At 37.8% G+C, this 63,076-nt stretch overlaps 5 protein-coding genes and 1 pseudogene across 9 annotated transcripts; 2 read left to right on the top strand and 4 right to left on the bottom strand.

The window, feature by feature from the left end:
* Nucleotides 1–626: 626 nt before the first annotated feature.
* LOC132187421 (uncharacterized) lies at nucleotides 627–5,904 on the bottom strand (annotated as a pseudogene).
* Nucleotides 5,905–20,569: 14,665 nt separating this feature from the next.
* On the bottom strand, nucleotides 20,570–26,416 carry LOC132166974 (uncharacterized). 5 transcript variants are annotated; one of them, XM_059577851.1, is made up of 6 exons: nucleotides 24,581–26,338; nucleotides 23,111–23,169; nucleotides 22,454–22,582; nucleotides 21,972–22,107; nucleotides 21,099–21,474; nucleotides 20,570–20,831 (listed from the first exon to the last, which is right to left on the bottom strand). In XM_059577851.1, exons 1-5 carry the CDS (start codon nucleotides 25,283–25,285, stop codon nucleotides 21,142–21,144), a joined length of 1,362 nt encoding a protein of 453 aa, XP_059433834.1. In that variant the 5' UTR covers nucleotides 25,286–26,338; the 3' UTR covers nucleotides 20,570–20,831; nucleotides 21,099–21,141. The 5 variants fall into 5 exon arrangements, with proteins under 5 accessions (XP_059433834.1, XP_059433832.1, XP_059433833.1 ...); XM_059577849.1 differs by lacking the exon at nucleotides 20,570–20,831 and adding an exon at nucleotides 26,354–26,416 and having other exon boundaries at nucleotides 20,946–21,474; nucleotides 24,581–25,307; XM_059577850.1 differs by lacking the exon at nucleotides 20,570–20,831 and adding an exon at nucleotides 26,354–26,416 and having other exon boundaries at nucleotides 20,946–21,474; nucleotides 24,581–25,298.
* A 4,705-nt stretch (nucleotides 26,417–31,121) lies between these two features.
* LOC132186993 (uncharacterized) lies at nucleotides 31,122–32,428 on the bottom strand. The gene is made up of 3 exons (XM_059601135.1): nucleotides 31,833–32,428; nucleotides 31,669–31,777; nucleotides 31,122–31,472 (listed from the first exon to the last, which is right to left on the bottom strand). Exons 1-3 carry the CDS (start codon nucleotides 32,426–32,428, stop codon nucleotides 31,122–31,124), a joined length of 1,056 nt encoding a protein of 351 aa, XP_059457118.1.
* A 3,309-nt stretch (nucleotides 32,429–35,737) lies between these two features.
* LOC132187385 (large ribosomal subunit protein eL36x-like) lies at nucleotides 35,738–38,027 on the top strand. The gene is made up of 4 exons (XM_059601683.1): nucleotides 35,738–35,833; nucleotides 36,692–36,796; nucleotides 37,290–37,489; nucleotides 37,738–38,027. The coding sequence occupies exons 2-4, from the start codon at nucleotides 36,695–36,697 to the stop codon at nucleotides 37,766–37,768; spliced, it is 333 nt and encodes a 110-aa protein (XP_059457666.1). The 5' UTR covers nucleotides 35,738–35,833; nucleotides 36,692–36,694; the 3' UTR covers nucleotides 37,769–38,027.
* Nucleotides 38,028–39,003: 976 nt separating this feature from the next.
* Nucleotides 39,004–40,907, top strand: LOC132162323 (uncharacterized). Its single transcript, XM_059572570.1, has one exon. The coding sequence runs from the start codon at nucleotides 39,068–39,070 to the stop codon at nucleotides 40,775–40,777; it is 1,710 nt and encodes a 569-aa protein (XP_059428553.1). The 5' UTR covers nucleotides 39,004–39,067; the 3' UTR covers nucleotides 40,778–40,907.
* Nucleotides 40,908–41,515: 608 nt separating this feature from the next.
* On the bottom strand, nucleotides 41,516–47,287 carry LOC132182963 (coproporphyrinogen-III oxidase 1, chloroplastic-like). Its single transcript, XM_059596341.1, has 8 exons — nucleotides 46,562–47,287; nucleotides 46,398–46,473; nucleotides 44,773–44,867; nucleotides 43,739–43,822; nucleotides 42,376–42,463; nucleotides 42,152–42,276; nucleotides 41,968–42,066; nucleotides 41,516–41,842 (listed from the first exon to the last, which is right to left on the bottom strand). The coding sequence occupies exons 1-8, from the start codon at nucleotides 47,135–47,137 to the stop codon at nucleotides 41,774–41,776; spliced, it is 1,212 nt and encodes a 403-aa protein (XP_059452324.1). The 5' UTR covers nucleotides 47,138–47,287; the 3' UTR covers nucleotides 41,516–41,773.
* Nucleotides 47,288–63,076: the final 15,789 nt, after the last annotated feature.

Below are 63,076 nucleotides of genomic sequence, written 5' to 3'. Positions count from 1 at the left end.
AATTAATAAAAAATTAATATTTTAATTAGGTAAAACGGTATGTTTTAAGTGGTCCTAACAGCTGTTAAAAAATTTTGACGGTAGAGAGTTTATTGTAATTTCGATTAACCCATGGAGTAAATTGTCAAAAAAAAAAAAAAAAAAAAAAAAACATGGGTTGCGACCCTATCATTTATCTTCGGCAAAATGGGTTTGTTGTGTAGTTTGGGAAATGAGGTGTGATATAGCCACAACTTAAACTCAATTTTAGACTAACTTTTAGACTAAATTTCTCTCTCTCTAGTTTAACGCTCTCTCTCCTCCACAGATAGTTTTTTTTAAAAAAAAAACTTAAGAGAAAAATTGGGCTAAAGTTGGGTTTAAGTTGTGCTTTTATCATTTTCCTTGGGAAAGAGGTAGTGGGATGTAAAGAAGGAAAATAATATTTGCCTTTGAATGAATTTTATTGAATTAGGAGACATAGCTTTATACAAGAAATTTCCTTCAATCATGCTAATCTATTCTAGGTAGTCTAAGTATAAAAGACAACTAAATAAATATACAATTAATACAATATATTTGTCAACGAATGTCCCGATACAATGAATGCCCAAATATTATTGACCTTTCATTCTCAACACTCCCCCTCAAGTTGGAGAGTGAATGTCAAGAACTCCCAACTTGCGTATCATAGTAGAGAAAGCTTTCTTTCCCAATGGTTTGGTGAACACATCCGCAAGTTGATTTGTTGAAGCAACATGTTTGGTTACAACTGAACCATCTTGTATTTTGTCACGAATAAAATGGCAATCCATCTCTATATGTCTGGTTCTTTCATGGAAAACGGGATTGGCAGCTATATGTAAGGCAGTTGTGTTATCACAATATAACAATGCTGGCTTCGGATGCAATATTCTCAAATCTTTCAATAATGAGCGTAGCCAGGATAATTCACAGCATGTACCTGTCATGGCTCTATATTCAGCTTCTGCTGAGGAGAGGGATACAGTTTTCTGCCTCTTTGTCCGCCAGGAAATAAGAGAAGATCCCAAAAAAACACAATAACCCGTAGTGGATCTACGAGATATTGGACAACTAGCCCAATCCGAATTAGAAAAAGCTCGCAAAGATAAATCATTCTGAGAAGGGAAAAACAAACCTTGTCCTGGACTGCTTTTCAAATAACTCAATACATGCAAGGCAGCTCCCATGTGTGGTTTGCGTGGTGCATGCATGAATCTACTTAACACATGGACCGAATAGGTGATGTCTGGCCGAGTAATAGTCAAATAAATTAGGCGTCCAACAAGTCTCCTATACTGGGACGGATCTTTAAGCAATTCACCTGAATACGAGAGTTTTATGTTTTGTTCCATGGGAAAGTTCACAGGTTTAGCACCCAAAAATCCACCATCTTTTAAAATTTCCAAAGTATTCGTTGCGAGATGGAAATACCTCTCTTCGACCGAGAAACTTCGATGCCCAGAAAATACTTCAAATCACCCAAATCTTTAATCCGAAAATGACTATGCAGAAATTGCTTGAGAGCTAATATGGCATTGACATCATTACCTGTAATAAGAATGTCATCGACATATATCAACAAAGCTGTAAAAGATTTGCCTTTTCGACATGTGAATAACAAGTAATCTGCTTTGGATTGAACAAATCCAGCAGCTTGGATAGCTGTAGAGAACTTGGCAAACCATTGTCGAGAAGCTTGCTTTAAGCCATATAACGACTTGTGAAGGCGACACACTAGATTCTCCCCCTATCGCCGAAGACCAGGAGGTGGAGACATATAAATTTCTTCATGGAGATCACCGTGAAGAAAAGCATTGTTGACATCAAGTTGGTGAAGAGACCAATTCTGGGCAGCTGCTAAAGCCAATAAACAACGAACAATAATCATTTTAGCAGTGGGAGAGAAAGTGTCATGGTAATCTATACCTTCCAGCTGTGTGTAACCTTTTGCAACCAAACGAGCTTTGAAACGCTCGATAGTACCATCCGAGTGCCATTTGATTTTGTAAACCCAACGACAACCAATAGGCTTCTTACCAGGAGGAAGAGAAGTGAGAGATCAAGTGTGGTTGGCTTCTAAAGCGGCCAATTTAGATTGCATTGCTTCTTGCCAATGGGAATGAGAAGCTGCTTCGGTATAAGATGTAGGCTCAATATCTTGACTGACAGCAGCAATAAAAGAGTAATGATGTGGTGAGTAACGATGATAAGAGACAAAATTGCAAAGGGGATATCGCGTACCATTTTGTGGACCTGATGACAAAGGCGGCAAATGGTTGGGAGACGTTACTTGGTTGCAGACATAATCACGTAAAGCCGTGGGAGGGTGATGAGGTCTTTGAGAACGGCGTAAAATGGGTTCGGGAGGAGGACTAGCAGGTGATGGCTGAGGAGAAACGGGAGTTGGTGGTGCGGGTTGTTGGATGGAGGAAACTAGTTCCGGTGGTGAGGGTTGTTGGACTGGTGGTGAAGGATCGGATACAGAAAGAGGAATCACCGGGGCTGAATTTGAGGAAGTGGATGGAATGGACTCATAAGGAAAAATAGTTTAATGAAAAACAACATCACGGCTAGTGAACATTTGGTGGGTGGCAAGGTCATAGAGCTTGTAAGCTTTCTGACCAACTGGATAGCCAAGAAAAATACATCGTTTGGCTCGAGGAGCGAATTTATGGGGGACGTGCGCATCAGTAGCATAGGTAAGACACCCAAAAACTCGAATATGAGAATAAGAAGGAAGCTTACCATAAAGTCGTTCAAAAGGAGTTTGGTGAGAAAGGAGTGGTGTGGGCAAACGATTAATTATATGAACAGCAATAGAAACACATTCTGCCCAAAAATGTAAAGGAAGGTGAGCTTGAAAACGAAAAGCTCTAGCGGATTCAAGAATATGGCGGTGCTTGCGCTCTACAACCCCATTTTGTTGAGGAGTATAGACACAAAAATGTTGGTAAGTGGTCCCTTTTTGTTTAAAAATTTCCCGCATAGAAAATAATTCTCCACCATTATCAACTCGAATGTTGGCTATAGAAACATGGAATTGTGTTTGGACAAATGAGAAAAAATTGACAAGTAAATGTTGTGTTTCACTTTTGTGATGCATAAAAAATACCCATGTGAATCTAGAATAATCATCCACAATAGTCAAAAAATATTTCGCACCAGAAAGAGAGGCAATTTTATAGGGGCCCCAAATGTCGCAATGAATTAATTCAAAAGGTCTAACACATGAAATTGAACTAACAGAAAATAGAAGTCGACTTTGTTTTGCAAGTGCACAAACATCACAAGCATTATTAGATTGGAAAGGAAAAATTAACAAATGTTTTACCATAAAATCCAATCTAGAACCAAACAAATGCCCCAATCGGCGATGCCACAAAGCGGTGGAGGAGGTGACTTGAGAACTGGGTGAACGGCAAGAAGTGGTTGCTGCGGATGGAGTTTGAGGGTTTGGCTTCACTGATAACGCAACCAAGTAATAAAGTCCGTCTCGTTGTTCACCCAAACCAATCGTCATCCTCGTCGTCAAGTCCTGCAAAATACACCAATGAGGGAAAAAGGTTATTGAACAATTGAGATCTTTGGTAACTCGACTCACAGACATTAAATCCACCTTAAAAGATGGCACACCAAGCACATTTTTTAGAGTAATAGCGGAATTCAAAGGTAAATTCCCAACGGATGTAATCAGAGCCTGTTCTCCACTTGGCATAGCAACTGGTGGCAAAAAGGTGTTCTTACTGCTGTTGGCAAGCAAAGTTGGAGATGAAGAAATGTGATCTGTTGCACCACCGTCGATAATTAATTGATGGAGGCGCAACAATGTTTGTAACAAACCTGAGGAAGCAGCATTAGCTTTAGGATTGGCGGATTGTGTTGTCCCATTACCCTTCATGATAGATAAGATTTGCTGGATTTGCAAATCAGAGAGTCCATTTGTCACCGACGGCACTTCCTACATTATTGGACTTTCCTCGACATTGTTGACTGAAGATTGATGGCTATTGTTGCGCTTGAAATGAGTGTTTCCTTGATTGGACTTGTTTGATGCATGTTTAGGGTGTTCTGGTGGGTACCCATTAAGCTTCCAGCATGTTTCTCACACATGATGGTCACGGTCACAATAAGAACAATGCAAAGGTTTTCGATTAGATGGGTTGGAACGAGAAGAAGAACCTTGTCCATGTCGAATAGCCAGAGCCACCGGTTCAGCCCTTCGAACGACCATGGCTGAGTTCTCCATCGTCTCACGTGCAGCCCCTAGGCTTCGTTGCTTCTCCTCTTGTACAATGGAAGAATAAGCCTTGGCAACATCAGGTAATGGATTCATCAACAGAATTTGCCCTCGGATTGCACTGTAGGACTCATTGAGTCCCATGAGAAATTGCATCAATCTGCGCCTCTTGTGGTTTGCCCCACAAGAGCAAACGGTGTCATTATAGGATCCTAGTTCATCCCATAATTTTTTCAACCTTGTGTAATAAGCTGCAACAGTCATCTGATCTTGAGCAAGACAAGCAATGTCCCTCTCAATCTGAAAAATACGATGGGCATTGCTTTGAGAAAAATGATCCCGAAGGTCTTCCCATACCTCCTGGGCGGTGGTTGAAAAAATGACACTATCTGCAAGATCCTGTGTGAGTGAATTGAGAATCCAAGAGAGGATCATATCGTCGCATTTTTTCCACGAAGCATAGTCGTCTGGTTTGGCTGTGGCAGACGGCATTTTGGTGGTCCCATCTATGAAACCTAACTTGGATTTGGTGTTCAAAGAAATCGTCATGGCTCTACACCATGTCGAATAATTATCCCCATTGAGGGGCTTGGAAACAAGCACCATTCCTGGATGATCGGAATGATGAAGAAAATATGGATTGGCAGCATCAAGCTTGCCTCTATTTGAAGGTTGCTGTTCTGTCATGATGATGAGAAACAGCGATAAAAAGAAGGCAAAAAGAAAGAGGGCAGAGAGCTGGGGTATCGTTCCCTGCTTTGATACCATGTAAAGAAGGAAAATAATATTTGCCTTTGAATGAATTTTATTGAATTAGGAGACATAGCTTTATACAAGAGATTTCCTTCAATCATGCTAATCTATTCTAGGTAGTCTAAGTATAAAAGACAACTAAATAAATATACAATTAATACAATATATTTGTCAATGAATGTCCCGATACAATGAATGCCCAGATATTATTGACCTTCCATTCTCAACATGGGAAGGATGAGTGTTGCAAGTTTCACTCAGGCGGTGGCTCCGTCAGTCCGTCTCTGCTTTCAAGCAAGCCCTTTCTGGGATTCTGGGTCAGATGACTTTTTGATTCCCCTTTTTGCCTGCATTGAATTTGAATTGTGAGATTCGTACGGGGATTCTTCAGAAATGGCCAGCTTGGCGCTGGTGGTAGTTGCCATTCACTTTGCTCCTGCTGCACAAATTTACTTACTGCGACTGTGATATATGATATCTTGCAGCCTCTTGTCCTCGTAGACATACCACTTTGCACAAACCAAATATACCACCAAATTCAAAGCACTCAAAATCACCAAAAGCCAATAAAATCATAAAGCTTCCCTTAATTGAGATTATCTGCAAGCCAAGGTTTCTTGTTCCCAGTTACCTTGTGCACTACAGTAACCAGTAAAGAGCTAACGAAGAACCCCAGCGAAAGTGTGCTCAGAAATAGCCCAGTGCTTTTCATCCCTTTCGGACACTCCCTTAGGAAGAAATGAAGTTGCCCTACTGGCTATATACGTAAAGGCCTCCCCAGATCCCACAAAGAAAAATTGGGGAACCAGCCAAAACACACTTAATGGGATCACGGCCGTTGGATCATTCGTTAAAGCATGAGATCGTGTGGCCTTCAAACGCTTTAGTTCAGTGAGCGCTGCTGCCACCATTACGAAGATTGAAAGGACAAGATCAACCCTTATGCGTTGCAGTGGGGTAAGGCCTTGTAGGGTTTTAAGTATGTTAGTTTTAATTATTGGCTAAATGTTCGGTGATCAAAATGGATTCAAAGTGTGGTTTAATTTAAATGTAATTGAGTCTTAATTAGACTAGGCTAGGTTTAATTTAAATGTAATTGAGTCCTAATTAGACTAGGGGTCTTGGTATTATATATATAGATCTCTACAGATCTGTAGGATATGAATTTTCACCCAAGAGAGTTCGTGTGAGACTGTGCTTGAGTGATTATTTTGTTGTGAGCCAAATTGATTCCTCTTAGAGGATTTTTGCTAGTTTTGATTGTGTGCTTAATTGAAGTCTATCGGAAGGGTCTGATAAAGGAGAATCACGTTGAAGAAGATTGTGAGCGAGGAGACAAGTTGGAGGCTTGCCGATCTTACAGAGCCAAGGTCTTGCAAAGGGTTATAAGTGTTCCTAGTGTCTGTAATCTCTGGATAATTTTTTGATAGTAATTTCCTAGGTTTGGCTGCCCTTGAGAGGTTTTACTTTTAGAGCGTTTTCTAAAAGGTTTCCTCTTCGTCACCAAAATCTTTGTGTTTGATTTTACTTGTTTTTGGTGATTGTTTGCTTTGATTTAAATATCTGTTAATTCCGCATAAAATCGTGATATTTATCTGTTTAGAGTTTTTCAATTGGTATCAGAGCGAGTTCACTCCGTGAAGGATTAAATTCCTGAATGTGATCTTTGTTTCTTGTTTAAAATGTCTCGAACCCTTAACACTGTGGCTAATTTTGATGGATCAAATTATGGCTATTGGAAGTCCCGTATGAGATTTTTCTTAAAATCTATAGACGTTTGGCATGTCATTGAATCTGGATTTAAAGCTCCAGATAAGCCGATAGCTGAATGGTCTAATGTTGAAAAACAAACTCGTATGGCGAATGACAAAGCTATGAATGCTCTATGCTTGGCAATTTCACAAACTGAGTTCTCAAGAATTTCAAATTGTGATAGTGCCAAAGATGCATGGGAGATCCTAAAAACTACTTATGAAGGAACAAATCTTGTTAAAGCTTCAAAACTTCAAATGTTAGTTTCTAAGTTTGAGGAAATTAAAATGTTAGAGGATGAGACATTTAATGATTTCTTTGGTAAACTTAGTGAAATTAGAAATTCCATGATAAATCTAGGAAAGAAAGTTTCTGACACTAAGATTATTAAAAAGGTCATGAGATCACTCCCTGAAAGATTCAGAATGAAGGTAGCAGCCATTGAGTCATGCACTAATCTAGAAACCATGAGGATAGAAGAGTTAGTTGGTGCCTTTCAGACTTATGAGTTTTCTTTGCCTCAACCTAGGAAAAATAGGGATCTTGCCCTTAGAGCTCTTAGGAAGAACTCTGATGAGTTATCTGATGGGGAATCACCAGATGATGAGGAACTTGCCATGATAGCTAGAAAGTTTTATAAGAATGAACATAGAATTTCCAAGAGATTTGGAAAACAAAAAGGAAGTACTCAGGAAAGAAATGAAAGAGACCCACGTGGTCCAAAATGTTATGAGTGTTCTGGCTATGGTCATGTTCGCAATGATTGTGCTAATCTCAAGAGTAATAAGCTAAAAGACCAAAAAGCCTTCAATATTACCTTGAGTGACATCGATGAGGAAGAAAGTCCTAATTATATGGCTTTTGTTGCATCCTATGATTCTGATGATTCTAATCAATCAGATGTTCAGTCTGTCTCTGATAATGAATCAACTAGGGTTAATGATCTTCAAAACTCCTTTAACAATTTAATGGAAAAGTTTTCTATGCTTAGAAATACTAATTTGAAAATTGTTAAGGATTTTAAGAATATTGAGCTTGAAAGGGATAATTTGTTGAAATCTTTGAGTGATTCACATGTTGTTTGCAATACTCTCAAATCTGAAAATCAAGTGTTAAATGCTAAAAATAAATCCCTTCAAAATGATTTGATTGCATCTAGAAATCACTTGAGTAAATTCTCTAGCGAAAAGCTTGATAAAATGTTGCATACTCAAAAGCATTCTAGTGACAGATCTGGCTTAGGATTTGATAAAACTGCTTCATTGTCTTCTAACCGTGCTTCTACTTCAAAGATTGTTTTTTTTTAACCAGTGAAAGTGGAAGAATCTTTAAGTGAAGAAAAGCAAGTAGTTGCTCCGACTCCTCAAGGTAAGAAAGGTAAGACAATCTTCATTGAGCCTCATGCATCTTACCCTACACCTAGAGTCGTGCATCCTCCTAAGAAATTTCATTCTCAAAGGTTTGTCCCTACATGTCATCACTGTGGAAAAATGGGTCACATTCGACCTCACTGTTTTAATTTGAAACCTCATGTGCATATAAATGAAAATTCCTATTCTAGGAAAGAAAGTGAGGGGTTGGTCATAATGATGAGAGAAGTGCTATCTAGGCTAGATAAGTTTGAGCACAGTCATAAGAATAGACCTAAGATTTCTCAAGTTTGGGTTAAGAAGGATGATAAGGATGATACCATTCACCCATTGAGGGGGAGTGGTGATGATCTCACCTTATGTTAGGTGAGTCACCCACATGCCTAAGATTAATTTTCTTGCATATCTTTGCATATCCTAGAGCATGTTGTGTTTCGTTTTACATTGCATTTTTGTTTTATTTTGTTTTGAAATTATAGTTTGTTTGTGTGCATTTCTTTTGTGAAAAAAAAAAACAAAAACAAAAAAACAAAAACAAAAAACAAAAAACAAAAATATTTTACTTTGGCTTTTTTTTTTTTTTTTTAATTTTTTTTAATTTTGTCTTATGCACCTAGATAATCCATTAATTTCTCATGTTGCTTTTTATGGATTTAATTCTTTATATCTTCGAATGTTCTTAATATGCATGAGATGAAAATTTGTGTCAATGGACTTGTTTTTGTGGTTACCTAAAGCCTAAGCTTATGTGATACATTTTGCCTATGCTTTATCTCTTGTGCACATTTAAGCTTAAATTGAGCTTTTGTTTCACTTTATTTGTGAGGTCTATTAGGTAACCATACGATTTTTTTTTTGACTAGTCATATTTTTCAAATTGACCGTATGCTAGTTGAACCTATGGCTTAAAAAATTTCGGCTTTCTCTTTTGTGATAAGCACTAAAAGTTTAAAGACACTTTCTCAAAGAGAAAAATAAACAAAATAGTGAAACAAATAAAATCAAAAGATTATGTTCCAAAAGGAATTTATTTCACTATGTCAAACTTGTGCAAAATGTTTTACAAAGAGAAATGTATAGGATGAGAGTAGCTAGGCCCTAGTATGATAAGGTTTGACTTTTGATTTGATATACTTGTCAAAACCTCATGATGGTGAAACTTTCTCCTCATTTTGTAAGTCGAAATTTTTTCTCTTTTGATGGCTTACACACAACACACAAGCATGAGTTGAATGGAACATTTCTCTTGGCTTGGGTTAAACAATATGAGGTCCTTGCCATTTCTAATCCCATGTATATTTTGCATATTTGAAGTATGTTTGGGATATTCATTGCTAAAATACATGAGTTGTTGATGTGTGTATCATGTGTGTTCATTTGACTTTTGAGGGGGAGAAATTTTTTAAAGTTTCTTGTTTATTATTAAGTCTTATATTGAGGGGGAGTTTCTGTCACTCATGATCTTGTTGTATTCTTCATGTCTTTTCATATATGTGATCATGAGTGTTTCATTATTGTTTTTCCTATTCCACATATGTCTTGATGTTTTTGTGTTGAGTGTTTCAGGAAACATGATACCTTTTGTCAATTTGTGACAAAAAGGGGGAGTATAAAACTGGGGAGAGGATGGTGACTCGTTCGATTGATTTTGTCCCCGAAATTGCCAAAGAGGGAGTTTGTTAGTTTTAATTATTGGCTAAATGTTCGGTGATCAAAATGGATTCAAAGTGTGGTTTAATTTAAATGTAATTGAGTCCTAATTAGACTAGGCTAGGTTTAATTTAAATGTAATTGAGTCCTAATTAGACTAGGGGTCTTGGTATTATATATATAGATCTCTACAGATTTGTAGGATACGAATTTTCACCTCCAGAGAGTTCGTGTGAGACTGTGCTTGAGTGATTATTTTATTGTGAGCCAAATTGATTCCTCTTAGAGGATTTTTGTTAGTTTTGATTGTGTGTTTAATTGAAGTCTATCGGAAGGGTTCGATAAAGAAGAATCACGTTGAAGAAGATTGTGAGCGAGGAGACAAGTAGGAGGCTTGTCGATCTTACAGAGCCAAGGTTTTGCAAAGGGTTGTAAGTGTTCCTAGTGTCTGTAATCTCTGGATAATCTTTTGATAGTGATTTCATGGGCTTGGCTGCCCCGGAGAGGTTTTACTTTTAGAGCGTTTTCTAAAAGGTTTCCTCTTCGTCACCAAAATCTTTGTGTTTGATTTTACTTGTTTTTGGTGATTGTTTGCTTTGATTTAAATATCTGTTAATTCCGCATAAAATCATGATATTTATATGTTTAGAGTTTTTCAAAGTAATTTTCCTGCGATGGGAACGACGATTCGGTCGTAAATTGGGACAGTCAAGAGAATGTTGCTGACGAAGAAGACTATCAGGGATGCTGCCGGGATCTGAAAGGAGCCAATCCGATGGTCCATGTTGGTTGCTTGAGAGACGGAGAATGTTGTCATTTGGGCATAGACAGTCTAGAAAATGATAGTGGTGGTTCGTATGGGTAAAAAACTTAAGGGGAAACTTCACTAAGGCTCCCTGAACTTCTGGCCGATTTTGCAGACCCCTCCTGAACTTCAAAAACTCTCATTTTTGACCCTTAAACTTCCATTTTCTCTCACTTTAGGCCCATCTGTTAGTTTTCAATATTAAATGCCCATTATAACCCTACCCAGCTCACTTGAAATTCTGAAAATGCCCAAAACTACAGCACCCACCCCAGCCCAAAACGACACAGTTTTGGGCATTAATTTTTTTTTTTTTAAAAGCAAAGAAAAAAGAAAAAAAAAAAAGAAGGGAAAATAGGGGGAGAAGGATCGGGCTTGGCCAAAATGGGGTGGCTGGACCACCCCATTTTTGGCCAAGGGGGTGGCTGGAGCCACCCTGATATTACTCCTTTTTTATTTTATTTTATTTTATTTATAAATATTTTGCTTTTTTTAAAAATAAAATAAAATAAAAATTAATGCCCAAAATGATGTCGTTTTGGGCTGGGTGAGTTGTAATTTTTAGGGATCCAAAACGGTATAGTTTTAACGAGGGGTATAATGGGCATAAAAAAGTCAAACCGTTAAATCTAACATTGAAAACTGACGGAGGGGTCCAAAGTGAGAGAAAATAGAAGTTTAAAGGTCCAAAATAAGAGTTTTTGAAGTTCAGGGGGGTCTGCAAAATCGACCGGAAGTTCATGGGGTCTTATTGAAGTTTCCCCAAAATTTAATTTATTTATTTTTAATGTTTTTAATTTTAAAGAAAATAATTTTTTTTTAATTTTTAATTAAGTATACGGACACATATTGAGTTTTTAGAAGCGCTGACATAAAATTTTCATCTATTTTGGACGGAATTTTAATGGAGATATCATTTTCGTCTTTATCCATAATTAAGGTACCAGCTGTGATACAAAACAAAACATAGAGGACAAAAAATAAAGTTATTAAATCATAAGGGGCAAAAGAGTATTTAACTCAAAGATAAAAAATGCTTTTATAAATTTTTCAATAAAACAAAAATACCTATGCAATAAATTTAAAAAAAAAAGGTAAATATATCTAAAGTTCTTGAGTCAATACAGCAAAATTTTTATTTCCCTAAGTTTTTTTTTTTTTTCGAAAATTTAGTCTCTAGGTCAATCAAAATTCCAATAAATTTCCTACCGTCAAATTTTTTTTAACTACCGTTATATTCTTTGAAACACATCGTTTTGCCACATCAGCATAATAATTTTTTGTTAATTTAATTAAAAAAATTAAATAATTTTTTTTTAAAAATAACAAAATTGAAGGGGTGGCCTTAACAACCCAAGGCGTAGTCGCGAGGCACCCCATGGGTGGTTAAGGGTGGCCTGCAGGCCACCCCCAGCCCCTGGGGGTGGTTTGCCCACCCTATGGGTGGCTTCCGGCCACCCCATAATGGTTGGGGTGGCAAGGGGTGATTTCCGGCCATCCCTTCAATTTTTTTAAAAAAATTTTCATTAATTTTTTAAATTAAATTTTAAAAAATTATTATTCTGACGTGGTAAAATGGTGCGTTTCAACTAATTTAACGGCAGTTAAAAAAATTTGACAATAGGAATTTTCTTGGCATTTCAATTGACCCAGGGAATAAATTGTAAGAAAAAAAAAAAAAAAAAAAAAAAAAAAAAAAGATAAAAATTTTGGCATGTTGACCTAGGACTTTATATATATATTTACCCTAAAAATTAACAATTAAACTAAAATTTTAATTTAAAAAAAAAAATTGATTTTTTATTTTTATTTTTTAAAGGAATTTTTATTAAAAAATTATAAAACAAAAAAAAATAAAATAACTTAAATATATATATATATATATATATATATATATATATATATATTAATTTTAGGCTTTTATAGAAGTTTTATAGAAGTTTTAGTATTTTTTGTTTTTATTTTATCAAGGATAGTTTTGTCATTGGGGGAATATTGACAATATTTTAGTAGTTTGTGAGCATTGTCATCAATGAGGTGGCAGAGGGGGTATGCCGACCTTCTTTCCCCTTTATATTTCAAATCTCTAATACAACATTAAGCTTTTATCAACTGAATTAGTTATGGATGGTTTTATATATATATATATATATATATATATATATATATATATATATATATATATATATATATCTATAATTACGATTCCTTTTATTTCTATAATGTTCTATTGTTGGGCTTCGTTTTTTCTCCCTCTAAGTGTAACCTAAAAGTTGATAATTTTGTTTCGGATAGAAATTTTCTCAAACTTATTCTAATAAATGCCAAGTGTGCTTTAACATGCGAGAGACATATGTTTTTTTTTTTTTGTTAATATTTTTAATAGTCATTTATTACTCCTCTTCTAACTTAGGAACCCAAATATGAAGCATTTAAGAGAGAGAATTCTTGCGATGGTTTTCTCTCTATGTTTAACCTAGAGGAGGAGGATACTTTTCCAGGTCTTTACAAGATTGTGGAAGGAGAACGTTTTGATTGCTGTTTGTCAGAGCTATGGTGGATGACCTATCGAAGATGTGGGCAAAGTTTTCTTTGACTGAAGAGGAAGAGGTGGAGATTCAAGTTCAGTCGACGGACTATCAAGAAGTGACAGCAAGGGGCCAGATTTGTGTAGTGGGGAAACTGGTGGGTGACCGGTATGTGAGTAAGGAGACAATCAAAAATACCCTGCAACGCCGGTGGAGGCCGACGGGCACCATGTTATTCAAGGTATTGGGTGACAACCTGTTTATTATAGAATTTGAATATGGTAGGGACAAGCAGCGTGTCCTGGAGGGCCGCCCATGGGTGTTTGAAGGGAATCTTTTCTTGGGTGAAGACTTTAACCCCGGCATTCCGCCAGCAAAGATTACTTTTAACAAAGCCTCTTTTTGGGTACGTATGTTTGATCTGCCATTGGGGTGTATGGGGCGTGAGGTTGGACGAAAGATTGGTTTATCGGTGGGGATTGTTGAAGAAATTGATACAGATAAAGATGGAGTTGGTTGAGAAGAATTCCTTCGGGTGAAGATCTTATTGGATTTGACCAAACCTCTTTCGCGAGGCAGAAAAGTGAATCTAGATGGGTGTTTGACATGGATCCCATTTCAATACGAAAGAATGCCTAAGTTCTGCTTCCACTATGGAGTTATTATCCATGGGCAGGAAGGATGTTTGAAGAGAAGTAGCCGGCATAATCAGGGAGAATCTGTCGATTTTGGACCATGGTTAAGAGCATCGTCACCAACAAGGAGGCCAGATTGAAATCATGGAGGATACGCTCCCTGGCAAGGAAGATATAGTCAGGAACCTACTGGTTCAGACGGTCACGCACGAAGCTGAGCTAGGGGGTTTGCAGGGAAGATGATCGGAGTAGATACGGGAAGGATTCCGGCGACGGGGACGGTACAATGGAGCAAAATAAGGAAAGTCAAAACCCAACTTCAAAAAAGGATGGGGGTGGATTCCCAGGAGCGGATCATGCAAAGGGTTCAAGACCTTTCCATGCAAAGGTTCAAACGGAAAAGGGAAGATCTCAACCAACGGCTAATCAAACTATGGGATTTAAATGGGTTCATACCCAAAAATCTCCTTTTGCTGAAATGGAAAGCACGTGGAACCCATTCAATGCCATAGATCAATTTGATATGGAGGTAGAAACGGGGAGACTGAAGTGGGATTTGTTGGCGCCAGGTGTCACCGATGGGTAAGTGGCTGAAGGGACACAAACGAGCTAGTGAGAGTCCAAACCGTAACCTGGGCCTTGATAGTAAGGTAGATAAACAGCCCAATCCTGGTGGAATTTTCAAAGGTCCGAGGATTGTTGAAGTAGAAAATACGGTGAAAAAAGCCCAAGCTAATAGCAAAAATCCCAAGGGGGTTGAAGGTGTAGCTGCAGCGGAGAACAATGTGACACAGAAGAGAAAGGAAAGGGACTGGGTGGATGAACATGAAAATTCTGAGAATGGGTCCCAGGAAGGCAGTAAGAAAAAAAGGGTTGGTGAGGGGAATAAGGGTGTGAGTATTCTAAAGAAGGGTCGAAAGGTAACAATAGGAGGGGGTACAATTCATGGTTCGGGATTGGCGGAGGTTGAAATTCAGCCCTGCCGACCGCAATGAATATCCTAAGCTGGAACTGTCGGGGGCTTGGGAACCCCCGAACAGTTCAAGACCTTTGCCGGATGGTGAAGGTGAAGAAACCCGTCTTAGTTTTCCTCATGGAAACCAAAATGCGACAAAAGAGAATGGAAAAAATTCGGCACAAACTTGGTTTCTCAAATATGTTTGTGGTGGATTGCGTAAAGAAAGGAGGAGGATTGGGGCTCTTATGGATAGAGGATGCCAAGATTGAAATTCAAAATTTCAGCAATTGGCATATTAATGCTCTTGTATAAGATCCTCAAGCTGATTTTACCTGGAAGTTCATAGGCTTTTATGGTCATCCGGAGGCTCCAAAAAGACATGAGGCTTGGGCACTTTTGTGGTATTTAGGCCACCTTAATCCCTTACCATGGATGTGTATTGGCGACTTTAACGAAATTGTCAATGGGACTGAAAAATGGGGTGGACGTATGAGACATCGGAGAGGCATGCAAAATTTCCAAAGGGCCCTAGAAGAATGTGGATTATCTGATCTGGGTTTTTGTGGCTCTAAATACACTTGGAGTAACTGCCAAGAGGGACCAAATTTTATTAAGGAGCGGCTTGATAGGGGGGTGGCAAACCTGGCATGGAGACACTTTTTTCTAGAGGTGGTGGTGAATGTAGAAGCAGCAGTTTCCTCGGATCATGCCCCACTAATATTGAGCCTCTTGAATACTGGAAGTAGAGTCACAAGAAAAAGGTTTTTCCGGTTTGAGGCAGGGTGGGCTTTAAATGAGGGGTACAAGCATGAAGTATCTACAATCTGGAACCAGCCAAGGCCGAGGGAAATGGGCTGGGAGTGTTTGAGTAATAAATTGTCTGCATGCATGCAGAAAATTACCCAGTGGAATGAAGGCTTTACCAAACCTTCACAAGCCTGATTATCACGTATGAGGGCATGCTTGGCTGATTTACAAGGGCAGGAACATATGGGGCATAGTGAGGTTATGGTTCGCTTAAAACATGATATTCAGACACTAACAGAAAAAGAAGACTTATGGTGGCGCCAAAGGGGAAAGTTGGATTGGCTAAAGCATGGGGATAGAAATACTAACTATTTCCATGCTTGTGCTAGTTCAAGGGGAAAAAAAAAAAAACTATATTGGAAAGGTCAAGACTGAGAGTGGTCAGTGGCAAGAGACCATGGAAGGGGTGAACACGGCCATTGTGGATTATTTTTCCAATTTGTTTTCTGCTGGACAGGAAGGGGACCTTGAACCGTGTCTGATGCATGTTGAGAAGTGTGTCTTGGAACATATGAACGCTACTTTGGTGGAGGATTTTACTGCTGAGGAAATCAGTGCAGCGTTAAATCAAATGGCGCCGCTCAAAGCTCCCGGACCGGATGGGCTGACTGCATGTTTTTTCCAACAAAATTGGACTCTCAAGGGTGGGGAGGTATGTAGATGTCTGATTAAGATACTTAACTCTGGAGTTATGCCTTCTTCATTGAATCTAACTCATGTTGCACTTATCCCTAAGAAACCAAACCCACAATGTGTGACTGAATTTCGCCCCATAAGCCTTTGTAATGTATTGTATAAACTTATTTCAAAGGTTCTAGTTAATAGACTCAAAAAAATCCTCCCACATATTATCTCACCTACCCAAAGTGCATTCATTCTAGGAAGATTAATTACAGATAATATTTTGGCGGCTTATGAAACACTCCACACGATGCATACGGGAATGAGGAGTAAGAAGGGTTTTATAGCTATTAAGCTAGACATGAGCAAGGCTTATGATCGGGTAGAATGGAGGTTTTTGGAGGCGTTGATGCGCAAAATGGGGTTCCATGAAAGATGGATCTGCTTAGTGATGATGTGTGTCTCTTCGGTGAATTACTCGATTTTAGTCAATGGGGAGCCGTGTGGGCATATAACCCCTTCTAGGGGCATTAGACAGGGTGACCCTATCTCACCCTATCTTTTTCTCCTATATGCCGAGGTCTTGAGTTCAATGGTGACACAGGCAAATAGGGAAGGGATCTTATCCGGGGTACCCACGTCTAAACAGGGCCCAAAAATCAGCCACTTATTTTTTTGCAGATAATAGTTTATTGTTTTGCAGGACTACACTGGCCCAATGGAGCACCCATTCTGCGACAGTATGAGGCGGCATCCGATCAGAAAATGAATGCTAAGAAGACCTCAATAATTTTTAGTAGAAATGCTTCGACGGTGGAAAATGAGACTATTTTGGAGTTTGCCGGTCTTCCTGCCACTTGCAGATATGAAAAATATTTGGGCTTGCCTGCTCTAGTGGGTCGCTCTCGAATGAAAGCTTTCAAAAGTATCTTGGAGCGGGTGAGGAAACGATTACAAGATTGGAAATTACGCTTTCTTTCCCAAGCTGGAAATGAAATCCTCTTGAAGGCGGTTGTCCAAGCTATCCCCTCTTATTGTATGAGTGTCTTTCTCCTTCCCAAATCACTATGTTCAAAGATTAATTCTCTTATGTAGGGATTTTGGTGGGAACATAATGAGAAAGGACAGAAAATATCGTGGATGAGTTGAAACAAAATAGGGGCTTTGAAGAATTATGGTGGATTGGGTTTTCGAGAGCTCAATTGTTTTAACAAAGCTTTGGTGGCAAAGCAAGTGTGGCGAATGTGGCCTATGCCGGACAGTTTAGTAGCCTGTATAATGAAAGCGAAGTACTATCCAGACTGCTCAATCCTTGGGGCCCCTTTGCGACGACAACCATCTTTTGCTTGGCAAAGTATTCAGAGCTCTTGTGCGTTAATTAAGGAGGGTTTGATATGGCGGATTGGGAATGGAAAAACTACAAGAATTTGGGAAGATAGATGGCTTCCAAAACCTTCATCTTTTCGGATACAATCTCCTCCGAGCATTTTGGACCCGTCAGCTACTGTTAGCCAGCTCCTAGACGCAGAGGGGCACTCATGGAACCAACACCTATTGCACCAAATGTTCTCGGAGGAGGAGCAAGCTCTCATACAGTCCCTACCTATTAGCTTCACTGACCGGGAGGACAGATTGATATGGAGGGGCACAGACACAGGTATCTTCGCTGTAAAGAGTGCTTACCACATTCAAAAGGAATGTGAGTCCTTACACAAGGCGGAAGGTTCAGTTCAGAAAAATCAAAGCAAGGTGTGGAGGACATTATGGAAGTTAAATATTCCAAATGCATCGAAGTTATTCTTTTGGAGGGCATGTCATGATATCCTTCCGATCCATGACAATCTTGTAAGAAGGAAGGTTATTTCAGATCCGACCTGTCCTATTTGCGGCATTGAAGCGGAGACTGCTTGTCATATTTTATGGCAATGCCCTTCGGCATGAGATGTTTGGAGTATGGGCTGTATTAAATTTCAAAAAAGCACCTTTGAGGGTCTATATTTCTTGCGGGTGGTAGAAGGGTTGATTGATAAATGGGACAAGGAGGAGTTCTAGAATTTTGTCTCTATTGCTCGGAGGATTTGGCTTAGGTGAAATGAGTTTCTCCATGAAGGCTCCTTCTCTCACCCGATTGCTGTATTATCTCATGCAGTGGTTGCGTTGAAGGGCTTTCAACAGGCTCAGGTAGGGGATACTCAGGTTTGTGCTTCGGCTGAACAGGTTGAAGTTGGAAAATGGATGGCTCCTTCCTCGGGATGGTTTAAAGTAAACTGGGATGCAGCGGTGGGGAGACAAACTGGTTTGATTGGTTTGGGAATTGTTATAAGGGATCAGCATGGGTAGTTGAGGGCGGCCAAGAGTATCTCAAGATGAGGCTTCTATGAACCAGTCGTGGCTGAAGCCATGGCAGCACTACTGGCTGTTCAGCTGTCTCATGAACTGGGGCTGTTGCAGGTTTGTTTGGAAGCAGGGCCGGCTCAGGCCCTTGGCGAGTTAGGCCCTCGCCTAGGGCCCCCAATTTAATAAGGCCCCAAAATTTTTTCTTTGAGTTAAAAAAAATTTATTTTGGACCAAAAAAAAAAATTGAAGACCCAAATTTTTTTTAATAGGGCCTAAAATTTTTTTTTATCAAAATTTAAGGCCTCAATTTAATATGACCCCAATTAATAAGCCAACTATAAATTTTAAAAATAATTCAAAAAATAAATTAAAAAAGGACAAAGCATGAAAGCCTTATACATCATTACGCCAATTCCCTAGAGCTCCTGACGCTACAGTACACGCCTATGTCATTCACTCATTCTCTTAGCCTCTTTCTAGAAATTTTTTGTTTTTGATGAGAAAATATAAACGTTAGAAATAAAATATTACCATTTATTTTCTATTTATTATTTAGCCATCTAGGGAAAGCCAAGAGCCAAAAATATAAACTGCTGTCAACCATGGGCATTTTAAATATCAGTCTTTATATTTGCCACTTTACCTCTCCTCTTTACTTGCTCTTTTCTGAGTTTTTCTTCTTTGCCTATCTCATCATTTTCTCTTCCTCTCCGACTCTGAGTGACTAAGTCTCTTGTCCTATCTCCAAGAACTGTTTCATAATTCCTTTGCCAAATCAGGTTTTATTGTTCTATTTTTGTCATTTATTTTATTATAGTCATAATTTTTTTTTTGATAAATCGTGTTTGTTTAATTTGTTAGTATTTTTAATTAAACATGTCTACTAGAAAATATGCATCTGGATATGAAAAACCTAAAAAAAAAAAAAAAAGTAGACAAATTGATTGAATCTCAAAGAGGAGCTCTAAATAAATTTGTTATTAGCAATAAACAAACTATTGAGGATAATTTAGGTGAAAAACTCATAAATGAACAAGAAACTCATCAAAAAGAATTAGAAGATAATGAAAATGTTATTGATGTATCTAAATCTATTGCCACAAATATATATATATATATATATATATATATATATATATAGATGTGTTACTTTAAAAAAATAAAAAATTTAGGCTCAATTTCAAAGTTTTGCCTAAGGCCCCAAAATATGTTGAGCCGGCCCTATTTGGAAGGTGATGCGAAGACAGTGGTGGCTGGTGCAAACTCTGTTGAACCCAATTGGAGCAGGAGGGGACATATTATGGATGATATCCGGATTGCTTTACGGACGCTCCCTGTATGGACGATGTCTTATGTTCCACGGGACACAAATCACGCTGCGCATATTCTGGCCCAGTTAGCTAAGACTCAGTTTATTGATTGGTTGTAGACTCAGGATCCACCTGAATGTATTCAAGAGGTTCTAGCCTCGGAGAGGTCTGAGATGACCATATGTTGATTGTTGAAGCATGAAATAAAAATACGTATAACTTGATTCAAATATTAATTTTTGAGGAATTCAAACATGTTAAATGATACTTGGCATTTATTAGAGTGTAAAAAGTTTTGGTATTTTTAACATGTTAAAGAAAAGGAAAGATGTGTTGGAAACCAAAAAAAAAATTTAAAAAAAAAACTATTAGAAAATTGACGAACCACAATCTGGCTTAGACAATTATTAGCACCCAAAAAATTAGGGCTTTCAATTTTTAATAGGACCCACGAACTCGACACAAAACCTACATGAAATTAAAGGATTAGGGTTGGAGAGTTTAACCCGTTTAATTAAATGGGTCGGGGTTAAGGTTAACTTATATAGTTTTATATTCATGCCTCGACACAAGCTAAACCTAACGCGCGACATAATAGTTGACAATTTTTTACATAACCCGCAAACTCGACATGAGCTTAATACAAAATTAGATGGTTAGGGTTGAGGAATTTGACAAATTTAATTAAAATGGGTCAGGTTAGAGTTTGACCTATATAGTTTTATATTTATTCCTTAACACGGCTCTAACCTAACATGTGAATACGAATTGTCACCCTTAAAAAAATGGGGTAGAAATAAACAAAATGAAAAGGGTACTTTGATGAGCATTTCCCCACTAGGTTCATCATAGAAGACAACATAAGATCATCATTCATATCTCAAATGGTAAATTGTTGATAATACATAATACTTTGAAGGACTCCAATATTTGGAGGGTGGAGCGCGCATATTTGTATTTGGAGGAAATTTGTGTTCTTTGTATTATGTTGCATATATGTTGCATCCCGGATAATGCTGATACTCTGGAATTGTTGCAATGCAATAGCATTGAATTCTTTTTGGCCTGTTCAAAAAAAAAAATTCCTCCCATGGTTGGTAGTTTCCAAAAGCTACATGCAAAGTGAAAACAGGCACATGTTCCAAGAGTAAAGGGCTAACACCATGTTTTTCCAATCAGTCGAAACAATTTCATGTCTTCATTTTTTCCTCTGTTCATCTTCTGGTCTACAACTTTTTACTAAATCATGTGTTTACCGTTTCCCGGACAAATGCAGGCAGCAAAGCACAACTTTAAATCAATGGGACAATAAATCAATGAATGGGTGCTCACCACAAACTTGTCATTTTCTCATATAATTACTTCAATTTCTTCTTCAATCATCCTGATGCGACTTCTCGGGCACAATGTGACCCGACTCATCCTTTTCAAAGAGATGCTCGATGATTTCATCCCAGCTTTCTTTCTTCTTACTTTTGTAAGATGGACCTAAAGAAGATTCACCAACTGATATGTCTGAGTGCTCCCCTTCCTCCTGCTCATCAAAAGTTCCATACTGTGAAGGAGAATAAGCATGTGGCACAGCCAGTGTAACAGCCCTCTGTAGTGCAGCCTTGTACTCTTGAGTGTGTTCCCTAGCTAAAGTTTCCTGCCGCTCCATTCTGTGCTTTGCTGGAATTTCCATGATCTGATCTTTCTCTATCATTAACTGAGAGGTCAGTGAAAGAAAAATGCAGAGTTTGAGAAATCAAAAGCAGAAAAAAAAAAAAAAATGACAGCAAATCAATCTTCATCCATAGCGCTAAAGTGGGGAAACAGAAAGAAGCTATTTGGCTAACAAAGCGAGTATAGATCAATTTACTGAAAATGAATTGCCTGAAAGTTCTATTCATACTTGTGTTGCCATCCCCCCTTCCCCCAATGATAATTGTGTGTATGTGTGATTGTGTGTGTTTTTTTTATTTTTTGGGTGACAAAGTGTGCTTGGCGGTTGAGACTTCGGTCTATTATCTATGACTAGCAGAAGTTCTGTCTCCCACTTGTATAAACAGCTCGAGCAGCAAATAGACACCCTAAAGTTTTCCTTTTTCAATGGATACTCCTTAATCTGTTGAACACGAAAATAGTCTTACTTCCAATACCTGGCTCACCCATTAGCCATTATCATTAACTATTATCAACAAGAAATAAAATCATAAAACTTACATCCAGTGCTCTTTGAGCTTCTCTCTCTATCCAAATGATGGCATGGTCAGAAGTGGCATTACAAGAAAGAACTATGTGCTCGAACCTCCCATCTACTGGTACTGCTGTCCTCACAACAGGGGGGAATCTTCCCATCCTGCAAATGAAATACTTAAGTCGCATGTCCATCAAATGACAAAAGCTTGACTTTTTTCTCCTATCTCAAGATTGACTAACATATTTACTTGGACTATAATATTCAAACATCAGGCACCATCGTATAATTTTTTCATAGGAAAACATCAGCTCCTACTTCAAAAATTTGTGGACATGGAAGTAGGTGTGAAATTTTCTCCTCAGAATCTTAAGTAGTGGCGTACTGCATCTATAAGAAAAGGGTGTGCACAAATGTCCAACATCACAACCTCGCACCTTTGAGAAAAAGTGTTTCCCTCGGTTGAGCAAATAATTTAGAGAACTATACTTTTTATGGCAAAAAGTACCTGAAAGGCTTTCTCTCAATAATGTGGTAAAGGCGACCAGGTGCATACAGCCTCCTTGGATCTTTGAGCATTTTCTCCTCAGGTATACAGGTATCCCTCATGCATCTTAGGCACAATAGGCATGGCAAACTGTTCACCCAAAGAAAGAACAGCTTCATTTATAAATCGAATCAACACTAAGATAGTAAGATGGTGGCAATGTAACTACTGGAATATCCAATAATTGAAGCCTTCAAATATATTTTGAGATATAAATATAGTGAAAAAAATTAAAGGCTTTTGTGCAGAAAAGCTATGAAACATTTTATAAATATGGTTAGAGGTTCACACTAATTTTGTCCTTTTGTAACTGAAAGATTCAAGGGCTGTTAAAATTGTGGTGGTTGGGGGTGGGGGTTGCACAATGAGACATTGTCTTGCATTGCAAAGAATGTAAGCATAAACTTCAAGAGCCTATTAGATGTAAAAAAGAAACAATTGAGAAATGTGATGAAGCCAACTCTACCAGAAAAGTGACTTGAAAATGTCTTCAAAGGGTGTGGCCCTTGGAAGACAATGAGACATTGTCTTGCTTTGCAAAGAATGTAAGCATAAACTTCAAGAGCCTATTAGATGTAAAAAAGAAACAATTGAGAAATGTGATGAAGCCAACTCTACCAGAAAAGTGACTTGAAAATGTCTTCCAAGGGTGTGGCTGTCCGTGGTAAGAAGTCATCCTGGTAAACAATGCAGGTTATCAGAATTAAATTTGAAGTATATCTGCAGACACATCCAAGAAAAGATTTTCACTATCTTATATAATTATTAGATATATCTGAAATAAAGGTACTGTTTGCTTTGGATCAGTTATGCTCAATCACTAGCAAACTTAATAACCATATAGTTTACAAATCAAATACTGAAACACTTAATATTACTCCAAAAGGGACCAGATCATTCATCACCCAGTCCCGTTTAATAGGACATCCAGTACTATCTTATTCTCGTTTCAGATTTCCTAACATAAATACCTGTCAGTTGTGTTTTATACACATTAAAGACACATTTTAGTTGTTTTAGCTCGCCACATGAGTCACCCTATATGTGTTGACACAGTATTATGTCTTTAAATACAAATCCTAACTAATTCCACAAATGAAGTGCGGCTTCCGTTATATGAGTGGGTTTGACTCCGTCACATTTATCATGGTGCATAAAATTCATTCCCCAGGGTAACCCCCATCCTAGAAAAGGACAACCAAACTGCTCCAGCCCTTTTCATTATTAGTAAATTTCACTCAAACGATGTTCCATATCTGATTGATCTGTAACAGATCAAAAACTGTTAATCAGGCTTGTCTATAATTGTTTACACCTTTAATGTAGGAAATGCATTCCTTCTTCACACAGAAACCGGTTTCTCCGGTTGAGCTAGTGATGCTCATCATGCACTTCATCTGTCCACATCAACCACTGTTACACTGAATGATATATGCTTGATTATTGATGTGTTTCTAAACTAAATATTCTTCTTCTATTGTATGCAGTAAACTTCATCCCCATAAGAGTTCTCTTGATAGAAACCCGCAATAATAAGAATGAAGTTCCTGTATGAGTAGATATACACACAGGAATTCTTTCGTTACTGTAATTAACCTAAAGTCATGTGTATGATGTGCTGAATACTTTGACTCTATTGCCATAGAAGTAATATTTAAGCCATTTATGATCAAAGACGAGTTTAAACATTGCTCCTCTAACACAATTCAGATTCTCTTACCAAGAACAAAGACAAGAAGAAGCCTCATGGTAGAGAAGTATTTTGGCTCCTGGGCTTCTTAATGGGAACAATATGTCCAAAGATAGAAACATGAAAAGAGTTCAGAACACCTTTTAATAAGAAAGAACTTTCAAGAAATCCTTCTCTTTTAATTTTTTCAAACAAGGCTACTACTACCAGCCTTACCAACAAATATATACAATAGAACAAGAAGATTAAGATGCTAGAACACTCTAATGTAGTACAGGAATAAGATAGAGCATGAAAATGCAGGATGAAATCTAAAATGGCACCAAGGCTCAGAAGATGCACATAATAAAAACATCCTCCTACTTAAATAAAAACAGCACACAATAACACGAACTTGCCTGAAGCACAATAGAATTGATGACATCTGCATATCTGACTGCCAAATTTAGTGACATACACCTGGCAGGTGCAATAGCATAGCACCTGACCGTCTTCCTTTCAATATTTCCCAATTTATCCTGATTCTGCACCACCACCATTGTCAACAAAGCCGCCACACCTGATCCAAGGGAATGCCCAGTGAAAGTTAAAGTATAATTTGGATACTTTTCCACCAATCCCTTCAAAACCTCAGCCTCTGCATCCAAAACCCATACGGCAGCCTTCAATAGCCCATTGTGAACATAGCCACCATCAAACTTCCTCTTTCCCAGCTTATTATCCAACAGAACCGCATAGTCACTCTCCTTTGCCAAATTTAAACCCCTAAAGGCTAGAACTATATCTTGATGATAATGATCAAGATATAACATATAGGGAGGGGCCTGTCCTTGGGTATCTTCATAAGTTTTTCTCAGAATTAACCAATCTGGGTTAATTCCATATCCACCAGGAGGTTCCCAAAGCGGGTGCCTTAAATCATCTTCATATACAGCTAGAATGTAGCGACAAAGCCGAGGGATAGGCTCAAATTCTTCAGCTGTGGCAACGCCCCAAGTCTCACTATCATGTCCTGCAGTGTGGAGACATCGTTTCCAAGCCCAGCGGGCACATGCCAGACAATAAACACACTCGAGGAGAGGGAGGCCACATATGATTGACATTGAGCCCTACAGTCTGAGGAGGCTAAGATAGATGCAAAGGATGAGTTTTATATGCAAAGAGCAAAGTAACTAAGGCAGAAAAGTCCCTTATGAAAGAAATCGATTGGAACTCAATTCGGCACTAGAAATGGCAGATATCTGAGTCGTACGAAATTTTGTTTATTGGAAACTAAAACTAAGATTCAGAGTATGAGAGGGTTCTGAATGGTACTCAAAATCAAGTAAATCTGAGTTACAGGAAATGTATGTGAAATTCAAAGATGAGATTACTGAAATTTCAAATGGGTGTCAGAGTTTAGAAAATTGAGTAACAGAAAGATACAGATGTTGAAAACAACAACAAATTCAATGCTTCAACAGCACATAAATTACAAGCTAGTACCTGTGAACTTCAACAGCACATAAATTACAATAACAAATAACACACAAGAAGGGTTTAAAGATGGTGGTAACTTCAACAATTTGATCTTCCCTCCAAGAAAGTATCAAATGATATTCAGACAATGACGGATATCAATCTACAACAACAGAAAATCACAAAATGGGAACTATCGAAACAAAACAAGCAAAGATATTATTTGAGGATTTAGACTCTAACAATCTGCAGAAGGGTCAGGATCAAAAGTTTGACAGAGAATGGAATTTTATGGAGACTACAAACTAATACTTAACAGATGAATGAATTGGGTCTCTACCACGAGGATTTTTCAATTCACTGAAGGATCTCAGCTACTTGCGATCAAACTTCTACATCCAACAATAGAACATAACAGCAAAGAAAGGAAAAAAAGGAAAAGACAAAAAAAAAAAAAAAAAAAAAGAAGAGACCCAAGTACCGGACTCCGGTATTTATCAAGAAAATGGAAATTCCAAAGCCTAAAGAAAACACTTTTACGGAGAACACGGACAATTGAAGATTGTGAACATCAAGGACTTTCATTGTTGGAATATAATTAAAACATGGGTTCCAATATCTGAGAGAGATGTGTGACTTTCTGCTAAGTTAAACACTACGATAAATTGGAACGTGAAGAAAAAGATAAAAAAGAGAAAATTAAAGAACTATACCTGCAAGTCAAAGCCCATTTGGGGTTTTATAACTTGAGAGTTGGATGTTGAAGAAAACATGTTGATACCAGTACACAATATTAAAATGTGAAACATTCATAATTGGCTTTGGTTGGTAATGGTATAAGTGTAAATATGATCGATTTGCAGTGGCAAGTTTGTTTACGGGGAGGTAAGAGATCGTTTTGTCTGGCTGGGTAGATCTTCCGAATTCCGATTTCATGTTGCCCACGTGCTTTGCATAAATGCTTGCTTGAGACGTGGGAGTTTTCAAATCATAAGGTTATGTTTGATTTGATAATATGTTTCGAGTATATGTTTCATCCTTGGTTTGAAAATATATATATATATATATTCGCTTAAAGTTTTTTTTTTTTTAATTTTTTTTTAGGGGAAATCGAATAATTCCATTAATCAAGAATAATTGACTCAGCAATTATAATATTCCTTATGCAAGGGGGGTCGTAGTTAGCCATAGCTGACTAACATTGAGTGAAACCACCATTTTTGCTACCATATGAGCAGCTTCATTAGCCGTTCGCCTCACACGTTTAATATCCCACAAGTGACAACCTTGGAGCATCACCTTTGCTTCCTCCAACAGATTCCCAAATTTCAACCAGTTCCTCTCCTCCCTTTTAACCGCTTGCACTACCTCCATGGAGTCCCCTTCAAGGATGGTGTTCGTGAGTCCCAGTTGTCCCAATGTCCCAATAATGCTGCTACTATCCACATCGCATAGGCTTCCGCCACCACTAGGTCACTAATATAAGGCCGCATCAGGCACTGTGTTGCTATCACCCCACCCGTGTAATCACGTACCACCACCCTTACACCCATTATCTTTTTTTGTTTGTCAATGGCCGCATCCCAGTTTAATTTTGCAATCCCCACAGGTGGCACTTTCCAAACTTCTGCAATTTGCTTAATGGTCTTCCTTCTTTCATCTTTTGTCAATTGGTTCACCTTTAAATGAAACTCCAATTGCTCAGCAGCTATTCGCACGACAGTCTTCGGGGGTGTGAACACTTCCTCAAATACCACCTTATTCCGCCTTAACTAGATTTGCCTAGCAACACTTGCAACCTGGTCAAATTCCGGGGCCTCTAGTCGTTCCAAGAGCTTCAGCATAATATGGTAGAAGGCGTCCTTATCGCTCGTACTTTTTTGTATTTTGACATTATAGTCTAACCAAACGTCCCTAGCTACAGGACAACTCCACAAAGCATGACCCACAATTTCCACTTCTATATGACATACCGGACATAACGGATCGTTTGTGATTTTCTGTTTGAAAAGGTTCTCCTTTGTGGGAAGTATATTATTGCATGCTTGCCAAATGAACAATTTAACCACCCTCGGTCCTTGGATCCGCCAAATCCTTTTCCACAAAGGTATCATCGTATCTTCCATAGAGCAGCCTCCTATCTCCCTTGAGCTCATCTCCTTCGCCAAATGATAAGCACTACACATTGAGAAAGTACCATTCTTGTTACCAACCCACACTACTTGATTCTGTTGAGTTCGGAGACATATGGCCATACCATAGATCATGCCAACCTCTTCCTCATTAAAAATTTCCCTTATGAGAGGAATGTTCCACCATTGTGTATCCTGTTCAATTAAGTCACAAACATTGGCTTAGGGGTCAAGTACTCGAACCGGTGTTTGGATAGCGTATGTTGTTGGTGATGGCAACCACTTATCTCCCCAAATTTTAATACTCCTCCCATTCCCCACCCTCCACACTAACCCTTCTTTTAATAAATATTTTGCATTCCAAATACTCCGCCACACATACGAAGGTCTTTTGCTTAGTGGAGCGTCTAAGAAGTTTCCATTGGGATAGTATTTCTCCTTCAATATCTTGGCCACTAGAGAATCTGGATTTTGAATTAAACGCCACCCTTGCTTGGCAAGCAAAGTTGTATTGAAACATTCAAAGTCCCGAAAACCCAATCCTCCTAACTCCTTTGCTTTTCCCATTTTGTCCAAACTCATCCAAGCTACTTTTTTGCCATTCTCCTTGTGCCCCCACCAAAAATTTGCCATCATAGAGTTAATGTCATTGCATAAGGATTTTGGTAACTGGAACACGCTCATTGTGTATGTGGGTATAGCTTGAACCACTGCCTTCAGCAAAATCTCTTTCCCTGCATGAGATAAAAACTTATCTTTCTAACCTTGCATCTTGTCCCATATCGCCCTTTAATCCCTGAAAGTGAGGAAACTCTGGATCTTCCTATAAGAGTTGGCAACCCAAGACATTTCTCGTATTTTTGAGTGGAGTTCATTCCAGCTATGGATAGGATCTGAGCCTTCGTATTTGCATCTGTGTTTCAACTGAAGAAAAGAGAAGTCTTTCCTTTGTTTTACTTTTGCCCCGAAGCTTTGTCATAGTCATCCAAAACCTTTTGAATACAATACCATTTAGTAGTGTCTGCTTTACAAAAAAGAAGACATCATCTGCAAAGAAAAGATGATTCAACCGCGTTCCTCTTCGAGTAAGTGGTTACCCAGTTATGCCCCCAAACCTTTCCATCTTATTTAGCCCTATGCTTAAGCCTTTTGCACATAAAATAAAAAAGTAAGGTGATAGCGGATCCCTTTGCCTTAGTCCTCTTGAAGGCATGATTTTTCCATAAGGTCTACCATTGATCAAAACTGAATAGGTCACTGTTCTTACACATGTCATCAACATTTGCACCCACCTATTAGCAAAGCCAATCCTTCTCATGACAGATTCTAAAATCCTTATTCAACTCTGTCATATGCCTTACTCATATCCAGTTTTAGTGCCATATACCCATCATTTCCTTTCAACTGTGTGTCCATAGTGTGCAAAGCCTCAAAAGTAATGAGAATATTATCTATGATCAACCTCCCTGGAATGAAAGCACTTTGATTTGGCGCGATAATCTCTCCTAGAACCTTCTTCATTCTATTAGCTAACACTTTTGCTATAAGGTTGTAGATAACATTGCAAAGGCTAATAGGACAAAATTCAGTAATATGAGTGGGGTTTTGAATTTTAGGAATCAAAGCTATATAGGTTTCATTAATATCAGAATCAAAACTACCCCGATTAAGAAAATCAAGCACAGCTGCACATACCTCATTTCGGACTGTTTCCCAAGCTTTTTGGTAGAAACTTGCTGCGAAACCGTTAGGTCCAGGTGACTTCAAGGGATGCATTTGGGAGAGAGCAAACTTTACATCTTCTACCACAAAAGGATGCAAAAGCCACTCATTCATCTCAGATGTTACCTGTACCTCAAGCTCCTCCAAACATTCCGCCACTCCAATTGTACCTTCAGTTTGGAACAATTTTTGATAAAAATTCAAAAAAGCTTGTCCAATCTCTTTTGGTTTAGACCATTCTTTGTCTTCATCGTCCTGCACCCTCTTAATATGATTGATCCTCCTCCTATGACTCGCCCAAGCATGGAAAAATGAGGTATTTCTATCTATCCTCGTTCTGGTACCAGTGTTGTTTCGCGTGTTGTTTCCATTTAATATCTTCATGTTCCAAAAGATGATCAATTTCTAATTGCAACTGCTTGATAGCCTCTTGAGACCCTTCCCCTTCTTCTTTTTGCAATTGTGCCGGTTATTTTGTTTTCTTTTTCACCGTTTCCTTAATATTTCCATATTTCCATCTGCTCCACCCTTGAAGCCATGACTGGCACTGTTCAAGATTGAGCCTTTCGGTCAGCATTGCCCCCTTTTGTTTCCATACCCTCCCATGCCTCTTGGATAACCTTTTCACAGTCTGAATCAAGCCACCACCTCTCTTCAAATTTGAAACCCCTTCTACCACCTCCATGATTCCTTTCCTCCTATTCAAAATTTACCAACACAGGGTTGTGATCTGAGGCCCTGGTTGCTAAAGCAATCACCGATGTCCCTCTATGACTCACACATCAAGTATTATTAGGCAATGCTCTGTCGAATCTCACTTGAATAGTTGTGCCATCTGTCCGTTTATTAGACCATGTAAAATGTGGTCCATTAAACCCAAGGTCTCCCAAATAGCAGTCTTCCAATGCAAGTTTGAAAGCAACCATATTCCCCTCTCTTCACCTCGAACTTCCTGTTTTTTCATTTTGATGAGTGATTTCGTTAAAATCACATACACACAACCATGGCTCCGGTGAAAAATACTTGAGGTGCTTTAGAAGTTCCCAAGACTCTTTCTGTTTCGAACTATTTGGGTTACCATAAAAACTAGTGAGTTTCCTTGGGGGGCATTCGTTTCTCTTCACAATGGCATTAATATGCCGCCGTGAATAATTTTGAATTTCCAAATTATTAACTTATTTCCAAAAAAGGGCAATACCTCGACTCCTTCCCGCCGGGTCAACTACAAACATTCCTGCAAAACCAAGCTTGACCTTAATCCATTCCATCATTTTTTGACTGCTAATTGTTTCCATAAGAAACAAAAAGCTGGGTTTCTTATCCTTATCCATCTGGCTAAGGTCTCGAACGGTCTGAGGGTTCCCAAACCATCGGCAATTCCAACTTATAAGACTCATTGGACTTGGCGGGGCTGTTGAACAGCCGACCCCAATACATTTGCTTCGTCTTCCTCCTGGCTCAAACCCCTTTTTCTCTTTTTTCCTATCTCATTTCCCACCCTGCCTCCTATATCACTGCTATTTTTCCTCTTTTTAATATTTTTATCTTCCAGGAGTGATCGATTCCCACATCCTTCAACCGCACGGGCTTTGCGCTTCCGTTTCCTGACAGTCCCACCCGATCTCTCCTATAAGTCCCCCTCTCCTTCCACCTCCATCGAAAACACTCTGTCACCCATTCCTTCCGACAACTGATCTTCTGCAGCAGCTATAAGTCCCAAAGTATGGCCCTCTTTTTCCTTATTTCCTTCAATTTCCCCTCCTTGATTCCCTCCTTCCACATTGCACATTTCCCCAACCCCTTTTCCTACATCGTCCTGCATGGTTGCATGGGACGTAGCAGCATTAACCTCCATGTTTGTCATCTTAACCCACTCCTTAGACACGTTATCACCCATCTGATCACCCCGCTTTGCCACCATATTATCTCTCATTAATTTCCCTTCCACCTCACCCGAGTAGTTGTCCACTTGGTGATCCTAAGAATTAGAAATTGCCTTGGATATCGCCACACTACTATCCTTCTTATAGGAAGATTCCCCATAAGCACAACTGTCCTTATTCCCATTATGGCTTGCATATCTAGGGTTTCCATAATTTGCTAAATCACCGCTCTTAGATTGCTCTTGGTGTGATGAATTGCTACCAGGTTTTCTACTTTCCTCCCGAAAATACCCCCCCACCCAAATCACCTCCCATTCTCCTCCGCCTTAAGCCCGACACCCCACTCTTTGATTCCTCCCTCTTCATGCCTTCGTTGAGAGGTCTTGACTGTGCAACCTTTCTTACCATGCAGAATTCTACCACAATGAAAACAAAACAGTGGTAGTTTCTCATACCTGAAAGTCACCCAGTACTTTTGTCCCCCCATTGATAATGCCCTACTCCTCTCCACTGGATTGTTCAAATCAATATTCACCCTTATTCTCAAACATCTTCCCCACCCACCTCCATCGCCCGCCACATCTATGTCTTCCAGAGTTCCAAGGGATTCTCCAATCTTTGTGCCCACCCCTTTGTTTATACATAAAAGTGGCATATCATGCACCTGAATCCAGAAGGGTGAGTGGGTAAACTGCATCTGAGCCGGTGGAATACTCCCATCAAAGTCGTTTAGAACCAAAATTTGACGATCAAATGACCATGGTCGTCCCTCCATGACTCTCTTCTTGTCATCAAGATCTACAAATTCAAACAACCATACGTTATCTTGCATTTCTTTGAAGACCACAGAACCCATCGTACGCCATATCCGGGATAAAACGTTTCTAAAGGCCTCCTTATTCACCTTCTTCTCAATACCAATTCTGCCCACAAGACACCTCTCGCCCTTCTCTCTGTCGGCCACAATTTCCCCTTCTGAAACCGGGATGCCTACTTTTTCCCCTACTATGAGAGAGATCTTTCCACATAACGTCTCCAGATCGTCTCCCATACTCGCTCTTCTGTTTCAAACCTTCACCCCGTCGCCGGAAGAAGATTATATCCTCAAACCTTCACCCCGTCGCTTTTAATAGCGTTTTGTATTTTAATTGTTTGTTGATAATTTTATTTTAAGATGAGGAAACAAAAAGACTGAAAAAAAAAAGAAAAAAAAAAGGCTTAGTTAAATTTACTAAAAACTTTGGGTTGGCAGTTGGCTACATCAAACAAATTCTCTAATACTTGGGACAAATTTAATTTAAATAGGACATTTTGAGGTAATTCAAGTTCCACGAGTGAGGAACTTAAGAACTTGATTATTGTTTTGAAGTTTTAAAATATAAATAGGCAAGGGAAATGTAAATCTCAATTACAATCTAAATGACTTTTTAACTATAGTTCTGTTTGTTTCAATGTAAAATATTTTTAGGAAACCAATTTTCTTATTTTTTGGTGTTTGATACAATCGAAAATCATAATCAAACTGAAAAATATTTTTAGTTGATGAAAAAACCTTATTTGATTCTTCTTGTAAAATGGTTTACGGTTTTTAAAATCATAAACTATTTTTCGAATTTGAACTTTTTCTTTTCAACCCACAGCACATAACCTCCTTCTCCCTCGCCGTAGGAGCTATCGCCTAAGTTGTTGGGGTTGTTGTTGGAATCACTGGAGCCTCCGTTCGGAGTTTTTTGAGTTGCTGGAGTTGTCCCCGGAGCAACTGATGGAGTTCTCTAGCACCAACGTTGTTATTGTCATCGTTGTCACGGATTTTTGGTATAAGCCAAAAGTTAAAAAAATATTTTCAACCAATTTCAACGCAAAACATATTACGTTTACATTAAAATAAAGGGAGCCTATATTCCAATCGAATGCATGTAGATGTTACGTAAATTGGGCAAAGCTTTTTCGGACTCCAATGATAAGAATGTGGATTAGAGAGTCTCTATGCACAGGAAAAAGTTGGCAACGACCAAACAATGGGGGTTAAATTGGCCCATTTGGATCAATACATAATTATGGGCCCATTTGAGGTTAAATTGTTCTATTCTGTCGTATAACTGTATTTGTGGCGACATGGTGGCAACGGCAGTGAAGGCCCAGTACATATTAATGGGCTAAAAGTCGGCTGAGCGAACTCTCAACGTTGTTGGTTTGACATGTCCGCACAAGAGGGGAGAGGGGGATTCGAATTAGTGACCTCCACTTTATTAAATGTGATTCCAACCGATTGAGCTACCTCTTGAAGACATATTAAGGTCTTAAGATGTGTCAATTTTAGAGCATAGTTTGCTAAATAGACCCTTTTTTTCAAAATATTTCCAACCACTCCTTTTTGGTTTTTTCTTTTTTATCCTTCCTGGGATTAAGAGGGGTAAAAACCTTCCTCTATAATTAATTTATATTCATAAAAAAAAACGTCGTTCTCTCTCTTCTTTCCCTCTTCACTCTCCTTTTCTTTTTAATGGTGAGTTTAGAATTGAGATTTTGTAAAAATAATTTGCGTTTTTAAAAGATATCGCAAAATGTAAGACGTTTAACATTACAATTTAAAAAGCATTTAATTTAAAATAGAAAAAAATTTACGATTTCTATTTTCTATAAACAGGATATGAGGTGTTTATTTTAAAAAAAAAAAAACGTAAATTTAAGCCAAAATTAGAATTTCATGTAACAAATATTTGATAAATGAGTATTTTTTAACATGTTCACACAAGGCATCTCACTTCTACACTGTAGGAGAAGCTTATTTGCGGAAGCAAGGGATTGATTCTCAACAGAAGAAGACAGAGAGAACGAGATTGGGAGAGATTTGTGGCAAAAATTTGATCTCTGTAAAAAATTAACTCTCTAAAAATCAAATATTTAACCCACACCCCTCAAATCTCTCTCACGTTCTTCATCGGTGGAAAATTACCTTCGTTTTGCAGTGGGAATCATCGGTGCAAAATTTTGATGAACAAAAATATGCGAAGACGACGACAGAGAGAGTGTAAGTATTAAGGTTGTGGAGTTTATTTGTATAGGAGAAAAAAGAAGGTAATTTTGTTGATTAAATTTAGAAAAAATGATTGGGAACTTCAAAACTCTTGAAAAAAGTTTAAAAATAGAGAGCCCCTATGGTCAAAACTTTTGCAAACCACCCCTTTTACAGCACACAATCACCATTTGACACCTCATCCATTTAACAAAAATGCAAATAATGAAACGGAGATCATCCACACCAAATCAAAATGAAAAAGAGCAAAAAAAAAAAAAGAAAAAAAAAATTCCGGCGAACCCAAACCCACACCACGACCACAGATACCCACAGCGTGGGGTTTGAGCCTCAAATCCGCTATGACCTACCTCAAAACCCATTTCTAATGCCTTAAGATTCATTTATAATGCCTCAAAATTTGTTTTTAACGCCACAAAACTCGTTTTTTGATTCAAAACTAAAACTTAGAGGTGAAAAGTTAATCCTTTAAGAGTTTTAATACCCTAAAGGCCAAAAACCGGCGCATGAGAGAGGTGACCCACGTCGTGGGTGGTTGGTTTGGCAAGCCGTAGGTCACGGCCGGGTAAAGCTAAACACAACGGCACGCCAGCCAATTTTTATTTATTTATTTATTTTTAGGGAAAAATGCAGTTTACCCTCATGAAGTTTCAGGAGTTTTTCAATTTTAATCCCAAAGTTCAAAAATTAGCAATCCACCCCTCTAAAGTTTCAAAAATTGGTAATTTAAACCCTCCGTTTAATTTTTTCATCTAAATAGACGGAAATCTATGAAATTACATCATTACCCTCATGGTTTTTTTTTTAAAAAATTTTCTTCCAATTTAACAGAAAAGTTTAAATTGCTAATTTTTGAAACTTCAGGGGGTAGATTGTCAATTTTTGAACTTTGGGGTTAAAATTGAAAAACTACTGAAACTTCATGGGGTAAACTGCATTTTCCCCTTATTTTTAATATTAATTTTTTTTTAAAAAAAATGCCTGGCGTGCTGTGAATCATGACTCCTCAAGGCTAGACCCACGGCCATGGCCGTTTCTGTGTTTTTTTTCTTCGAGACCATCTCTTCTTTCTCTTTTCTTCTCTTTTCATCATCTAGTGAATGTGGTTCTAGTTTAATTCTGTGCAATTATTGTGATTTAGCTAATGTGGCAATTGGTGATTGGAGGCTGTAAAAGAGACATTTTGCATAGCATCCGGACCAAAGTTTAATTCTTAAAAATAACATTTTTTAGCTTTAAAATTTTATTTTTCAATTCTATCTCACTCTAAGGCTTCATCATTGACTAAATTACCCTTTACCTTTTCCTCGTATTCCTCCTCCTTCAAGTCGGCTATAAAAGCAATCACAAACCCAGCACACAACCCCCTCTTTTTCTCCGACCCGCCTCGGTTTATCGGAGCTTTGACTCATCCCAAAGGTAACAAAACCTCCGCCTTCTGTCTCTCAGTTAGCTTTCTACGACATGATTCTGTAGTTTTAGTCGATCAACTTATCTGTTTTGCTGCTAAGAAATCTGGAAAAGATAAAACAATTTAGAATCTTTTTTGAGGTAACAGTATAGCTTTCTTTCCTTCACTTCTCACCGACGAGACAAAGCTCCACATTTTCGGACTCTTCTGTGTGTGTGTGTGTGTTTTTATCTATATGTGTTGAGAGTGTTAGGTGTGAAAATTCAGTATTTGCATATCATGTGTGAGAGCTTATTTGGGTTTTATACATTCCAAGTGATTGTGAACATTTTTGCCTGCTTGTTTGTTGCTTAGATTTGTATTAAATAAAAATAATTACGTGATAATTCTGAAATCCCATCTCTCTCTTTTTTGTTTTTTATAATCTAAGATTCTGAGCGATTTAGTTTTTGGATGTACCGATTCTTTTTAAATGTTTTACTGATTGTTTGTTGTTGAGATCTATCTTGAAGTAAAGAATACATGTGCTAGTTTTGAGACCCAACTCATTTTTGCTAGTTAAAAGTTCTCTGTGATTTATTTAAAGATTTCATTTTGTTTTCAAGATGTTTTACTGCATGCTGGTTGTCCAGTTTTATGGTAAGACAAACGGTATATATCATAGTTTAAGAAAAGTAATTTATGACGCCCATAGAAATAAGTGTCACAAATTCTGAATTCGGTTAAAAGTTTGGTCAAAAAAGAGCTGATATAAGAAAAATCTTTGATTATTAATGATTGAAACCTGTTTGCACGCTATCTTGTGATTTTCATTTGATTTCCCTTTTATCTAGGTGAACGGTAATGAATTGTGATTTTCTAAGCAGGTAATGGCTCCTAAACAGCCAAATACTGGCCTCTTTGTGGGCTTGAATAAAGGCCATGTTGTCACCAAGAAAGAATTGGCTTCACGTCCTTCTGATCGCAAAGGAGTAAGTTGATTCATTTGCTAACATACTTTTATGGAGTCTGTGTCTTCACTGTTTTAATACCACCAAGTCATGTTTTACATTTGGGAATCATTGAAGCAAATAACTTGTTGATTTTAGCATATTAAAGTAAGAAGCGCACTTTTTACGGAGTTCAAAATATATTGATTTATAAATAAATGGATAGATGAGAAAGAATTTCCCATTGGTAACGCTTCCACTTGTCACCTATCGTAATGATAAATGGCTTGTCTCGTGTGTTAAGACAAGTAGCCTCTCATTGTTCTACCATTACTGTACTATCTTCCAGTGGGAGTGTGGCTAAAGAACATATTTTTCCTTGGTTGTGAATAATATTCTACATGGTTTCAGTCAAATCATTCTCACTACGATTTAAATTTTCTTTTTTGATATTCTTCATGGCACAATCTGTTGATACTTTCTCTCCCCCCCCTGCCCCCTTCTCTTCCCACGTGTTTGTTTATTACACATGCAGAAAACTAGTAAAAGAGTCCACTTTGTGAGGAACTTGATCAGGGAAGTTGCTGGATTTGCACCATATGAGAAGAGGATCACTGAGCTTCTTAAAGTTGGAAAGGACAAGCGCGCTCTGAAAGTAGCTAAAAGAAAGCTTGGCACTCACAAGAGGGCAAAGAAGAAGCGTGAAGAAATGTCTAATGTTCTTCGCAAGATGAGGTAAATATTCTTGGAAATTCTCACTCCTACATGTGTTATCAAAATTCATTGTGTTTTTCTTTTTTGCCTAGGCAAAACTTCTTTGTGTTCAAATCTGAGTTCTACCACCTATTATAATTTTCTTGAGAAGTGCCATGGTAACTTGATACCCTTGTATATATAGCATCTTAACGGAAATGCAAAGAGTTTCGGTTGTTGGATATTTTCAAGTGCTATATCTTATTTTCTTCATGGGGACTTGTCTTCAGGTCTGGTGGAGCTGGAGAAAAGAAGAAGTGATCTCATCGCCACGTTCTCGACTAAATGCCTTACTGTGAAGAGTTGTTTTCGGCCTGTGCAATACTTCCTAGTCCGAGACTTGGAAGTTTTTTTTAGTTCTGTTTTGAATGAGTGCGAGAACGCGAAGCACTTTATGCACATTTATTATGTTTTTTAGATTTCAAGTGTGGCTTACCCTTTGGTAGGAGGACATATTGATTTTTCAGTAGTGTTGTTTACATTTAATATTTGTGCAAGTGTGGCTCAATGGTTTTTATCATCGTTGTAGAAAATATCATTTTGCTTCATTCTTATGGAAAGTGCCTACGATTGCCACTGAGATCAAACTGGAAAAGTAGCTAAGGTAGATAAGTACGCAATGAAAGTTGTAACTTGCAGACTCTATGGGTAAAGATAATGTAACCCACTCAGAAAATGTATTGGAGTTTATCTGATTGTAGATCAGCCATTCTTTAGTCAATTAAGAGAAGTAATAAGATTGGTGAAAAGGCGCATATGTCGGGGACCTAAATATAATAGGGAAAATTACAGTTTACCTCTTCAAAGTTGACAGCGTTTTTTAATTTGAGCACCAAAGTTTTAATTTTAGTAATTCACCTCCCAAAGTTTCAAATTTTTGCAATTTGACCAATTGCATCCAAAACTTCTCATATTGCCCATCATTTTTATTTTTATTTATTTTTTTATAAAAAATTCGAGGCGGCCGTAACTATCCTTTGCCCATTTGGCCATAACCCTAAATTTGTTTGTTTGTTTGTTTTTTTTTTTTTTTTTTCATAAAAAAAAAAAAAATTTGGGTAATATGGAAATTTTGGGATAATATTGGTCGAATTGAAAAAAATTTAAACTTTGTGGGGGTGGATTGCAAAAATTAAAACTTTGATATTCGAATTGAAAAACACTGTCAACCTTAAGGGGGTAAATTGTAATTTTTCCAATATAATAAGACCATTACTAGTTTTCTCGCCATCCAAGCTCAAGCCACCCGTATACCTCTTCGATGAACTGTACACCAGAGGACCAATGTGGAAGAGCAGAAATGGAAATTGAAGAGCATGGGAAGTTCTAGAGATAGTGCTGCGTGAGGAAAATGCAAGTTTTGAGTAAATCATATCTTTTGCTAGAAAAAGAAAAAGAGCAAAACATCAAATTTAAATCAGAAATAATGGTAGACCCACTAAAGTATAAAATAGCTTGGTAATTCCAGTCCCAAACGTCAAACGTGGTAGCTGGGGTCCGAAAGATTGGGCAAAAAGTATAAAAGAAGAAGTAGCCCTGTTCGGTGATTCGGCGTAAAAGATGGAGGAGATGCAGCAGTTGCTAAACATGGGCTTCCCAAACGAATTGGCAGCGCAAGCCCTGTCCGCCACCGGTGGCAAATCAACCCTGAAAGCCACCGAGTGGATTCTCAATCACAAATCCTCCACCACTACCACTTGTACCACTTTTTCTACGCCTAAACCCTCCCAACCCAAACTCGACCGCTTCTTCCCTCTTCAATCCAAACCCTCCAACAATCCCTCATCTCCCACACCCTCAATCCAAATCCACCAAACTGAACAACAAGAGCAAGAACAAGAACAAGAATTGCAACAACAATCCAAGCGGCCCAAACTAAATAGCCCCCATCCCCACCAGCCCTTACCGGAGCGCATGCGTCCTCGTACCATATACGACGTCGTTGGCCAAGACCACCTTCTCGGCACCAACTCCCTCCTTCGTTCCGCAATCGAATGCAATCGCCTTCCTTCCATTGTCTTCTGGGGCCCTCCCGGTACCGGTAAGACCTCCATTGCCAAAGCTATTGTTAATTCCACTTCCGCTTCTTCTTCTTCGTATAGATTCGTTTCCTTGTCGGCTGCCACTTGTGGAGTTAAGGATGTCAGGGACGCGGTTGAGGGCGCTAGAAAACTAAGACTATCTAAGAACAAGAGGACTGTGCTGTTTGTGGATGAGGTTCATCGGTTTAACAAGTCGCAACAGGACTCTTTCTTGCCCGTCATTGAAGATGGGAGTGTTGTCTTCATTGGTGCCACCACAGAAAACCCATCTTTTCATTTGATTACGCCTTTGTTGTCTCGGTGTCGGGTTCTGACTCTTAACCCTTTGAAACCGCACCATGTTGCCCTGCTACTCGAGCGGGCTTTAAACGATCTGGACAAGGGATTGACACAGAGTGTAGGAACGCACCTTGATGTGAATGGGGAAGCTATTGAGTTTATATCCGCGAATTGTGACGGGGATGCTCGGGTGGCATTGAATGCCTTGGAGATTTCCGCTATTACGGCAGCTGCCCGGGTTCCCGTTAAGGAGGAGGAGCCTAGAGCCCGTGGTGAGGATCATGTGGAAAATGAGGAAGCTGGGGTTGGTTCGTTTGCAGCCATTGTCACTTTGGATGATGCTAAGGAGGCAATGCAGTGCAAGCATCTTGCTTATGACAAAGCTGGGGAGGAGCACTATAATTTGATCAGTGCCCTCCATAAGTCTATGAGAGGAAGTGATGCAGATGCTGCGATTTATTGGTTGGCAAGAATGTTAGAAGGAGGTGAACAGCCTCTCTACATTGCTCGGAGATTAATAAGGTTTGCGAGTGAGGATGTTGGTTTGGCCGACCCGTCTGCTCTCAACCAGGCTGTTGCGTGCTACCAAGCCTGCCACTTTTTGGGAATGCCCGAGTGCAATGTGATTCTTGCACAATGTGTGGCTTATTTGGCTTTGGCTCCTAAGTCTGTCTCTGTGTATCGAGCTATCGAGGCTGCACAGAATGTAGTGAGGGAATCAGTTGGACAGAATGAGGGAGTGCCTCTTCATCTGAGGAATGCGCCAACTAAATTAATGAATGAACTTGGATACGGAAAGGGCTATATTTACCCTCCTGACAGTGACACTCCCTTTTCATCACAGAGCTATCTGCCACCCTCACTTCAAGGTTACAAGTTCCTCGATTGGCCTACAAGTAATACAACCTATATGGATGAGAAGCCTTTACTCCCCGCCGGGAGTTTTTAAAGTACTTCTTCTATTATGGTTACTTCCCCTTTTTGTGGATGGTGGTTTATTATTGTACAAATTTGGTGCCTGCCTTACACCAAAGTCAAATGTACCGACTACTCCTTATTATATATAGGAAATGGTTGAATTTGAGGTGGTTTTTGATACAAGATAGCTATTCTTAAGGATAAGTTACCAAATAAAAAAATAACTATTTCATAAGAATAGCCATTTTATTCTATAAATATATCTGCGAATCATACATGGCCTGAGTCCACGTATGGCTTTTGCTAGGTCTAGGACAGTGAATTGTGCATGTTACGTGGTTGATGAAATCATTGCAAGAAATTGGAGTGAAGTTCAAAGATTTTTCTAGTTGAGTGTTAGAGTTAAAGCTGTCGCGTTCAAATTTCTTTATAGTTAGATTGTGCTGCATAGTAGTCCCTCTTTTTTTTTTCTTTTTTTTTTCTTTTTTTTTTTTTAAAAAAAAATTTATTTTTTACTGAGTTTATAAACTTGTATTTTTTCTTCTTAATTGAGGGTCTGTATTCTTCTTGTGTAAGCAGTTTCTAATGAATTGATTTACTTAAAAAAAAAGGGTCAAAGCTTTTACCAGTTATTCGTTTCCATAAAGTGAAGATGAACAATCCATGTACGAGCCATACTCATAATTATATGATTCACACTTAATAATTCTACCCGAAAAACGTCATGTTATTAACTTCCTTGACATGCAACATATATAGGATTTACAGATTTATGCAATTACTGGCACTTGCTAGCCGCGTCATCATTGTATTTATTCACCAGAAGATTTTTCTGTCCTTACAAAAGACCATACTCATAATTTATGATTCACACCTCTACCGCCTTTTACTTCTAGTGGATTACATCTATGTAGACATCGGGCTCTAACTTCTAACTGAGCAATAAAGAAACACTCATTGAAAAGGAGGACAGGGGAAGAGGTAAGGGAGGGGGATTGGGAATATAAAGACATTCTTTTCAATGATTTTAGATCCATTCCTTTGGATTGATGCAGGCATCTAATAGTTTCCATTCTTCAGTTCCCTCTTCTGGTTGCTGCACACGACAAACAACAAAACCATCCTTGCATTATGAGTCAGATATATTCCATTCATCAGTTCCCCCTGTCCTTTTACTAATACCACATAGAATTTTCATTCAGAGAGATTGAAGAAGCTTACATGGTCATATTCCCATCGAGCAGTTAGTGGGAGAGAAACAAGAATACTTTCAATTCGACCTCCTGTCTTCAGCCCAAATGTTGTACCCCGATCATAAACCTTTATTGATAAGAAAACAGGTTAACAAGGCCTCATTAAGAAAAATTTTACACATGTCTAACATCTGTAGAGTTAGTGTTGATACCAAATTGAATTCTACATAGCGTCCTCTTCGCAATTGCTGCCATGCCTTGTGCTGGTCTGTGAATGGTATATTCTTCCTTTTCTCTATGATTGGTATGTAAGCAGGAACCACAGAATTCGCACATTCTACAAGTCAATAGATGTGAGCATGAAGAGGATTGAAGTAAATTGAAACTAAAAGGTAAACCACATAATGACAACAATTCAATATTTTCAAGCAATTACCAGTGGCAAAGGAAAGAAGCATCTCTTGGTCATAGTCATTTAGATCATCAAAAAATATCCCGCCAAGCCCCCGTCTCTCAGCACGATGCTGCATATAACATTAGCAGTCAATATGGAGCAAAACCGTCTAGGAAAGCCAATGAATTTCACACCTCAGATAAATAGAACCAAAATCATTATAACAGATAACATTTGTCCTATTCAGCTAATAAAAAAGTCTGAACAACCCAAGAATAGTGAATAGCTATCAAGCATGCTCTCTAACTGGCACCGACAAAGAAATAAAACCAATGAAGTCACTCTATTGATCATTTCAACAATGAAGCAGAAATATTTCTTATCACATTGATTTTGGAATCAAAGGGCATTCCAAGCTAGAGTTTCCAATGACCTGAGTCCAAAGTTTATAGGCCCCTTTGCATTTGGTATGTGCAAAATTGCCCAATGCAACCTGCCCCATATAGGGTTAGGAAACCTGACCCAGAGCAAGAAATGACAAGCCCTGAAGAAATAAAACTAACTTCAGATTCCTAAGTAACTTTAAAAATGAAAGCAATGTTACAAATATACGAGTTGAAATAATGAGAGATGGTTGGGCACTGAACCTTGATCCAAATCCTTCATTTTGGGAACCATAATCCATCCCAATAAAAAATACAACTACAACGCACATAAGCTCATAACAGGCAAAGAAGGGCATGCTGGCAGGTCCCCTTTGGTTAGAAGTTGCAAGCTTTCTTTTAAACTCAAGAGTATGGTAATAAGCTCTACTTTAACAATATTGTATAAAGGAACTCCATTTTGTGTTCAGCAACGGAGATAAGTGACATGTTTTACCTATAACCCCATCCCACATGTGATGTTGTCCAAGCAAACACAATGTATCAATGTATTGTTGATAAGATGTTGAACGCATACAGAACATGCAAAAATATCCTTTTGCTTAAATATTGGAGTCCTACCATGTTGTTCCATCAATGTATCTAAACTATCAACTTCAGGTGACCTCAAAGGGAGAACTTGGGCTTTGTTTTTTTTTACAAGAACTCTGACCTTAAACTGGTTCCTACATGGGGCAGACCAGTCCATATAATGGTTAAGTTGGAGACTCAGGTCGCTTTTAAATGTCAGCATTGCATTGTGTACAACTTGTTGACATACAAGACATTTTATTTAAATCCCAAACTTCATACAAATACTGAGATGCAAACCCAAGTTGTTCACGTGAGTGCATTTAAGTTTACATATTTAAATAGTAATGAGAAGTTTGCAGTATTTATAATAAGAGTAGCAAAAACTCAATGCATCCTCAGCACCACATATTACAAGATATTACTAATCAAAAGCTTTAGAAAGAAAATACCTTGATATAGAAATAATCATCACACCATTTCTTAAATCGAGGATAGAAGGTAGGATCGAATTTGTCACAAGCACTTTTTTGAACCTACAGAAGAAGGCCAATACCAGTAAGCCTAAATCCATTAATATCTCATTGTAAAACAAAGGGAAAATATAAATTTACTCCTTGAGTGATCATGCAATTTCAATTTACTCCCTCTGTTTTTAAATCTGACTTTTAACTCTTTTAAGTGTTTTGCGATTTTCACTTCACTCCTTCCTTTCAAAACTGCTTATGTGGCATTAACCCCACTAATTCCACAAACAATTTACCACGTTAGTTAAAAAAATAATTTCTTACTTTATTAAAAAATTAAAATATTTTTTTTTAAAAAAAGATAGATGGGGAGGGGTGGCTCACCTAAGAACCCCTTTGTTTGGGTTGGCAGTTAGAGCCACCCCCCCACTGGGGTGCCCGCCCCCTTGCGGGCTGGAGGGATGGCCCCATATGTCTTTTTTTTTTTATATGGTTTTAGAGGGAAGGAGCAAAGTGAAGAACGAGAAAAAATAAAGGAGTTAAAAGTTGGATTACTCAGGAAGTAAATTTATATTTTTCCCTAAAACGAACAGAACTTCTAAATCTGGAGGTGATAAGTCAAACCATGTATGCAGTTCTTAAGACTGCTATAGATGAACACTTGAACATCGAAATATATTTTAAATCGGCAGACCGCTAATTGTGTCTGATTCCTTCGTGCAGATGATGAATTCAACATATGCAAAAAGCCCCAAATTTCTGTTCCATTCCCTTCTAATCTAGTATTCAGACACAATTAGCCTACTTTTTCTCACATAAAGGAAAAATAATTTTCCTTTTGCTATTCATTCCACACAGACCAGCTGCTTGTTGAGCCTATAGAGGGAGCACAGAGAATTTCTTCAATTTTTTTGAATTTATGTCATTAGGAAAAACGTGATTTGTCTACAAGAGTAAAAACACTTCTCAATGTTTCAAATAGAAAAAATGAATCAGTGTCAGATGTTTTAAGCAAATACCAAATGGAAATGCTTGACATCCTCCTCAAAGATGTAAGCAGGAGTCAAATCAGTTCCGCCACCAAACCACCACTGTCTTGGTGCTCCCGGAGTATCTACATGAAACAACAGTAGACATCAACAAACAATGCAAACTGTCATACTAGTTATGAACATTTACGGCCAGTGAAACAAGAATTAGTCAATGATATTTGCTTCATCTCCTGTAACATGTGTATAATGTAAATAGGGCCGCCAATCTCCCTCGAGGTTTGAGGAAATGTTAAGGAATTACCTCCTATTTTCAAAAATCAACACTCCGCCTTTGGAAGTTTGTGATCCACATAACAGATACACTCATGTAGGACTCACACACCCTTTTAAATTGTGACAAAATACTTATTTTTCAATTAGAATTCCCATCCAAAGTAACCTCAGATAACGATTACTAACTAGACTAACCAGACTAGTTAGATGACAAGCAAACCAGAGATAACAATTAAAATAGCAACCTCAGGAAGTTCAGTATTATTTACTAAAAAGTATCCCCAATTTGACGATGCTGATGAGGGGAAATGAAATGATAGTGCATTTTCTCAAGGAACTCACACAATTGACATCAGAATAAAAAAGTAAATTATGTTTCACTGATAATGTAAAACATGGAGTAATTCCTTCAAGGAAGTGGGGTGTAGTAGCTTAGTGGGTAGTTATTATCCTTGTTTATGTTAGTGCTACATGGATAGTTAGTCTTCAGTTATTATGTTATGTTAGTGGGTAGTTATGTGTCATGGGCTAGTGTGTATTATGGGTGGTTACTGGATGTGTTGTGAGTAGTGGGTTAAGCCTAGTATAAACCAAGAGTCTAGAGATTGGTTGGGGTATTGAATTTGTAATCTGACTTCTGTCTTCGTGGTTTGTCTCCAACCCTTAAGTGGAGTTCATTATCTATCAATTATCTACATATTTTTGTTCAATTTATCGTGGGTTCCTATCATTCACGCCAATCAAAGAGTCAGATCTATACATCCATCTTCCCATTAACGCTCAAAAGGAGAGGTCTAAAATTTGTGGGGACAAGTATGTATAATCTGAGGGCCAAGACAACCCAACCTAGTGCAAGAAGTAACCACAAAGAAATAATTCAACCCAAAAGAATACTGAATTTACAAACACCCTTCTTAGTCTCCACGAAGTGATCTATGTTTGAAGTAATATTTGGTAGGTTATTGATCATAATGCCTACATACATAAAACTCTTTTCTTCCCTTCTGTCAAGAGCAAAACAAGTAAAATGGATTTTGTATGACATACATCATCTCATATATACCAACTGCTGGTAGTTTTTTTCCCTCTTTAGACAACTAAATTGAACTATGTTAGTAATGTGTTTCAGGGTGTTTTTTTGTTTTTAATATGAAAAAGTGGAAAACTGATTTTGTGTTTTGAGGAGTTTTTTTTTTTTTTTTTGGAGCTGTTTGTTAATGTATTTGACTTGAGAAGAGAAAACAAAGCCATTAACAAACATGGCACCCTCGCAAACTCTATACATAATGCAGGTGAATAGAATGTTGTATAATGAGAAATCAACTTGAAATAGCACGCTTGATGCCTGAAAAATATTACATTTAGGCAGAAAGATATACCTTTGGAAGTGTCAGTCTCAAAATATCGATAATTAAAATGCAATGTGGGGGCAAATGGGTTCTTTGGATGTAGAACCTGAAACAGAACAGAGAAACAGAGACATTTTCATATCTATACAATACATATGGCCACGATGGCTTTGGATGGAAATGTTTGTATTTACGGAGCTAATTCCGGCGGCGAAGAAGGGAACGGGACCGGGCTTGGTCTGATCGGCGGCGGCCTTGGCGGCACGATAGGCTTCAGGAGGCATGATACCATAGACAACGGAGACATTAACCCCAGCCTTCTCCCAAACGGCGCCGTCCTGCAGAACTCTGCTGATGCCGCCGCCACCGCCAGGCCTCGACCAGACGTCTTCCTTGAACTTGCCCCCTCCTTCTTCCACGGCCTCGATCGCTTCGCACACGCGGTCTTGTGCTTCCCTTATCATCTTCTCGAAGCGGGACCGTACAGACGACGGTGAGGAGGAAAGGGCGGCATCATCGTCGTCGGATTGGCGGAGGAAAGTGTGGGGCCGGTGGGTCTCTGGGGTTTCCTTCTCAATGGATATGGCGGATCGAATTAAGAGATTGGGCTTCTTATAATTGAAGGAGAAGCAAGGGAAGCCTAGGAGGGTTAGGGTTCTTCCGTTAGCCACTGAAATGTGGGGTTTTGCTTTTGTTGATGATGGTGAGGTGAGAGGGAAAAGAGTGAAGGAAGAGGAAGACGAGAAAATGGCAGTTGCTGCAGGTGACATTGCTCTCAGCTGCTTTGGTTTGGAAGAAAACACGCACAAACAACAAAAGAAGAAGAAGAGACTCGAACAGGTCCAACAGGATATATCTGTGGAGATGAAGTTTCAGTCTTGGATTGAGAGAGAGAGAGAGAGAGAGGGACTGATTGGGCGACTTTAAAATATGATAAGCTTAGCCCGTGGTAACAATGCCGTGGTCCCGTGGACTGAAAATCAAGGTCCAAAACAATAGGCCAATTTCTACCGCAGACCTTTTAACTTCAAAAGTCCAAATGGATAAAAAAAAAAAAAAAAGAAAAAGAAAAAAAAAGTAAAGTTGTCACGGCCTCAAGCTACGGCCAAATTGACAATATCCTCCAAATGTCTCAGTCAAAATTCAAATTACCAAAATTTGTTAATGCTTACAGTAACAAAAATATCCTTAAAAAAAAAATTTTAAAAAAAAAAGAAATTCCACATACCCTTCATAGTATCAAACAATGGCTCTCCAAACTTTTTATTATTATAATGTCTCTCAAATTGCCAAAACATTGTCAATGTCTACTTAATTTTAGCAAAAAGATAAAAATGGCCTTATAAATTTCTCAAGACAAAAATATTCCTATAAAATCGAAAAAAATAAAAATAATTTATAATTTTTTTAAAACTAAAATTTTAATTAAAAAACAATTTTTTTTTTTTTATTTTTTAAAACGAAAATGTTTAATTGTTTTTTTAAACGGATTTTTTTATTTTAAAAAACGATTTTTTTTTTGATGCTTTTAAATGAAAATTTAAAATTTTTTAAAACGGAAATTTATATTTAAAAAAAATTATAAAAAAAGAAAAAAAAAATCGAAATTTTTTAATTTTTTTCTTATAAAAAGGATTTTTTTTTAAAAAAAAAAAAAAAAAATTGGCCACCACTTGGATTTTTTATATATATATTTTTTGTTTTAGGCTTTTTTGTAAGGTTTAGTATCTTTTGTTTTTATTTTACTAAGGGTAATTTCGTCATTAAGGAGTACTATATACTTATACGAACAAAGATTTAAACATGTTTTATGGCTCTTATGTTTTACGGGATTTTTTGTTTGTTTATGTAATTTAGTCGATTTTCAATCATTTTTAAAAGTGTTTTTATGATTTTGAAAGCAAAACAAGGCAAATATTTATTTGATTTAATAAGCATAAATTGAACATAAATACTTTCAAAACACCAAAGAAATATTATGCATTGCACCTTAGGTCAGGATTGATTTGATTCCCTTAAAAGTTTAGTGAAAAATTTTGTTTTATTTTGTATTCATTAAAAAAATATTTTGTTTAGTTTGCTTTGTATTTTTTTTAGAATGTTTAGAATTATATGAATTTTAACTTTCATTGAAATATTATAGGTATCATACCAATTATATTAAAAACTAATGCTTTGATAATCAAAATTCATATGTTTTCTTCTTGCTATTATTTTCATTTTAAACTACTCACATGAGAACAAATATTTTAACATATTTTTTATGGATTAAAATAAAATTAAGTGTCTTATGATAGTAATATTTTTTTTTGTGAGTCATACATTCATGCAATGTTTTACGCAACTTTGTGTCACTATGTTTAGTAATATACATATTAATGTATATATATATAATGAAAGTAGAATATTTACATATATTTTTAAGTCTTTTTTTTATTAAAAAAATGCATTTAAATTTTAAAATTAAATTATAACAAAAAAAATCTCACTCCAAAGTCATCCTCCTGTGCTTCATCGCCTGTTGACATTGAGATAATAATTCTTAATTTGATGAATTTTAGATTTGTACTTCGGGTATTTGAAAATTGAGACCTTTGTTAGGTTTTCCATCAAATAGACCCCATCAGCAAATATATATATATATATATATATAAAGAACCAAAAAGATATAAAAAAAAGCCACACTTCATTTGCCATGAAGAACCAACCCCCACAACCATGGCCTTGGGTTTCCAAGGTTAGAGACCTACGGCCTCCATGGGGTCTTCTCGCCATGGAGTAGAACCATGGTCATGGAGGTCGTGGGTCTCCTCAGCCATGACCATGGGACTCATGGCCATGGAGACCTGAGGCCGGTCCTCCTTGGCATCCTCCCTCCAGTCTTGGAGGTTGACTGGCCATGGAGATTGGGGGATTTTTGTTTTCTTTTAGTTTTATTTGAGTGAAAACACAAGTAGAAAATTCATCAAACTGAAAATTGGTACCTAAAATTAAAAGTACTGAAGCACATGGGGTTGTAGCATATTTTCTCTTAATCTGCCTCAGACCAAAGAAAAGGGAAGAATTTTTTTTAAAAAAAGGTCAATTATTTTGTTAAAATAAACTAGAGAATATAGGGATAAAACTAAATACTATATTTCTGTGTGAATTGAACTGTATACAAAGAGGCATATTTATAGTTGAATAAGGCCAGATAAAATAGGAAATACAATTACGGAATTAAGGTACAATATTGCAGAATAATATAAATATATATATATATATATATATATATATATATATATATATATATATGGAAAGCAATTATGGTGAATATCAAAATATATTCATAATATATTATGAATATATTCCAACATCCCCCCTCAAACTCAAGGTGGTAATGTAGATGCTAACTTGAGTTTGGAAACAAGATCACGAACCCGTCTAGGTGGATGTGCTTTAGTGAACACATCAGCCAATTGATCAGCTGAAGCAATAGGATAGAGATGGAGAGTCCCCTGCAAAAAATGGTGATGCACAAAATGACAGTCGATCTCAATGTGTTTAGTACGTTCATGAAATACATCATTATGCGCAATTTGAATTGCACTTCAATTGTCACAAAAGATAAGAGAACTGGAGGTCTGAGAAACACTCATATCATGTAGGAGCCAACGGAGCCAAAGAAGCTCAGAGGTGGTGTCAGCAAGAGCACGATACTCAGCTTCAGTGCTAGAGCGGGCAACAACAGATTACTTCTTGCTACACCAAGAGATGAGAGAATCACCAAGTAAGAAACAATAACCCGTGGTGGAACGACGATCAGTGGGCATTAAGTTCTTCAGACATAGCATTCTGCCAAAGAGGGTTAGTATGAGCCTCACGGAAGGAGTGATGTTCATGTAAAGTAGCAAAAGCAGAATAACAGTGATAATCATGAAGATGAGAAGGAAGAGCTGTTACTCGAGTAGAACGACGAGGGACAGAGGGAGCTGGCTCAAGAGTAGATGGATCAACAAGTGGGGCAGAGTCATTGGGGTCGACCGTCGGACTGTCGTCTGGAGAGCTTGTCATCCCTGCATCAAGATCAATAGTGTCGGGGAGCAAGTCAAACGAGATATTAGTGAAGATAAGAGAAGAACTAGAGGGACTAGGAGGAAAAGACTCTATATCACTAAAGGACCTATGTTCCCAAAAAGTGACGTGCCGTGAGATGCTTAGCTGTTTGGAAATAGGATCATAACAACGATATCCTTTGTGTTCAATGCCATTCCTAAGAAAACAACATAGGTGAGAACGAGGTTCTAATTTTGTTCGTTCATGGGGTGGAAGAAGCACGAAACAGACACAACCAAAGATGCGGAGGGATTGGTAATAAGGAGGAGAACCATACAGGAATTCATAGGGGGACCTATTTAAGATAGTGGGAGACAGGACCCTATTAATGGTATAGACAGCGGTAAGAGCGGCTTCTCCCCAAAAGTGTTTAGGGATAGAAGCAGAGAGGAGCAAAGCCCTAACAGTGTCTAAGATGTGCCTGTATTTACGTTCAGCACAACCATTTTGTTGAAAAGTATTTGGGCATGAACGATGGGGAAGAGTGCCATTTTGTTTGAGGGTAGTGAGGACGGTAGATTCACAATATTCCATGGCATTATCAGAACGAAAATTTTTTATGTTTCGGAAAAATTGGGTTTGAACCATCCGTTGAAATTCAGAGTAAATTTTTGGAAGTTCAGACCGATTTGTAAAAAATAAAGCCATGTGTATCGAGAATAATCATCCACAAAAATCACAAAATAGTGGGATCCCCCCATGGTGGGAATATGCGCAGGGCCCCATACATCAGAATGCACTAAATCAAAAGGAGCAGAAGAAATAGATGCACTATTATTAAAAGGTAAAGCACTTTGTTTTCCAAGTTGACAGGCAACACAATTAAATGACTTAGACTTAACAGACCCCAACTGACCACTTGAAGCTAAAGAACGAAGACGAGAAATAGATGCATGTCCTAAACGAGAGTGCCATAAACTGAGGGTGGTAGAGGGAGACCGAGATGGAGTGGCAGCAGACACAGCAGGGGGAAGATGGAGTGATGAAAGCTCGAACAGACGTCCAATCTTACGGGCGGTCCCAATTAGCTGTCCCGTCTGTAGATCCTGTCCATCACAACCTTGGTTAGAAAAGTGCAGTTCTAAGCCAAGTTCACAAAGTTGACCAATAGATAAAGATTTAATGAGAGATTAGGCACCAAGTATGTATCAGACATAGATAGTTGATGAGTAGAAATAGACCCGACGTGACTAACATCAAGATGGGAACCATTAGCAGTGTAAATGGTGGTAGGCCTATGTAACACAGATTTTGCAAAAAATATGGAAGAATTCGGTGTCATGTGATTACAATAAGCAGAATCAATATACCAAGAGTAATTACCTGGTGTGGTGGACATAGCGGTATTAAGATTGGACTTAGGAAAAACCTGATGAATAAGAGCTTCGATTTCTGCAGGAGAAAGAGTACTGGGTTGGGGTGCAACATCGGTGTAAGACATATCTGATGTATCAGTATGAGCGATCATAGCAGCCTTATGACTAAGGGCTCGATGATTCCCATGATAAAGTCTTTTTCTGCATTCACTATACCTGTGGCCAAATTTCTGACAATAATGGCACTAGATATTCCGATTGGACGAGGAAGACCCGGCAGAAATAGAATTAGGGGCACGCGTATTGCGGGATGCAGTGTCCATGACCATCTCAGAAGTGTGTAACTTCATAGTGGAGAATAGGGTCTCTTCTGAAACGAGTTCACTAAGAGCACTTTCCAAGGATGGCAGCAGTGAGCGGTGAAGAAGAGAAGCTCGAGTATGCTCAAACTCATCTTGAATTGTCGCATGAAACTCGGCTAGGCACTTGCTATCGCAAAAAGTGATGTACTCAGAGGCATCAACCTTATCCCTTCACTTTGGCTCACATAGTGCTAATTGATTCCAAAGACAAGTCATTTGTGAATAAAAATCAGTAATGCTCTGACCTAATTCCTAGTGCATGTGATGAAGCTTGGTCATAATCTGAAATCACTGAGCAAGAACAGTAGTGCTGTAGCGTTGAGCTAACATGTCCTAGACATCTTTGGCATTGTCAAGATTGCCAAATGTCATGCTAATGGAGAGAACACAAGTGTTGGAGAACAAAGAGATAATCCTGTAATGGATTCTTTTCCATGTGCAGAGGTAGGTAGAGAAAGCCCCAGCGGGTTCCTCTTTTCCAACAAGAGGTTTAGGTTCTTCGCTAGAAACATACTCCCAAAGACAATGTCCTTTGAGCCATCTACTCATATTTTAAGACAAAGCCGGGTAATTGGAGCCATCGAGAATAGTAGGGATAGGTTCGGTAATATCTTTGGTGTTTGGGAGAGTGGTAGGAGGTACGACGAGTATAATCTGGTGTGGTTGGGTGTAGGATAGGTTATGTGAGCCTGGTGAGAGAATTGAATCTGGTGTGGTCGGGTGTATGATAGGGGATATGAGCTTGTTTTTAAGGGTTAGGATCTGGTGTGGCTGAGTGTATAATAAGGAATATAGGCTTGGTTAAAAGGGCTGAGACCTGGTGTGGCTGAGTGTACATCAAGTGTGTGAGCTAAAAAAAAAACAGAAATAATCTAGTGTGGCCGATTGTAGTGTAAACAGGTGAGCTCAACAAGACAACTTACAAAGGTGGCTATGCGTGGTGGCTTCTCGGTGCGCGTGCTTCAATTGGCTCGATAGATTAGCAGCCTTCGATCACGAATCTAAGCTTGGTTTCTGAAAACGGCTGACAAGGGCGGTGCGTGGTGGCCGAAAACGACGCGTGCAGCGGTGAGAATTTCCATAGAAGGTTGTGGCGCCGCATGGCGTCTCCTGGTGGCGCGTACTTTCTATAGGCCAGTAGATCGGCAGCCTCCGATCTGGATTCTGGCGGTATTTTTTTGAAAACGGCTGACTAGGGTGGCGCGTGGTGGTTGGCGGCGACGTGTGAGGTGCGTGAACAATGACACAGAAACTTTCGATGGCGTGTGAGAGCGCGTTGAACTTCAGAACGATGATTTGAGAACTCCACAGGATAGATCAGACCTTTTTGAGCCTGTTGGTATAATTGTTATTGATAAGTGCTAAAATATTCATATTTTCAGCCCTTAACTTACATGTTTTAATCCTTTGGTTTTAATTAATTAGGCCATTTAAATTCCTTTTTGTGTTTTTCATACTTTTACAGGCTTTTGGAAAAAAAAGAAGTAAAACTAGGTGATTTGACCTCAAAAGAGGAAACGAAGACAATTGGAGCTCCCTGGTATTGCGATCAATTGCAGGGTACCTGCGATCGAGCGCAATATCCGAGAGGACACAGCATCGAACAGGCCAGGAGCGATCGCAGAAGGAACATGCCAAAAGAAGGAACGATCGCAGACCTACGATCGAGCGCACACGGGCTGCGATCGAGCGCACCCGTGCGCAGGAGACTTATCAAGTGGCGGCTGGATTGACATTATTTCCATATTAGGGTTTTCCAACTCCAATTTGTAATAGGTCTCAAAACCCTACGAAATCCCTAGGTTTACTACTTTGCCTACGACTTCTAAAGCCTATAAATAGACCCTTAAGCCTCTAGAATAGATGGACTAGGTGATAAGTGCTAAAATATTCATATTTTCAGCCCTTATCTTACATGTTTTAATCCTTTGGTTGTAGTTAATTAGGTCATTTTAATTCATTTTTGTGTTTTTGATGTTTTTACAGGCTTTTGGAAGAAAGTGAAGTAAAACTGGGTGATTTAGGCTAAAAAAGAGAAGATGAAAAAATTGGAGCTCCCTGGTACTGCGATCGAGCGCAATACCAGAGAAGATACTGCACGAGTCAGGCAAGGAGCGATCAAGCGCAGTCCAAAAGAAGGATCGATTGCAGACCTGCGATCGAGCGCACACGGGCTGCGATCGAGCGCACCCATGCGCAGGAGGCATCCCAAGTGGCGGCTATAATGTCCCTATTTCCATATTAGGGTTTTTCAAACTCCAAATTGTAATAGGATTGAAACCCTACAAAATCCCTAGGGTTTACTACTTTTCCAAGGACTTCTAAAATCATATAAATAAACTCCTAAGCCTTTAGAATAGATAGGCTTGGAGAAGGGAGAAGGATAGGAGCTCTCAAGTGAAGTCTCACGTTTATTCTTTCCTTTATTTTCTTTTATTTTACGAAGATGTTTAACATCAACTCTATGTGTAGCTAATTTACTTAGTATGGCTAGATTGAAGCCCTAGTTATGTTAAATTAATATTTCAATATTGGTGCCTTGTGATGTCATGTTGTGCTATTTAACTTGATTAATATCTGTTTGCATGAATTCCTCATATGTGTATGCCTGATCAACATGTGCATGTGGTATAGACTTGTTAGTTAGATTAATTTGGATGACCGAGTCCTGGGTTTAACTTAAGTAACAAAAGAATCCACACCGCGATTCTTGGGTTAATCAACATGAGAAATCGGGAGTATACACCCATGCCCTAAGCCTCGTGTGTTTGTCGATTTTCATAGAACATATGCTTTTCTAAAGAATAACTTAGTATATACCATGCTAAATCCTTTAGGAAAGAAAAGAGTTAGAGTGATGTGGTATTTTTGTGACAAAAAATATCAATAATAAAATTACCACTCGCAATAGGACGAATCTTTGTAGGATACGGCTATAGAGAGGGTGTCGAACCTCAAGGACTGCAGGGGTTTAATTATCAAAATTAAAAGATCAAAGTTAACTTAATTAAAAGGGGTTTTGATTTGATTTGCTTAAAAACTAAAGTGCATGAAAATAAAAGAGATTTAAAATAAGAGAGAGAGAGTAGGGTTTTGACTTTACCTCTATCCGCACAACAATGGTTAATCATAATTAATCCCATAAATTCATTCTATGCATGTTATAAATAACAAGAAACTACCTTATTAAAGAATAAGCATAATCTATCTTCGGTTGGCACAGATCGTCCACCTAACCACTAAGACGCGGTACGACCCGTCTTCCCTAGGTATAAATTATCAAATTCTATAAGAGGATACATACAATCAATGAATAAGTGTAACCCATCTTCGGTTGGCACGGACTGTCTACCTAAATTAGACTAAACTAGGGTGTAGTACAATCCATCTTCCCTAGGCATGGCCTATCAAATTCTATTGATCATATGTCAATTAAACCCATTGTATAACCATCATCCTCATAATCACAGAAAACAAGAATGATTTGAGATCAATAAAAGTAAAATACTTTCTAAGACAAGAGAAGAATTTCACAAATATTGATTTTGGAATTTAAGAACAATTGCATTTAATAATTAAGAACAGAAATCAATTGTAGCAATCCTCATAGTTATACAATCAACATTACAATTAAACCATTGTGCTTGGATATGGTTACATCAACACCCCATGAAGGGGTTTAGCCGCTCATGATCTTCTAAGCTTCAAAGACAATTTACTCAATTTTTGCTCTAGAAGCGGTGTGTATTTTCTCAATGATTAGAGGCCTATATATAGGGATTAGGAGATTCCTAGAAGCCCTAGTAATCCTATAAATTTCGGAGATTTAAGTCTAAGTCCAATTAGGATAAAGAAAACCTAAGTCCAAATCGGAATAGGATTCGCCCAGAATTGCGTTCCTATCTTGCGGGACGATTTTGGCATTGCGGCACTCCGAATTAGGAAAATTATATTTCACAATGATTTGTAGAAACTTGAGTTAGCTTTCCATTGCCGCTTGAATAATCCCAATCAGATATTTGAGCTGAAAGTTATGGCCAAAATACCGAGACATATGCAGAATCCAAATTTGAATCCAATCCGATTTTGACTCCAATTTGAGAAATTCCGAATTAATCCCTTCCTTTATTTGATTAAACTTAACCATGATTGGTTAAGCTTAATCATATCTTCTAGGTCTTCTCAAAGTGTGCTTTTAAGCCCAAAATGAATGGAATTAATTGCATCTTTATTTATAACCTGAAAACACAAAAACAAAACAAAATCAAACAAATAACAACGCTAAGGAATTAACATATGCAAATTAAGGGGCTTGAATGTGCAACATTCGGCGCTTATCAGTATACACCCATGCCTAACTCGTTGCTTAGGGAAATCAATAGCTTTAGGAGTATACACCCATGCCCTTAGGTTGGCAAACAGTAAATATGCATAACTTGATCAAAGCATTGGCATATTGATATATTAGCTTAATATAATTAGTGGTGGATATCAAAACCCTACACTTTGTTATCATCACTTCAACAATCAATTTTTATTTTGCTTTTGCGTACGAAATTTATTTTTCAATATAAATTCAGCAATCCTCGTGGGAATGATCCTGTACTTGCACCTTATACTACCATGTTGACCTTGTGCACTTGCAGGTAAAACGTACAATTATTTACCTATTAATTTAGGTAGATTTTTGCACAACACTTGGTAAGGAGAAGAATAGGAGCTCTCCAAGTTCAAGTCTCGGGTTTATTCTTTTCCTTTCTTTTATTTTATTTTATGAAGATGTTTAACATCAACTTTATGTGTAGCTAATTTAATTAGTAGGGCTTGATTGAAGCCCTAGTTATGTTTTGTTAATATTTCAATACTGGCGCCTTTGTGATGATCTTGTTGTGCCATTTAACTTGATTAATACTTGCTTGCATGAATTCCTCATATGTGTGTGCCTGATCAACATATGTATGTGGTATGGACTAGTTAGTTAAATCAATTTGGATGGTCGAGTCTTGGGTTTAACATAAGTAACGAAAGAAATCCACACCGAGTTCTTGGGTTAATTAACATGGGAAATCGGGAGTATATGCCATGCCCTAAAACTTTGATATTTTTCTGACCCAGAACAACTAAAACTTTGATTTTTTTTTTTACTAGCTCAAAAAGTCCGATATTTATTTCGTATAGGTTGGTTCGGCCGAAAATCAGACATTCAAATTTTTTCTCGTTTTCCTCCCTTTGAAAAGAACACATGCTACTGTAAGCATAAGTGAACTTTTGCATTTTTGCATTTTCGTGACCTAAGAATCAACACGTTGAAACCCCAAATATCACCGTTGAAACCTCAAAACACCGTTGAAATCTAAAGTGAAACCTTGTTGAAACCCAGAATGAAATCCATTGAAACCCCAAATGAAAACCCAAATGAACTTTCGTATTTTCGTGACCCGGAATTGCAAGAAAATAGGCATGTGTGTTTTTTTTTTTTTTGTCTAGCTCAGAAAGTCCAATATTTATCTTATTCAGGTTTGTTCGGGCGAAAATTTTTGCATTTTCATAACCCAAATATCAACGTTGAAAACCCTAATTTCATTGTGGAATCCAGAAAACCCCGTTGAAATATCAAGTGAAACCTCGTTGAAACCCCAAATGAAATCCATTGAAACCTCAAATGAAAATCCGTTGAAACCCCAAATGAACTTTCGTGTTTTCGTGACCCGGAATGGCTGAAAATTCGCATGTCTTTTTTTTTTGTCTAACTCAAAAAGTCTGATATTTATCTCATTCAGGTTGGTTCGGCCAAAAATCAGACATTCGTTTTTTTCTTCTTCTTATTTTCCTCCCTGTGAAAAGGACGCACGCTATCATAAGAAGGAATAAATTTTACATTTTTCTGACCCAAATCGACCGAAAGTTCGATTTTTTTTTTTGTCTAGCTTACAAAGTCTGATATTTATTTCACATAGGTTGGTTCGGTCGAAAATCAGACATTCGAATTTTTTCTTGTTTTCCTCCATTCGAAAAGAATGCATGTTACCGAAAGCGTAAATGAAGTTTTGCATTTTTTACATTTTCGTGACCCAAATATCAACATTGAAACCCCAAATATCAGTGTTGAAATCTCAAATGAAACCTCAAATGAAACCCATTGAAACCCCAAATGAAACCCCGTTGAAAGCCTAAATGAACTTTCGTATTTTCATGACCGAGAACGGCTAAAAATTCAAATGTCTTTTTTTGTCTAGCTTAGAAAGTGCGATATTTCTCTTATATAGGTTGGTTTGGCCGAAAATCAGACATTTGAATTTTTTCTTGTTTTCCTCCCTGTGAAAAGAATGCATGCTACCATAAGCATGAATTAACTTTCGCATTTTTCTGACCTAGAACGACTAAAACTTTGATTTTTTTTTTTTACTAGCTCAAAAAGTCCGATATTTATTTCGTATAGGTTGGATTGGCCGAAAATCTGACATTCGAATTTTTTCTTATTTTCCTCCCTTCGAAAAGAATGCATGCTACCGTAAGCATAAATGAGCTTTTGCATTTTTGCATTTTCGTGACCTAAATATCAACACATTGAAACCCCAAATATCACCGCTAAAACCTCAAAACACCGTTGAAATCTAAAGTGAAACCTTGTTGAAACCCCGAAGGAAATCCATTGAAACAAATGAACTTTCGTATTTTCGTGACCCAGAATTGCAAGAAAATAGGCATGTCTTTTTTTTGGTCTAGCTTAGAAAGTTCGACATTTATCTCATTCAGGTTGGTTCGGGTGAAAATTGGACATTCGAATTTTTTCATGTCTTCCTCCCTCTGAAAAGAACGCATGCTATCATAAGCATGCATAAACTTTCACACTTTTTTGACCTAGAACGAATGAAAGTTCGATTTTTTTTTTTTTTTTGGTCCAGCTTATATAGTCCAATATTTACTTCATATTAATTGGTTCAGCCGAAAATTAGACATTCGAATTTTATCTTGTTTTCCTCCCTTCGAAACGAACGCATGCTACCGTAAGGATAAATGTACTTTTGCATTTTTGCATTTTTGTGACCCAAATATCAACGTTGAAACTCCAAATATCACCATTGAAACCTCAAAAGCCCGTTGAAATCTCAAATGAAACCTCATCGAAACCCCAAATGAAACCCATTGAAACCCCAAATGAAACCCCAAATGAACTTTCCTATTTTCGTGACCTAAAACGACTGAAAATTTGAATATCTTTTGTTTTTTGTCTAGCTCAAAAAGTGTGATATTTATCTCATTCAGGTTGGTTCGGCTGAAAATAAGACATTCAAATTTTTTGTTGTTTTCCTCCCTTCGAATAGAAGGCATGCTATTGTAAACATGAATGAACTTCCGCATTTTCGTGACGCAAAACAACTAAAAATTTGAATTTCTTTATATGTCTCACTTAGAAAGTCCGATATTTATCTTATTTCAGTTTTTTCGACCGAAAACTAGTCGTTCAAATTTTGATTTTTTTCCTCCCTGTGCAAAGAACGCATTGTACCATAAGCATGAATAAAGTTTTGCATTTTTCTGACCGAGAAGGACTGAAACTTCGAATTTTTTTTTTTTTTTGACTAGATCAAAAATTTCAATATTTATTTCATACAGGTTGGTTCGACAGAAAATCAGACATTTGAATTTTTTCTTGTTTTCCTCCCTTCGAAAAGAACGCATGCTAATTTAAGCATAAATGAACTTTTGTATTTTCATGACCTGGAACAGCTGAAAATTCACATGTCTTTTTTTTTGTTTAGCTCCTAAAGTCCAATATTTATCTCATTCAAGTTGGTTCGGGCGAAAATCAGACATTCGAGTTTTTTCATATTTTCCTCCCACTGAAAAGAACGCATGCTACCATAAACATGAATAAACTTTCCCATTTTTTTGACCCAAAACGAAAAAAAAGTTCGATTTTTTAATTTTTTTTTTGTCTAGCTTATAAAGTCCGATGTTTATTTGATATAGGTTGGTTCGGCCGAAAATTAGACATTCGAATTTTTTCTTGTTTTCCTCCATTCGAAAAGAACGCATGCTACCGTAAGCATAAAGGAACTTTTGCATTTTTGCATTTTCATAACCCAAATATCAATGTTGAAACCCCAAATATCACAGTTGAAACCATAAAACCCCATTGAAATCTCAAGTGAAACCTCGTTGAAACCTCAAATGAAATCCATTGAAACCCCAAATGAAAACCCGTTGAAACCCCGAATGAACTTTCGTGTTTTCGTGACCCGATACGGCTGAAAATTTGCATGTCTTTTTTTTTTTTTTTTTTGTCTAATTTAGAAAGTCTGATATTTATCTCATTCAGGTTGGTTTCTTGGGGCTGGTTTATCTACCCATAAACCAGCCCCAAATGGAGCCCGACTTAGTTTCTCTCCAAAATTGATCCTACCCCGTTTACAACCTTTTCAGACCCACCAGTTAGAGCAGGGCAAGGCAGTGCGGGGTCCTAAGATGTTTTCTCAAAAAGTGATAATCATGTGAAAATGGCAAGTGTAGAAGACAGTCTAAACCTCCGAAAGATCCTAGCAAGGAAATGCTTATCTGGAGGTCATGAAGCAATTCACTTATTTGAAGACATTGAAAAAGAAAAAGAACAAAGATAAAACATAGTACAAACTAAAGCTACAACAGAAACCATGTTCTTTTGTTCAATTTTAAAGGTCTGATTTGGTTATTCCCAAACACCATCAATTACCTCTGGGTGAGTCAGCCTCATGTTCCCAGATAATCATGCAGAAAGGAGTCATGCAATCCTCGAAGCATATGTGGAAAACTACTAAGGTATCCAGGCAATCTTATCCATGGTATTGGTACAAATTTGAAAAAAATTTCCTTTAACGATTTCCATTGCACATTGAACAACATTGAAATGCGAGTTCCCATGTTCACATAATTCTTGAAAACACCCCAGAGTCATCCATTGTCATCTACTCCATAACAAGGAAATATTGTCACAAAATATTCACTCAGTTTACTATATATAGAACTCATGACCATGCGCTTGCTCCTAAGACATGTTAGGCTCAACTGAGTCACAAGTGAAGGTCAAACCATTGCCTCTTAAGCAATAAATCATGTGATAAAAATTGTTAAAAGCATATACAAGAAACCATCCGCAAAGAGCTATTTCATCTTTTAATCAAGGGTGGAACAGTAGAAGGGAAATCCAAAATAAGAATAGCAGTTCAAATTAAAGAGAAGAAGTCCTATAATGTTGGAAAAATTGATAATTAATTTGCAACTAATTTCCCACCAGCCTTTTATGCGAAAGGCAAGTTTGAAAAGAAAACACACGAAAACTCACACCAATCACACATGTACACAAAGAGTTTACGTGGTTCAGCAATATGCCTACGTCCACAGGACGTGATCCGGTCTCATTCTTTACTATTGAGAAATATTGAGTATAATAGTACAAGCCTGAACTGCTCAAGTTTAATATCCCAAACCCAAGCCCTTAACCCCTTGTACACCCCACTCAACTGTCCCTCTCAAATACCCAGTAAAGAAAAACTCTCTACACTTTGTAAATGCCACAAATTACTCTCACCAATTTAGATTTTCCGGATCCCCACTTAACCAAGGACTGCATGTCCTTTTATAGAGGCTTAATCACGAAAAATAGGAGAACAATTTTAATCCAATTGCTACTGGGAAAACGAAACCATCATGAATACAAAGTCTTTTCCATGATGAAGATAAGCATTGCATGTAACATCCCCAGCCCGTTAAGGCTAAGTTTGCCACTTTTCTTCTTTTACAACAAAAGTTCTTGCAAAGATCTATAAGGTCTATCAGAGTGCTTGATTTTAAAGGATACGATAAATATATATAACATCATTCAAAAGATTTTATTACAAGCGAAATTAGAAAACATTAAACTTTAGTTGCGGAATATCATATTATTACAATCACTGATATGAAAAGACTTTGAAAATTAATAAATATTCCCATCCCCATTCCGGCCTCCTATTCCAGCGTCCTTTCTACCTGAAAACAAGAAATAAAACTGAATGAGCCCAAAAGGGGCCCAGCAAGTAAAATGCACAACCATAAATAGTTTTACTCCTTGTTCTCAGTTTTGAAAATTGTTTTCATAATTAAATATACATCCAGCCATAATAATAATGTATGTACGGTTGCATCTTCCGTAGCATATACGTACTATTACATCTAATATTAGATCATCGTCATAAATCATCTTTATAAATCATCATCATAATGCATCGCTATAAATCATCATAGTATATCATCATTGAAAATTTTCATAGTATATCATCGTTGAAATTCATCATAGTATACCATTATTGAAAATCATCATAGTATATCATCGTTGAAATCATATTATCGTTTTCTCATATTAGGGCCCATGTACACTATTACCCCTGTGTACGAGGGTTGCGGGTCCTTGTGACCATGGCACTGAACTGTGGCCTCAGCCATGCCCGACCGTCAATTAACTCTTTTCTTGGTGCACTCAACGGTCATGTTGATGGAATACCACCTTCTGGCATAGCCTCCTTCAGTGGTTTCGCTTCCATCCGAGTATCGGTACTGAACTCATCTCATCTTATCTTGGGGCCAAAAATACTCTCCTCCATACATGTGCCCTCATTTCATAAACATTTAACTCATTTCTTGTACTTTTCTTTGTACTTCTTTTGATGCATCTTAGGGCAACATGTAGGAGGGTTTATCATCATTCTTCTTTCTTATAATCATTATTATTTCTCAACTTTCTTTTCTAAAAAATGGAAACTTTTCCAAATATAAACTTGTGTACTTAGAAAGCATTTAAAGAAATAGAAACTTTCTAAATAATTCATTTAGAAATCCTTCATGCATGCAACATATCTCCATGACAGGTAAATAAAATAATCATTTACAGTTTGATACAATAATGAATAAATAGCATGAC

The sequence above is a fragment of the Corylus avellana genome, chromosome ca1, assembly GCF_901000735.1.
Source record: "Corylus avellana chromosome ca1, CavTom2PMs-1.0".
Classification (NCBI taxonomy): domain Eukaryota; kingdom Viridiplantae; phylum Streptophyta; class Magnoliopsida; order Fagales; family Betulaceae; genus Corylus; species Corylus avellana.
The sequence above is the reverse complement of the archived record's forward strand: the minus strand, read 5'-3'. Positions and strand labels throughout refer to the sequence as shown.

What these genes read in the sequence shown, in the direction of transcription:
- LOC132166974 (XM_059577849.1), bottom strand. Translation starts at nt 25,285, where the DNA reads ATGTCAATCATATGTGGCCTCCCTCTCCTCGAGTGTGTTTATTGTCTG. An exon ending in TCAATTCTATTGTGCTTCAG is followed by an intron (nt 23,170 to 24,580) that starts GCAAGTTCGTGT and finishes ATTGTTTACCAG; the next exon opens with GATGACTTCTTACCACGGAC. An exon ending in ATTGAGAGAAAGCCTTTCAG is followed by an intron (nt 22,108 to 22,453) that starts GTACTTTTTGCC and finishes TTTCATTTGCAG; the next exon opens with GATGGGAAGATTCCCCCCTG.
- LOC132186993 (XM_059601135.1), bottom strand. Translation starts at nt 32,428, where the DNA reads ATGGGAGACGATCTGGAGACGTTATGTGGAAAGATCTCTCTCATAGTA. An exon ending in AAGTACTGGGTGACTTTCAG is followed by an intron (nt 31,778 to 31,832) that starts GTATGAGAAACT and finishes CTGCATGGTAAG; the next exon opens with AAAGGTTGCACAGTCAAGAC. An exon ending in GAGGTGATTTGGGTGGGGGG is followed by an intron (nt 31,473 to 31,668) that starts GTATTTTCGGGA and finishes TCTAATTCTTAG; the next exon opens with GATCACCAAGTGGACAACTA.
- LOC132187385 (XM_059601683.1), top strand. Translation starts at nt 36,695, where the DNA reads ATGGCTCCTAAACAGCCAAATACTGGCCTCTTTGTGGGCTTGAATAAA. An exon ending in GTCCTTCTGATCGCAAAGGA is followed by an intron (nt 36,797 to 37,289) that starts GTAAGTTGATTC and finishes TTACACATGCAG; the next exon opens with AAAACTAGTAAAAGAGTCCA. An exon ending in AATGTTCTTCGCAAGATGAG is followed by an intron (nt 37,490 to 37,737) that starts GTAAATATTCTT and finishes ACTTGTCTTCAG; the next exon opens with GTCTGGTGGAGCTGGAGAAA.
- LOC132162323 (XM_059572570.1), top strand. Translation starts at nt 39,068, where the DNA reads ATGGAGGAGATGCAGCAGTTGCTAAACATGGGCTTCCCAAACGAATTG.
- LOC132182963 (XM_059596341.1), bottom strand. Translation starts at nt 47,137, where the DNA reads ATGTCACCTGCAGCAACTGCCATTTTCTCGTCTTCCTCTTCCTTCACT. An exon ending in GCTTCTTTCCTTTGCCACTG is followed by an intron (nt 42,277 to 42,375) that starts GTAATTGCTTGA and finishes ATTGACTTGTAG; the next exon opens with AATGTGCGAATTCTGTGGTT. An exon ending in CTCGATGGGAATATGACCAT is followed by an intron (nt 41,843 to 41,967) that starts GTAAGCTTCTTC and finishes TGTCGTGTGCAG; the next exon opens with CAACCAGAAGAGGGAACTGA.